This window comes from Melanotaenia boesemani, chromosome 6 (assembly GCF_017639745.1).
Source record: "Melanotaenia boesemani isolate fMelBoe1 chromosome 6, fMelBoe1.pri, whole genome shotgun sequence".
NCBI classification, from domain to species: domain Eukaryota; kingdom Metazoa; phylum Chordata; class Actinopteri; order Atheriniformes; family Melanotaeniidae; genus Melanotaenia; species Melanotaenia boesemani.
The window spans coordinates 37,252,665-37,307,505 of record NC_055687.1 but is presented as its reverse complement, the minus strand read 5'-3'; the positions used below and the strand labels follow the sequence as shown (position 1 = coordinate 37,307,505).

The following is a 54,841-nucleotide window of genomic DNA, read 5'->3' as shown; positions in this document are numbered from 1 at the left end:
TTTGTAGAATTCTGTCATGAAACAATTTTGGTTGTTTTAGCACTTTGGTATATAAAAATGTGATTTACTATAGCTGTAAGGTGCTGGAAAACCTGTCAAATTCACCTTGAAAAGTGACTTCAGAAAACATGTGGGAACTCTGTAGTTTAGATGTAAAACAGCTTTTTGTCTCGGATGTTGTATGTTAGCTTTGCAAATATTCATTTACCGCTGGATACCTATTTCCCCCAAAACGTGATGAATGACATGGACACAAGTCATCTAATTTCTCAGAATCCGCTGGTTACGTATTTCTAATTAGCAGTTCTTTAATTTAAAATAATCCAGGAAAAATGACTTTATCCGGATTTTTAAACATTTTTAACATAAACTTTAAACGTTCTTTGAAATAAAAAACATTAAGAAAAAGAAGCATTAGTTTTTAGATGGGGATGCTATACCATGCATCTCTGTCCACTTGAACTACTACTGGGGTGATCCTGTAAAATGTGCACTGGTAAAAGAACTGGACATATTTCAGCAGTGGACATATGAGTTTCAAGGTTGAAACAATCCATTTATTAGTTCATTTCAACATTTTATGCTCAGACTAAAGCGTTGTAAACATTCTAGAAACACTACAAATTAATTGTTTGTAATCATACAAACATTGTAAGAGCATTGTTAAAACATTGCAGAAATCAGCACGATGAAAGTGCAAAACACTAATTTAAACACAATTAGCTAAACAAAGTGCTTCATCTCTGGAGTCCTCTTTCCTTTATATGTAGCCTAACAGCCTATAGTCTGTTCACACAACCCCAAAAGTAGGTGCCTGCAGAATTCCCTCTGTCATATATTTCTTGAAAATGTCATAACCATTATGTACGGGTAGGCGGAGGATGATGAGGCAGGTATTTGTTGTCTTGGTGGAGGAACTGGATTTGTGGACGGTATGGAAATCCCAGCAGAGGAACTGTTGAGGCTCCAGAGTTAAACTCCAACACCTTCTCAAGGGTGATTGGACGGCATTCTCCTTCTGTAACACAGGAAAGTGGTGAAAAAATACACGGCATATTCAGAGCTCAGAAAGGTAAGTCAGGCCTTTTTTTTTTAACCTGTCCTGTCCAGCATCATAGCAGCAAAATGATAATCTGGTTGCTGTATCGTGCTGAACAAATTTCTTCGCCAAGGGGAGGCCTATGGGTAAGGCTCAGGGCCGGACTGGGAAACTTTTTCAGGCCAAGAGTCATTCATGCATCAGGCCACCCTGGTCTTGACCACACACGCATGTTCACACACCCACACCTAAATGCATGGGCACAAACAAAACACATGCATGTGCGCGCGCGCGCGCGCGCACACACACACACACACACGTTTTTGGTTGATTCAAAACGAATAAAATAATAATGTAGACAAGACAATCTCTTTATTTCTTTTTTAGATTGAAACAACAACTTAACAAATTATAATAACAAAAATAAACTGCTGTAAATATATGACTTTGTCCCCTGCTCTGACCCACTTATAGGTCTGGACCAAGGCCGGCTTTACGCAGGGGCAAGAGGGGGCAGTGCCCCCTCAAACAAACATTCTGCCCCCTCAATCAAATGCGCCGAAATGGGCAAATCTCTCCAAACGCTCTCTCCCCTCTGTACTGAACTCTGTGTGTCGGAGCTTCACAGGATCCATTGTACTGTCTTCAACAAGTCCTTCCCACCACCACAGAAAACAACCAATCAGTGTTTAGTATGCAAATGAGTTGACATACAGCCTGATCTTGCGGTGTCATATTTCTCCCCCTCGTAGAGAGAGCGGCTGCTGAGCTCCAGCGGTAAAACTTATAGAGTAAAGCTCTGTTAAATGTGTTGTAGCGATACTGAATAAATACTTATAATAACAGACGTATTTATTGCATCTATTCTGTCAACTGGGGTTTGTTTCTGTTCTATTTAAACGTGTCTACGCCTGTTAGTAGGAGCAGTGATCAATCACGCACGGGCCATAGATGTGACTGCCTCCTCGGTACTAGACTGAGGGAAAACGAGCTGCGCATATGAGACCCCTCAAGCTCCGCCCAGCCTTTAGTTCAGCATGCTAGTTTGAAGAAAAAAATAACAGAAAGTTTCACTCTACATTCCCGCTGCTTTCAGCAGCTCAGCTCAGAGCTTCATGTATGCCTCAGCTTAAACAGACGACAATGTGCATTTCCGATCTTGGAGAGTTGTAGTTAGAAAAAAAAAAAACTCCGGCCACAAAACCCACTTTGGAAAGTTTCATTCAGTCCTCCTGCATGATGCGGAGGACAAATTTACAATTATTTTAAAACTGAAGACAGTTTGATATTTCTTCAGTTGCAGTTTTGTGATGAAGTGGAGCGAAAACATCCAGCTTTGGGAAAGAAGTGACTGCATCTGCATTGTGCCCTATAAGTGCTTCACCTGCCTCAAGAGAAATCGCTGCCATACCAGGTCTACCTAAAGGCAAGAGAGGAGGCTCTCCCCGAAGATTTACCAGGCGTTAACAGGTGCATGTTAAATTGTATCGCCCATACCAGTGAACCAACATTTTGTCAACATAACCTTCTTGCTGTCTTCAACCTTTGAAATGCACAGTTAAAAATTTTGCACATTAAAATATCGTTTAGATCTTAAATGTACTGTATCTCTTGCAGGTATTGACTCTGGAGCAGCCCTTTATATTTCTCCCTTACGTCTATAAGAAGAACATCAACCTTTTTATCACGCTTGGAGACTTTAATGAAGAAATGTGGTGTTTTCTTATTGATTGTATGACTGAAATTGTGCAATTATTAGGATCTCAACAACTGTGAAAATTTTTAAATCTCGTTTAAAGACGTTTTATTTTTATTCTCTTGCTTTTAAACCAGACAGAGTTTTGACATTTTGGTTGATTATTTGTTTAATTCTTTTGTTTTCATAATCTATTTCTTTTTTATTCTATATTAATATTTATTATTCATGCCAACACAATTTTTTTCTATTTTATCACTCTTAGTTGTACAGCACTTTGATCAACAAATGTGGTTTTTAAATGTGCTTATAAATAAGAGAAGAGAAGAGAAGAGAAGAGAATCCTTTATTTGTCCCTCAGTAGGGAAACTTCGGTGCTACAGCAGCAAAGCTAATAAGTAAATAAAGTTGACTTGACATAACTGCTGAAACTTTGTTGAACACTGAACCAATTGTGAGCTATAGACATCAGTTTAAACAGTGCTGGGAGTTTTTTTCTGAACAGAATATTCTGGGTGATTTTATCCTTTGTAACTACAGAGAGCCCTAACAGTCAGAGCCTCTAATGTGGATTTCAGTAATAAAACTATCCAACGTGAATCTAAAGTAACACTCAACAGTGTAAAGTACACAGTCTCATATATTTGTAATAGATGTTCTGCATTCAGAAGAAGTCCCACTTTTCTGGAAGATCAAGTGCATCTTAGACATAGACATCATGTGGATTCTTTTATGGTACCACTTGATGGTACCACCCCAAAGACAAGACATTGTACCCCCTAAAAGGTACAAACTGGTACTTTTTATATCTGAGAGTGCAATAATACCAACCCCCTCAATGAGCCGCCACTAATCCTAGACTGCACCTCCCCACCACCATATGCTGGCGGTGCCGCTACACTCTCCCTTCTTGCTGTGGATATTAGAATCAAAAGGAAATGCCCCTAATTATACCGAATTTCAAGATTAAATAACATCGAAACGGATGAGTTAGAAAAAAATTCATTTTTATCCAGGCTTTAAACATATTTATTTCTGCTTTGAAGTTGGTCTTTTTAACATGGGAGTCCAAGAGGATTTGCTCTGGTTTTGAGCCCCTAGTGGATGAGGGGGCAACTGCAATTTTTTGCATTTCAGCATAGGCTTCACATTTTACTACCGGAAGTTGCTGCTTGCACACACACCACAGCACCTTCCCCTACGATCCCCCCCACCTCCTCAGACCCCTTCAACCTATGAAACGATATAAAGGATTATGGTTTAATGTGGTACGAGGAGCCAGCTGATAGAAATTGTGTCAGTGATTACTTAAGTTTACTGTAAATGAATAATGCAACTGAATAATGTTATGCTGAGGCAGCTCAGCTAAACTAGTTTACCTTGTACACATAGGCCACCGTCCACATCTGTCTACATCTGTCCTTCCGGTTCAGAAACAGCTGTGACTGAGGAAGATTATAGCTGGTGAGGAAAATGTTTAGACTTCATCAGGCTGTCGTGTGTTTATCTGGTTGTAAATTCTGGTTGTAAATGATGTGATTGCTGCATTTTATGCTTGTTGGCTTCAGTTGAATTTTTTCTTTTCTAATGTTAGTGGAATCCCATCAGGTGAAGCTGCTGTTGACCTCTTCTTGTTTTTACTGTTGCAGCAAATATTGATGTTAACAAATTATATTTATGTTAAATCGGCATCTAGATAATTTGCTGACAAAATGACACAGTGGTGTTTCAGATTACCATGAGATCATGAGATGAATGGTGGGGTCCTGTGATGGTTGTATCCAGTCTTTTGGTGAGAGTTGGAGAGAGAAATCCTGGTCTGGTAGCTTCTAGCTGTGTGTGGACAACATCTGTCTGTATTGAATATTAAGCTTTGCTGATTAATTAGGGATCTGAGGATTCTGAGGAATCCTTCTATATAAAAATATTCGTTGTCTTTGCGCATGCAGAGGCGCCTGCAATGCGATCAAAGTTTCAGTGGTGGGTCGGATGTCTGGTGGGAGAAAGCATTGTGTCCTTCATGTTTTTGCTCTACAGCATCTGAAACACTTAAATATCCTTGAAAAAAATTTGCCAATCGACTTGAAAAACTTACCATTGCATTTTATTTCAGGACAGTACCGTGTATTTGTGTTCACAAAATAGAATAAATTGTCTGCGTTCTGTGTAGGACTAGATTCCTGACAGAGGCCAGCTGTTCTGTGCCATCTGTTTAAACCAGTATCTGTCTGGATGTGGACAGCCTCTCCGGGCTTTAAGTCTGATGATGAACTTGTACGTTCTGTATACTTGAGTGCCGTCATTTTAACCTGGGAATTCCTTATGGCTGAATGTGGTGATGTGTACCATAAGTAACTAGATTCAGGACGTAAGTAATTCTTAGTGATAAAGCCATGCTGCAGGGCCTCATGTGGGGTTATACGTTTCTTTGGATCCACCTCCAGCATCTTCTTGAGGAGGTCAATAAAAGCCAAGTTGTCCCTAGGGCCATCATCTATCTGGCGCAACCTTAGCAGGTCATCAAGGGATCCTACCCAATTACAAATGCTTTTATAATTCCTTCCATGCCTTTCCACGCCAGCATAGTATTCCAGTGGTGACTTTAGCCGCCAGACAAAACCAGTAGAGTCATGGGTGAAGGTAAAATATTTCTTTGCATGACATCCATTCTTGATTAAATCCATCTTGGGCATCCCCTGCAGGTGTACGATGCTTCTCATGGTTTCATATACAGAATGTCTAGAATACAGCTGACGACCAATAAACAGTTCTGCCAAAACACAGCCAAGAGACCACATATCAATACCTTCATCCAGTGGCAGGCCTAAAATGACCTCTGGAGACCTGTAACCACGAGCCTGACGTTTAGCTCCCACCGTCAGCTCGGATTTCATAGCAGCTAGACCAAAATCAATCAGTTTCAATTTAAAAGGCTGTAATTGTTGGTTCACAAGCATAATGTTGTCTGGCTTGATGTCTGTATGAATAATTCCCCTGCTTTTCAATGCATTCAAAGCCACCAGCATCTGCTCAGCAATAAATCTGATCTCATAGACGGGCAGCAGCTTGAATTTCCTATCACACATAAAATCATGTAAGCTTTGGTCCAGTAATTCAAAAGCAAAGCAAATTTTATGGTTGTATCTGAAGCATTCGTAAAACTTGACCAAATTGTTCCTATCAGGGTCCAGTTGTCTGATTTTCTCTAACATTCTATACTCTTGTTCCGCTACATGGCGATACGCATCCTTCACAATTTTCACTGCTACAACTTCTTGGGTGTCCATTTTTGTGCAGCTAAACACATCTCCAAAAATTCCTGAATTCTGGGGTTCCTCGATCCGATAACCGCCGTGTGTAGTAGGAATGATTACTGCCATTTTCTCTGAAGATTTCCTCGTTTCTCCCGCTTCCTTCTTCATTTAGCAGAATCCGTTTACAGCCAGAAAAGAATGCCTGGTTGAATGTTCCTCTTATATACACCTTATAGGTCATCTGTCCTTTGATGCGAAAGGATGACGTGTGTGACGTCATGAATTGCCATGGCATCGCCACGCCACGCCCATCGCACACCCCTCCCCTTGACACACAGCCGCGCGTGCGCACACACATACCTAACTAGTCTACTGTGAGGGTCCAGCAGGCAAAATCCTCCGGACTCCTACGGCAAGCCGTTTAACTTAATTTAATAGCTAAACGTGGCTATCCAGAACTAACATTATAGATATGCATAATGTAATTTTGACTATTCGTAATTATATTATAACTTGTAAGAATTTTAATTAAAGATATCTACAATTTCATTCTGACTAGTCAAAAATAAATTACAGATATCTGTAATTCATTTTTAACTAGGCGGAATTAAAATTCAAGATATCTCAAATGTAATTATGACTAGTCAGACTTGTGCAAGACCTTGATCATGCGTGCGCGTGAAGGAGGGGCAGCAGAAATGGCGGTTGCTGTTGTGGACAAGTGTAACAGGTGTGCTAAAATACTATACATTTTACTAAAAATCCCTCTTATATGTCTGTATATGCTTTGTTCAGTATTATGTTAATTATTTTTCAGTAAAGCACCTATTTTATTGGTGAGCTTTTATTTGTATGTTTGATCCCGGTTTCCTTTGGTGACGTCACTTCCTGTTCGCGCTCCGCTCCTCAGTGTGCTAGCAGCCCCGCTGAGGAGAGGTGAGTCTGAGAAGTGCTCCAGCATATATAACGTGGGAAATGTTGAAATATGATTTAAAACTCTTCCAGTCAGTCTCATACCTGGTTTTATGGTTATACTGTATGTACTGTATGGATGCAGTACAGAACTCTTATTAAGACGTGTTTTGTACAAGAGGTTTTGTTTACATTTTGTTATGTACATGAAGTAACGTGTACTATCATACGATACAAGGAAAGTTTAAGCTATCATGGACCAATGTTGGGAATATACAAAACCTACTGAAATATTCTGGGTCATAGCTGGATAACTACTGTCTTTCTCCGGGTGGGAATTATATTTCGTTTCAAAATCTTTAATTTAGCTGACAAAGGTCTTAATTTTTCTTTCGTTCTTTTGTTTGACGTTGTGAAGTTACGTAACGTCTACTGATGCATATATTTTGGTGTAATTTATCATAACGCTGAACCCTCAGTCCTCCTGCTCCTGCACACACACACACACACACACACACACACAGAGACATGCATTGCTGAGTGTTTCTTTGCTATATTTGTTCAACTGATCAATTTATTTACTCATTTAACATACCAAGTATTCAGTCAGAGCCTTCTTTTTGTTTAACACAAAATACACCTCCATCACTACCTCCTCCTCCTCCATCCCTGCTGTGTCCCTGCTTCACCTGCAACGTGGGGTGACAGACTTGATGTACCAGGGTTGGTAGGATCCTACTCCAGTGATACTGGGCCTGGCGCACTCATTCAGAACCTTAACCCAAGTGAGGAGCAGCATCTCCCTGGTCACCGTCTAAATATACTTTGGAGCAGCCAACTCTCCCTCCTCCTCTTTGGGGAGGCGGGTGTTCAATGTCTGCTAGGTTTAGTTGTAGGATTGGTTTTATTTAATACAGTGGTTTTCAGTTAAATTATCTCAGTAGAATATGTGATAAATACTTTATAGTAATATTAAAATATTTTCCCTTTTGTTTCAGGACGGCGAGGGCGACCAGTGATTCATGTAACCAGGGACCAAATTAATTTTCTTTTGAAGCAAGGCCATACAGTGAAAAGGGTGGCAAAAGTTTTGGGGTGTTCTTCTTCATTTTTGTATAAGAGGTCAAAATTGCTTGATATACCAGTGAGGAGCAGATTTTCTGTGATTGATGATGAAGAACTTGAACGTCATGTAAGACAACTTCAAGACGAGTGTCCAAACTCAGGATATGAGGTAGTTGATGCTTTACTGTATTCCAAAGTTTTATAGCATAAAATCATAAAATTGTATATTTATTTTAGTAATGGATATTATTAAAATTTCAGATGAGAGCCTTGTGTGCAGATGGACTGCTGGTTCAACGATGTTGGGTGTGTGAGATGTTGGCTCAGATAAACCCAGCAGCTACTGCTAGGAGATGGAGCAGCACTGTGGCAAGATGAGTGTATCATGCACCTTACCCCAACACAAGGTGAATTCATCATAGTAAAACTGTTGGTTAACCACAGTCTGTGACCTCTGTGCTGTAATGTAGTCACAGCTAGTCAGGTAGTCAACATTTGGTCATGAGGCCAACAAATCAGCCAGCAAATATAAAACAGACTATGGCTGTGTCCGAGTATCCACACTACCTCCTAACTCCTCATTCACTACATGGAGCTGTATTATACAGCACGCTATATAGTGTTGGCGATTTGGACACGATTTGCTTCTCACCACAGATCATGTGACTACCAGCTGTCACCACAGCAATCAAAAAGCATCATTCCAAATCCGATCCAAACTCTTGTGTGAAAATATTTTATTTCTTTAAATAGTATTTTATTCTTTCTTTGCTGCATATCTGTTCAAGATTCAAGATTCTTTATTTGTCATTATACAAGTGCAGGACACAAGTACAACGAAATGTATTCCAGTACAACCCGTCCGAGAGTAGACAGCAACAACATGTAGACACAAACAGGATCAGGCAGCCTGAGGCAGCAGCCACAGCGCGGCGCGCCTGTATTAGTATTAGATATAGATGGAAAAGATAACATGAGGCTAGAGGAAAAAGGCATCTCCACGCTGGGCCTAAGGGCCAAGTGTTGAGATACAAAAAAACACACCTCAGTACATGAAAGCACATAATTCAGACATTCACAACTGTAAGAGCCATTTTTAATGTTGTTAATTTGCCCAGTAGGTGGCGCTAGTTAATTGATAGCACCATGTAGGTAGGAGCTGTCTATCAGGTGACAGGTGTTGCTGTACGGAGGGAGCAAACGAGTTTTTGACCGTTGTCACTTTCACTGCTTGTATTGTTTGACGTGATGACTGGAATTTACGTTGGAGGTGGATCTGTACTGTGGATTATTGCCAAGAAAACGACGACTCGTTTGGATGAGTAATAAATCTTAAGCAAAGAAAAATGATGAAGTTTGGATATGTTTTCATTCGTCAGTCACACAACGGAAGACAGTGACACGGCGAGCGCGTCAGTGCCCGGGCAAACAGCGCCTCAGTGGCTTTAAGCGTAGATTTAGCTGCTATACACAACATAAGAAACACCTGGCAGGAGGGGAGCGGGGTCTCCCATCGCAGCTGAACATGAGCGCATCCAGTCGACCCGCCGCCCGGGAGGGGAGGAGGGGGGGGGTCAACCAAGGCAGTGAAAATCTTGGTGGAGGTGTGTCTGTGGTGGTGTATGTGAGTGTGGTGCATGTGTGTGTGCAGTAAGTGAGCCTGTGAACTTTCTCCAGTCTCTGCCACCTGATGATAGTGGGGTGTCCCTGGGAGCTGATCCAGGTTCAATAAAACAGTAATAAATTCATGTTCTTTAGCCTGTCGCCGATCAATTTGCTCGCCGCCGCCTCGCGTCATTTTGAGCTCTTACCACAATGCATTGTGGTCTATATTGACTTGTCTAGTGACCATTGATGCTCACTACTTTTCAAGTTGCATTGTGGGTAATCTTGAGTGCACTACTTTTTTCTCTCTGGACATTCAGACACCCATAGAAAATTGAGTGACCACTAAATAGGGCACTATTTAAGGAATAGTGAGGACATTCGGACATAGCCCATCTCTTCCTTAATGTCATTTTAATCAGTCTCAAGAAAACTAACAAAGATCCAGCTCCAGTATAAGTCATAAAATATATTATTTAGGAAGCCTGTTTAAGAATTTGAATACTGTTTTACTGTTTTTTCTCCCAATTTTGGTTTACATGAGCAGTGCTGCCATTCTTGGACAAACACATTTTTCTTATTACTTACGATAGCAGTGCTGTTTATAGTATAACTGTGGTGATTTGGGAAATCATGGGGACAACACAGCAGCAGTGTCCCGACTTCTCACACAGGCTACCTAATGATAGCTTTTAAAATAATCTCTCAGCTTAAAAACTGTGTATCCACAGATTACATATGGAGCACCACAGAATTAGGCTTTCATTGAAGCTGAGGTTTGATATTTTATGTGACGACTTGAAAACCCACAAAAAGTCACCGAGCCTCAGAGTTTGGGCCTTTCCTCTTTGTCTGATGAACCATTAAATTTGCTGAGATCCAACTGAGACGTTTTATAACTTTATTACATAAAAAGGTAAACTAACTTAATACAACATGCACTAACTCAATTTGAAAGCAAAGAAAATAAATCACAGCACTTGACTAGCAACAGAAAATACAGCGATCCACTCACCCTGTCTACCAGAGAACCACCACCCTTGTGACCAACCTAAACCATAAAATCACTGTGATTCACACTAATGCAGAAACAAACAAAACCAAAAAAACAAACAAACAAACAAACAAAAAAACAAACAAACCAAAAAAAAACAACACATTTACTTTACCAAACATTTATGGCCCCAACACTTTCTATTCACTGAGTGATTTTTCCCTCATGATTCTCTACAGCCTTAACAAATGGACCTATGCAGTGATCATCTTTGTTGGCTAACATCTGTTTAACTGGACACTAAAGTGTTAACATGTATGACCCTGATGACCTGTTTCATCTGTCTTCATTATGTAGGCAGCAACTCAGCTCTTTCTTGTGGTAGACTATTAGAAATGGCAGTGATGACATTTAACACTGCGTTGTAACTGTTTGATGTCCTTTTTAAATATGTTGTTTCACACTTTAACTTGTTACTTGTTTATTAAGTGTTTGTTCTTTGTATTTATCATTGTAGATGGTTCATGGTGGCACAGACGGACTCTCGGCTGATCACTTACCTGAATTACAGCACAGACAGCCACCACTGTGCTGTCTCACTTCCTTAAAGCCACTTGTCTATATGGACTACCATCCAGAGTCTGATCAGATTATGGTGGTGAGCACTTACAGGTGGCCCTACTCATGAATCCTGTGCAGGGCATTGAGTGTCGGAGTTTCATAACAGGGGAATCAGTCCACAACCAAAGAATTGAACGTGTTTGGAGGATGTGTTCTTGCATGTGTTGTAATCTTTGTACAGCACATTCTACACTCTTGAGGATTCACAGCTTCTTGACCCACAAACTTTCTCTCCACCTAATTTTTCTCCCCGAGATTCAGAAAAGCCTTGAGCGCTTCAGGGAGGCCTGGAACAACCATGCTTTGCGCACAGAAATCAACCGAACACTCAAATCTGGACGGCAGGCATGCTGTCAAATATGGAAAGGGACAGAGCCCAAAATGTGGAGGTGGTTCTGGCACAGCGTGGAACTAAAGTCTTTACCAACGACTGATGATGATCTCCCAGCTTTAAATGTAGAGTCAGCCAGCAGCAGCAGGATCTATCTCTCATGCCACTGATGAACAATGCTGTGTTATAGCTCTATTGTTTCTCGTTTTTTTTATTTCTTTTTATTTATTTAAAATCACAGAGACATAAGATGTTGTATTATTGTGTGGTGCAGCCTACTTGTTCATTGTCTTGCAAATACAAGATATTTTTCTACTGTATTGTAAAGTTTAGACATCTGTTCCCACTGGGATCCTAGTTAATGGTGTTGACTAGTTACACGTGACACTTGTCTAATGAAGGTATAAAACAAACATTGATTTGAGGATTTTTTTCATCACATTTTAGGGTGGAAAGAGAAATAGTTTGTTTTGATTCATGTGATGTAACCCTGTGTGGTATTTGCTTCCACGTCATGGAACCTGGTGGAATATTGATGTTATTGATGTAAATACATGATACTGAGATGTTTTGGGGTCTCTATGATTCAGTTTCAAAATTGCTGATAACGTTGTACTTTCATTTATATATTTTTGAAGATTAATTGTGTATAATTTTCATTGTTTGAAGAATAATTATTATACTTACTTTGTTTGTGCTTTAACTTTTAAATTGCTGAGTCTTTAACTTTTCTGTGTCAGAGTCAAATTTATTAAAGAAACTGAACTGAAATCAGAAAATTTGGACTTTTCTTCTTATAAAAATGACTCCAAACAGTTAATTCATTCATTAATGTGTCACAATGTTGTCACTTTTCACTCTTAATCATTTTCTCCACTAAATGATCAGTTTGGTCCATAAAATGTCAGAAAATGTTGAAAAAGGTTGATCTGCATTTCCCAAAGTCCAAGATGACCTCCTCAAACATCTCATCTAGTCTATAACTCAAAGATAAGCTGTTTACTGTCAGAGTAAAGAAACTAGAAAATATTAACTTTTAAGAAGCCTGAAATCAGAGAAAAATGCCTTTTTTTAAATGACTCAACCCAATTAAGCACTTATAAAAATAGTTGGAGATTTAATAATTAATATCTGCTTAATTGATTAATTGCATAATAGGATGCAAAGTCTACTTTCAGTCAGGTGACACATTGAAGCATGAAAATTTGTTTTATTTGTCACCCTTTTGTAGAATTCTGTCATGAAACAATTTTGGTTGTTTTAGCACTTTGGTATATAAAAATGTGATTTACTATAGCTGTAAGGTGCTGGAAAACCTGTCAAATTCACCTTGAAAAGTGACTTCAGAAAACATGTGGGAACTCTGTAGTTTAGATGTAAAACAGCTTTTTGTCTCGGATGTTGTATGTTAGCTTTGCAAATATTCATTTACCGCTGGATACCTATTTCCCCCAAAACGTGATGAATGACATGGACACAAGTCATCTAATTTCTCAGAATCCGCTGGTTACGTATTTCTAATTAGCAGTTCTTTAATTTAAAATAATCCAGGAAAAATGACTTTATCCGGATTTTTAAACATTTTTAACATAAACTTTAAACGTTCTTTGAAATAAAAAACATTAAGAAAAAGAAGCATTAGTTTTTAGATGGGGATGCTATACCATGCATCTCTGTCCACTTGAACTACTACTGGGGTGATCCTGTAAAATGTGCACTGGTAAAAGAACTGGACATATTTCAGCAGTGGACATATGAGTTTCAAGGTTGAAACAATCCATTTATTAGTTCATTTCAACATTTTATGCTCAGACTAAAGCGTTGTAAACATTCTAGAAACACTACAAATTAATTGTTTGTAATCATACAAACATTGTAAGAGCATTGTTAAAACATTGCAGAAATCAGCACGATGAAAGTGCAAAACACTAATTTAAACACAATTAGCTAAACAAAGTGCTTCATCTCTGGAGTCCTCTTTCCTTTATATGTAGCCTAACAGCCTATAGTCTGTTCACACAACCCCAAAAGTAGGTGCCTGCAGAATTCCCTCTGTCATATATTTCTTGAAAATGTCATAACCATTATGTACGGGTAGGCGGAGGATGATGAGGCAGGTATTTGTTGTCTTGGTGGAGGAACTGGATTTGTGGACGGTATGGAAATCCCAGCAGAGGAACTGTTGAGGCTCCAGAGTTAAACTCCAACACCTTCTCAAGGGTGATTGGACGGCATTCTCCTTCTGTAACACAGGAAAGTGGTGAAAAAATACACGGCATATTCAGAGCTCAGAAAGGTAAGTCAGGCCTTTTTTTTTTAACCTGTCCTGTCCAGCATCATAGCAGCAAAATGATAATCTGGTTGCTGTATCGTGCTGAACAAATTTCTTCGCCAAGGGGAGGCCTATGGGTAAGGCTCAGGGCCGGACTGGGAAACTTTTTCAGGCCAAGAGTCATTCATGCATCAGGCCACCCTGGTCTTGACCACACACGCATGTTCACACACCCACACCTAAATGCATGGGCACAAACAAAACACATGCATGTGCGCGCGCGCGCGCGCACACACACACACACACACGTTTTTGGTTGATTCAAAACGAATAAAATAATAATGTAGACAAGACAATCTCTTTATTTCTTTTTTAGATTGAAACAACAACTTAACAAATTATAATAACAAAAATAAACTGCTGTAAATATATGACTTTGTCCCCTGCTCTGACCCACTTATAGGTCTGGACCAAGGCCGGCTTTACGCAGGGGCAAGAGGGGGCAGTGCCCCCTCAAACAAACATTCTGCCCCCTCAATCAAATGCGCCGAAATGGGCAAATCTCTCCAAACGCTCTCTCCCCTCTGTACTGAACTCTGTGTGTCGGAGCTTCACAGGATCCATTGTACTGTCTTCAACAAGTCCTTCCCACCACCACAGAAAACAACCAATCAGTGTTTAGTATGCAAATGAGTTGACATACAGCCTGATCTTGCGGTGTCATATTTCTCCCCCTCGTAGAGAGAGCGGCTGCTGAGCTCCAGCGGTAAAACTTATAGAGTAAAGCTCTGTTAAATGTGTTGTAGCGATACTGAATAAATACTTATAATAACAGACGTATTTATTGCATCTATTCTGTCAACTGGGGTTTGTTTCTGTTCTATTTAAACGTGTCTACGCCTGTTAGTAGGAGCAGTGATCAATCACGCACGGGCCATAGATGTGACTGCCTCCTCGGTACTAGACTGAGGGAAAACGAGCTGCGCATATGAGACCCCTCAAGCTCCGCCCAGCCTTTAGTTCAGCATGCTAGTTTGAAGAAAAAAATAACAGAAAGTTTCACTCTACATTCCCGCTGCTTTCAGCAGCTCAGCTCAGAGCTTCATGTATGCCTCAGCTTAAACAGACGACAATGTGCATTTCCGATCTTGGAGAGTTGTAGTTAGAAAAAAAAAAAACTCCGGCCACAAAACCCACTTTGGAAAGTTTCATTCAGTCCTCCTGCATGATGCATCCATTTTTTAGAGCTTTTAAAAAAGGTAGTGCTGATTCTTTAATCATTATGGTCTATATACAGACAGAAACAAACACACAGATAGTTGAGTTTATTGTTATTAGTTTCAAATTTATTCAAAATGCTTAGACATCTAATGGCTGTCCAATAGGGCAATTGTTATTTTGTTGGTTGTTAAAGCTTTGATAATGGATCATTCTTTTCTTTTTTCTTACTTCATTTTGTTATTGATATTTTCTGTTCCCCCCCTGAGGGATTGCCACCTTATTGTGGTCAGGGGGTTTGCGTGCCTCAGTGACTCTAAGAGCTATACCAGCAGGAGCTTTGGTTTCAGGTGGGACACCCAAGCTGGACAGGTCTTAGAGTAGAGGCCTGACAAAGTGCAATCCATTTCTTTGAAGTTGGACTCCACTAACAGCACAGTTCCGTTAAAGAAACACTTAAAAAACAACAACAAGAAAATGCTGAAGTATGTACTCATAATGCCCCCTTCAAATTTATGCCTGCCCCCTCATGTATGCATTCCTAGAACCGGCCCTGGTCTGGACCCCAAAGTTTTAACAAACAAACAAAAAAAAAGAGAAGAATCAAAATTAGAGAGCAAAAAACATCTGTCATGGTTATCAACTTTCAATTGTAAGTCTCTTAAAACTTAAAATTGTAAGAAAAGTTTATGAAATACATAAATCAGTGTCATTAAATATTTTATATGCATTTAAATATTTGATAAATTAATTTACTTTTATGTATTTAATTCGAAACCTAGTATTGTTCGAATATATTTAATCACTTCACCATTTTATTGATCAAATTAGCATATTTTTCCAAGTCCCTTTTTTTGCTGTATTTAAATCTACTACATATATTGTGTCTGTCAGCCTGACTTGAGCCTTTAAATGTGTTCTTGTAGGAGTTGATTTGATTACATTCTATGAATTATCAACATATCAGGCCTCTTGTTTTATGTGAAGTGTCACATACAATCATATATATAACACATATATACAATGATATATGTATCATTGTGGTGGTGTCATTGCATCATGTCATACTTTAAAAGGTTTTAGCTGTTAAACTGGAAGCAGATCTGGTTTAGTTATTCAATATAAATTATACCAAAAATGAGACCAATTAAACCAGTACGGTGTTCGAATGGGCCCCGGACCAGTTTGTACTGGAAAAGTTGGGCCCCAGTGCATGAAAGGTTAAGAACCCCTGGTGTAACCTATGTCTTATTTATCTTCATTTCAAGGCAAGGGCTACACAGGCTACATATTTACACTGTGAAGCCTGAAAGTGTACAGCCTCAAGGACCCTTGGGTCCTTGGACCTCATACTGTGTTTAAAAGAGGATTTTGTATCAAAGTTTTGTGTGTTTTTTGTAAATAACTTACTTGTAGACGCATCTTTTTTTTTTAATGGTATGGGGAGCCTGAATAAGTCTGTGACTTTAAGGCATTTCGCCGCATCATCCTCCAGCGCCTTTCTTTTTCTCTCTCTCTCCCTCTCGGCGCCGCCTTTCCTTTTTCCTCGTTGGGAGGAGTCCATCCCGTCGTTTGCTAGCAGTAGCTACACCCCCACACCGTAGCACCAGACACACGTCTCATCCCTCGACACGCGCTGTCTGTGTGGTTGCTACGGACTATTAGGGCGGGTGTTAATTGTAATAAACCAATCGTCTTGCCCTCCTTACATTCTACTGGCCTGAGTGGCCTCTGATTGGCCTGGCCTGTCTCCTGGGCGGGAAGAGAAAGAAAAGGAAAAAAAAAAAAAAAAAAAAGAGACGCAGGCCAGCAGGCCAATCCTAGACCGGCGCTCCGGGAATACTCCCGGTTCTCCCTATGGCCAGTCCGGGCCTGGTAAGGCTCCTCTTGATAATCTGATTAATTCATTTATTTATTTACTTTGAATCATGGAATCTATGTAATCTTGCTGGACCTGACCGGAGGGGACAGAAAAGATGAAAATAGCAAAAAGAGCAAAAGGGAAAGAAGAAAGGAGACAAAAAGATCACAGACAGAAGGAAACGACCCTTCAATCCACACCATCACCAGACAACAAACTGTTACACCTGTACATGAACACACCAGAAAATTTACTACAACTTTTACAAAAGCAGAAACACACACACAGAAAAAAAAACTAGTCATTAAGAGTTTTTAAATAATAACCAAATCAAAAATACATAACAGCAACCAGATACTAACTCACAGGAAAAATACAAAAAAAAAAAAATTTTAATAATTATCACTTAGTATTAAAACCCACTGGACAACTCAGTGACTGTGTCAGCATGCAGAGCATGAGAAACAAGGAGCGATCAGTGATGAAGAGTGGTGAGTGAGATCATGCAAATGTGACCACGCCTCCACGGAGGCCAGAGGGCAGACCAGGGCCTGGGCCGGGCCCTCAGCAGCAGACCCGGAGCACCAACCCAAGCCACCCCACCACGAAGATGACTCCAGCCCCACCCGAAGGGCGGCAGAGGAGAGCCCCAGCAAGAGCCCCCCACGGTCCCGGGGCACAGGCCCCAGTGGGCCAAGATCAGCAGCTGCCGGCCCCACCAGGGACCGGCCACCCAGGGCAGCCCAAGCGAAGGGCCCAGGGCCCCAGGAGCCCAGAGGCGGCCACCCCACCCACCAAAGGCAGAGGGCCCGTAACATGCCTAGGAGGACCAGGCCCCCCCAGACAACCACCCGGCGTAGGCCAGCACACACCCCAATGTTCCAGCCGCACACCCCGGGAACCAGGGTGCTATCAGCCCCCTCCCCCCACACCCCACAAATCCCAGTAGTTCTTAGTAGTACTTGTTTCATTCTACCTAAACAGCTAACAGTCCATGATGGAGTCTAAGAACACTCCCTGAGGGGTAAAAGAAATTAAATGTTCATCCTTCAAATTAATATGAAAATGTAGAACTACAATGTTAGTAACTTTTGCCAGCATACATTTTGTTTGGACTACTGTGCAGTGCCATTCACAAATAAAAGCCATACACTGTGTTTAAAGTGATATGAACTACATAGTACACTCCACAAAGCAACGGACGAGTCTTAGAAATAGTTTCTTGTCAAATAAGATCTTCAAAGACAGCACAGTTCAATGGCCTTCTGTTTACATGTCTGAGCTAGTTATGTGTAATTTCTTAAGTTTCATCTGTATGGCTGTTATAGTTTAACACATTTATTATTGATTATGTGGATTAAATTTATTTTGCTTTGTATTTGTTACTTTGGAACAATTTGGAAATTTCAATCACACTGACGTTGAATATCTGTGGTGAACAACATGAAAGCATCAATCAAGTACATTTTTGGTAAAATATTACAATATAACATGAGCAAGTTTAAGGTTCTTCTACCAATGGTATGCATGAGCAGACTTCACAATGTCACTTCAACTATGACATCAGCATTTTTTTCCTGCCTACAGGACAACAAAATCATTGTAGTTATGAAGTACATGACATTATTACTAATGCAATAAATAAATATAGCCAAAAGCATATTGTCAGGTTTTCTCTGGCTCTTCTGTTGCTGTCCTGCACAGAGACGTCCACTTCAAACAAAGTGCACAGGTCCTTCACGAGAAGTGGCCTCTCCTCACTGACGAACAGGTTGTAGATTCTTTCTCATCTCTTCCATTAGACCAAGCGTTGTTAACCCCTCAACAAACCTGTAAAACATATGAATTTATGTGTGACTTGTACTGGACTAATGGCTAATGCGGGGCTTACTGGTCCAGGGCACCTCTGTATCCTTCCATTGACAAAGAAGTCTGCAGCAGATTGGACAACATAGTCCTTCTCCTCCAGGCTGGTCACATGTCTCTGCTGCCTCTACAACAGCACTGTTCGCCTCTTGAACCGTTGTTGCTTCTGGTATCTAAAGAGCGAGCGAGTGAGTGAGTTGCGCATAAACAAAGACAACAATGATTAAAACACTGTTTAGGAGAGTCTAGAAGCTAAAACTGGTTTATAAAGATATTTCCCCTTTATAGATGTCAACAGTTATATTGCTATGAACAGAACAGGTGGATCAAGAATAACAGAATGTTAAAAGAAAGCAGCTTAAGGGGTGTGTCACAACAGACTGTATGTTCAACGCTTAACATCTTTAATCTCCTGCTTACTTTGATTAACTGTTCTCTGAAGTTATGGTCACCATCTTCATCTACCATGGTGGCAGGTGTTGGTAGCCCACAGATCTGCTGAAAGAGCCTTTCGGTGAAGAAATGTGGACCAACTCCTCCATGAACGACACACACAGCTATCACACACTGATACAGAGAAAGCAAAGTTGACATACCACAGCAGTTTTGGTGTGAGAGCCAGTTCCGCGCGCAGCAGTAATAGTCTCCGCGGCAGCCGGAAGTCAGGTGACCTGTCAACCAGACGAACCTTGCCCAAAGCTGGCTCTACGCCTGCTTAAATATGTCGCCCCCCTCCACTGATTGGTCGATACTGCAACCACTCACCTCATACTGCCACACATGTATAAACTTACAAACTTACAAACAGACGCTCAGCTCAGAAAGTTCTGCTTGAGGCAGGTAAGTGACACTAATGCTGTAGGTGACGTAGTTCCGGGGAGACGGCAGATTCAAACTAGGCGTGCCCAAACATTTATACTTTCATTCAATTGTATCTTGTGCCAGCCTGATCAAAATATTCTTTAAAGTAGGAAAACAGTGTCTTTAAAAGGTACACTCTGGAGCACAGCGAGGAGGATTTGGCCAGCCTGACAGATTTTATAGATCGTTGTTACGACAGAATCGTCATGGGGAAACCAAACAACACGTCCACCCCCTCCACCTCATCTAAGTCCAAGAGACAGCAAAATGAGGATTCACCTGGAGCTATTTCACCAACGGGGAACGACTCAACAGATGTTCTGACCTCTATAGATAAAAAACTCAGTAGTTTTGATGCGCGTTTGAGCCTGGTAGAAATTCTCCACAAGGAGTTCCAGGCGCTACGTGAATCACTAGAATTCAGCCAGAAGCAGGTGGAAACTCTGGCTGTAGAAAATGCTGGTCTCAGAGAGTCGGTAAAATCCCTCACCGAGGGCTTGACCCGTCTCTCGGAGGAAAATAAGAAGATGAAGGAAACGGTGATCGATCTGCAGGCGCGGAGCATGAGAGAGAACCTGGTATTTGCAGGGATTCCAGAGCAGACGGAGGAGGACCCCGAGACCACGGTGAAAAACTTCATCAAAACCCACCTGAAGCTCCCGGAGGAAACGGTGAAAAACATCTCCTTTCACAGAGTCCATCGGCTCGGCGGGAGGAAACCCGGGTCCAGCAGACCAAGACCTATTGTAGCGAAGTTCGTCAGCTTCAAACAAAAGGAGCAGGTGAAGAACCAGGGCCGCGAACTGAAGGGAACCAACTTTGGAGTAAACGACCAATATCCGAGAGAGATTCTGGACCGACGAAGAGTCCTGTTTCCCATCAGGAGGAAATCTATCACTGAAGGCGCTCGCACTGTCATCGCGGTGGATAAATTATTTATTAATGGACAGCTGTACCGCGACCCGGACATCACTCCGTGGCTCTACTGACTTGGTATGTGCTTTAATTTTCCTGTTTTCTCACTAGATCATGTCATATCCATAAAACTGCCATAAAAGATAATTTAGTTAACAGTAAATCCACTGCCCGTCTCCACTACACTGTTCTCAGCACAGATGCGTTTTTTAAATTACTTTTTTCCTTTGGCACTGTCGCTCTTTTCACTCTTTACACTTCTTCTCTCCGACCCTTTAACGGTTAACGGTAACACTTGTCATTATATTATATACACATCAGCACTTTTCATGATTCACAGGAACACACACAGAACAGCACAAGCGCACACACATCCCTGTCACAACCAGCTGGCAGATACACATGCACGCAGAGAAGCAGTGGGATGCACGCACACACGCTTCAGTAATATACATATAGCCTCATTTCTGTGGTTGGTTCATGAACAAACTCACATTTGTCACTTGGAATGTGCGTGGAGATGGCACAAGGGAAAAGAGGTTAAACATTTTTAATCGTTTGCAAGAAATTAAAGCAGATATAATATTACTCCAAGAGACTCATTTATCAAACTCAACAATAGATCTTCTCTCAACAACCCAGTTTCCACACGTGTATTCAGCTTGTTATAATTCTAGGCAGAGAGGAGCAGCAACTCTTATTAATAGAAGGTTAAATTTTGACATAGATAACACAATCATAGATCCAGAAGGCAGATTTATAATAGTTACATTATCTATTAAAAATGTTAAGTTATGTATCGCAAATATATCTGGTCCAAATGTTGATGATCCGTCCTTCTTTCACTCCCTCTTCACCTCACTCTATGGTCACTCAGATAACACACTAATTATAGGAGGTGATTTTAACATTATACTGGAGAAAAAAAGTACCACAGGAGCTCATCGAGTCAGGAAATCCTCAGAAACTGTAAAACATGAAGGATTTTGGTCTCTGTGATGCTTGGCGCTCTCACCATCCCACACTAAGAGAATACACCTTCTTCTCTTCAGTTCACCATTCCTATTCTAGATTAGATTATTTCTTAACTAGCAGCTTGCTGATGAATGACATGTCAGAAATCAGAATCCATCCTATTAGCATTAGTGATCACGCACCAGTATCATTCACTCTGAGATGTAAGAGCAATAAACCAGCAGCTAGAAACTGGAGATTTAATACGTCATTACTTAAAGATCCTGAGTTTATCAGCTACTTTAAAAGAGAATGGTCCTTATATCTAGAAAATAACGACTTGCCAGAAACTTCAGCGTGTGTTCTTTGGGAAGCAGGAAAAGCAGTAATGAGAAGGAAAATAATTTCCTTTTCTTCTCATAAGAAAAAGAAGGAAACTTTGAGAATTTCAGAGTTAGAACTCAGAATTAAATCCTTAGAGGAGCTTACCATGTCTCCCCAGAAGAACACACACTAAAGGCTATAAGGAAAGCTAAACTTGAATTTAATGAAATAATAGATAAAAAGACGCAATTCTTGGTGCAAAGACTTCGATTGGAGAACTTCCGGGCTAATCAGTTAAAAACAAACAAGGAGAAATCAACCATCTCCTCTGTCAGAGATCCTGAAGGAAACATCAGCCACGACAAGATAAATAACACTTTCAAAGAATTCTATAAAACATTATATACATCACAACTAACTACAACAGATGACAATATTGATAAATTTCTTAGTAACATCAATTTTCCAAAATTAAAACATGAAAATAAAATGGTCTTGGATTCCCCCCTTTCAGTCGGCGAACTCCAAGAAGCTCTCCAGCATATGCCCAACAATAAAGCTCCAGGTCCAGATGGTTACCCAGCAGAATTCTACAAAGAATTCTGGACAATGCTGGCACCCACTTTCTACAATATGATATTAGAAATAAGGGAAAAACAAAAAATACCTTCAAATATGAACCTAGCCAATATTACTCTACTATTAAAACCAGGTAAAGACCCGACACTTCCATCCAGTTACCGTCCAATTTCATTAATAAGTGTAAATCTCAAAATAATTAGCAAAGCTTTGGCCAAAAGAATAGAAAAAATAACCCCTCTAATAATACATCCTGACCAAACAGGCTTTATTAAAGGTAGACATTCCTCTACTAACATGCATAGATTAATTAACATCATAGATTATTCTACTCTACATAACCTGGAATCCACAGTCATTTCTTTAGACACAGAAAAAGCATTTGACCGAGTAAACTGGAAATTTTTATTTGCAACGTTAAACAAATTTGGGTTTGGGTCATCTTTCATAGATTGGATAAAAATATTATATAACAACCCAAATGCATGTGTGAAGACCAATGATCAAACCTCTACAAGCTTCTGTTTGCAGAGAGGCACCAGGCAGGGCTGCCCGCTTTCTCCATCACTCTTTGCTATTTTTATTGAACCCCTAGCTGCTGCCATAAGACAAAATAAAGAGATTAAAGGAATCCATGCCAAAAATATAGAACACAAGATAAGTCTTTATGCTGATGATGTATTACTTTTCCTCCAGAACTCACCAACATCTCTCCCCCAGACAATCACACTTATTAACACATTCTCATCAATATCTGACTACTCTATTAACTGGTCTAAGACTATTATTATGCCCATCAACTGTGACCTACAAAACATACCCAATACTACAATACAGTCTGGAAACATTAGATATCTGGGCATAAACATTTCCCCCAGGTTATCAGAACTAACAAAGCTAAATTATGTCCAGCTACTTAAAGCAATAGAGGATGATCTCTCACGGTGGAGGCGCTTACCCATATCACTCATGGGGAGGGTTGCCACAGTTCAAATGATGGTTCTATCTAAAGTAAACTACCTGTTTTCAATGATACCCACTAAACCATCCTCCAGCTGGTTTAAGTCACTGGACTCACATATCCTCACTTTTTCCATATAAGTTTGCACCCCTCTGGAACAACCCTGACATCCTGCAAAACAAAAAGCTTATCAATTTTACTCAATGGAAAAATAAAGGATTAAAACAGAACATATAACAGAAAACGGAAACTTCTTGTCATTTAACATTCTCACTTCACAATATGGAATCAGTAGCAAAACATTTTTAGAATATCACCAGCTTAAATCTATTATATGTAAAAAATATACCATTAATCAATTAAACTTACAGCTACCTATTAGGGTGGCAGAATTCATGAATCTCAATGCCCCAAAGCTATTATCAAAAACATATAGACTATTATCCAAACTAGAAGACTCAATCTGTCTTTCGACTTCAGAATGGGAGGGTGACTTATCCAGTAACTTTAATAAAGATAAATGGTCACAAATATGTTTAAACATCTTTAAAATGACTAAGAATTCAAATATGTAACTAATACAATTCAAAATTCTGCATAGACCTCATTATACAGGACAAAGGATGTTCAGGATGGGTCTGTCACAATCAAACATCTGCACACACTGCAATGAAAACACACCTGACAACTATCTCCATGCCCTGTGGTCCTGCACACCTGTCCGCAGGTTCTGGCTTCAGGTATGTGTGGACATATCAACATGGTTTAAATGTAATATTCCTACAATCCCCGCACTATGTCTACTAGGTGACTTGGGTGACATTAATATGGCAATTAACTCTGCACACATGATACGCACAGCATTATGCATTGCAAAGAAAACTATCCTTGTGAACTGGAAAAACAAAAGTAATCTGTGTATTCTCTTAGTTGACCACATCAGTAGTGAGACAATGTCTGCCTCCTCAAAGAACTATTTAGCTGAATCTCATTCCCTCTGGTCCCTGCTTATGTCCATCACTTAGTGTAGGTCAGGGCTACTCAATTCGGTCCTACGAGGGCCGCAATCCAGCAGGTTTTCCATGTATTCCTGCACCAACACACCTGAGTCAAATTAGGTGGCTCTAACAGCCAATCAGGTTCTACACAATAACTCATTAATTTGACTCAGGTGTGTTGGTACAGGAATACATGGAAAACCTGCTGGATTGCGGCCCTCGTAGGACCGAATTGAGTAGCCCTGGTGTAGGTGGAGGACTGTGACCTCGTTGCTATGGGGGCTTGGGAAATGGCCAGGAGTGACTGGTGGTTGCGAGTTCTTTATGGTTGCCCTTGGTGCAGGACCAGGCTGCTCTGCAGTAGGGGTGGCTCTGGGTCTGGCCTCGTCGGGGGCTGGGGGGCCAGCGGTTGGAGTCGCCTCATGGCGGGGGGTGAGGCCACTGGTGGCACCTGGGTTGGTGGGCGTCGGTCCTGGGCCGGGCGGCCGGGCTATTCCGGGGCGGGCTGGGCGGGGGTTCTGGGCTCTGGTGCCCGGGGGTGGTCATCCTCCCTCTGGGGTGGTGGGGTCCGTGTGTGCCGGGGGTCTGGGCCTGCCCGGATGTGCTGCCGTGGTGTGGGTTGGTGCATGCCCTGGTGTCTGGTTGATGCCCTGGGACCCAGGGTATGGCCCAGGGGCAGGGGGGGTGCAGGGGTTTGAAGGAGGGCTGAGTGGGATTCGGGGGATTATAGGGGGAGGTGCTGGAGTGTAAGACAGGGATGCCTGTATGTTGTGTGTGTGTGTATGTACTTTGGATGATGTTTGTGTGGATGTGGGGGTATGTTTGTGTGCGTGTGTATGCATGCGTTAGGATGAGTGGGGGTGTGTCTGGGGAGTGAGAGTGGGAGGGTTGGATGCTGTGTGAGTGTTTATATTGTGTGGGTGGGGCTGAGAGGGCATATATGAGTTAGGATGAGCGGAAGTGTGCAAGGAAACAGGTGTGTGCATGTGTTTCTGTGTGTGGTTGGGGCGGGGTTAAGTGCACTTGTGGGGGTGGGGGGGGCTGGGCGGGCCTGGGGGTGGTGGGCCGTGGGTCTGCCGTGGTCCCCATCCTCTCATTTCCCGTTAGGGGTGTGGGAGGGTGGGTACTTTCTAGGGTTGGTGACGGCTCACTGGCTGTGGTCCCTGAGTGGCCAGGTCATGGGGAGCGGCCTCTCCTGGCCTGTCTTGCCCTGGGGGGCCTCCTGGGGAGCGGGGGGGCCTAATGCCACTAGAGGCTCATCATCCAGAGGGAGGTTTGCTTCCCTCTGGACGTACATCCCCGGACCCCTCTTACTTACCTCTCTCTCTGTCTCACACACACACACACACACACACGTAGGGAGTTGGGAGGCGTGGAGCCATGCGGGGTGGAACGGAGGAGACCATTCAGTGGTCTCCTTGGATGCACCCCGTGGCGACTCGCCTCTCAGTTTTAATTGCACCAAGACACCAAAACACAAGAAACACAACACACAAACAACACCTGGGGGGCATGTCATATGGTGCATGTCGGGCGGGGCCACTTAGGTGGTCCGGCTCCCAGCTCATTGCGGTCACTGCCCCTCAATTTTAATTGCACACAACACACACTACCTAAACAGTCAGGAGCGGGGAGGGAGAGGGTATTGGGGACCTCTCACAACCCTGTTCCCCCTGTGTGTGGCCGGGGGCGGGCGGGGGGAGATGGTTGCCCCGGGGCCGGGTCCCGGGGTGGCTGCACTGGTAGGCTGCTGGCTCTGTGGGTGTTAGGTCAAGGGGGGGGTGCTTGGGGCTCGCTGTCCTCTGGTCCGCCTGGGGTGTCCCCCACGGGGCATGGTGGGTGGGTTGTGTGTGGCGTGACTGTGTGGTGGTGAGTGATTGTGGGTGCGGCGTGGGGGAGGGTGTGAGTGTGGGGTTATATAGGGTGCAGGTGGGGAGTGGGGCGAGGGGGCCGATAGCACCCTGGTTCCCGGGGTGTGCGGCTGGAACATCGGGATGTGTGCTGGCCTACGCCGGGTGGCTGTCTAGGAAGGCCTGGTCCTCCTGGGCATGTTACGGGCCCTCTGCCTATGGGGGGGTGGGGCGGCCGCCTCTGGGCTCCTGGGGCCCTGGGCCCTTCGCTTGGGCTGCCCTGGGTAGCCGGTCCCTGGTGGGAGCTGGCGGCTGCTGATCTTGGCCCACTGGGACCTGTGCCCCGGGACCGTGGGAGGCTCTTGCTGGGGCTCTCCTCTGCCGCCCTTCGGGTGGGGCTGGAGTCATCTTCATGGTGGGGTGGCTTGGGTTGGTGCTCCGGGTCTGCTGCTGGGGGACCGGGCCTCTGGCCCTGGTCTGCCTCTGGCCTCCGTGGAGGCGTGGTCGCATTTGCATGATCTCACTCATCACTCTTCATCACTGATCACTCCTTGTTTCTCATGCTCTGCATGCTGACTCAGTCACTGAGTTGTCTAGTGGGTTTTAATACTAAGTGATAATTTTTTTTTATTTTATTTTTCCTGTGAGTTAGTATCTGGTCGCTGTTATGTCTTTTTGATTTGGTTATTACTTAAAAACTCTTAATGACTAGTTTTTTTCTGTGTGTATGTTTCTGCTTTTGTAAAAGTTGTAGGAAACTTTCTGGTGTGTTCATGTACAGGTGTAACAGTTTGTTGTCTGGTGATGGTGTGGATTGAAGGGTCGTTTCCTTCTGTCTGTAATCTTTTTGTCTCCTTTCTTCTTTCCCTTTTGCATCTTTTTGCTATTTTCCATCTTTTTCTGTCCCCTCCGGTCAGGTCCAGCAAGATTACATAGATTCCGTGATTGATTGGTGGTTGGTCCTCATCAGCAGCCTCAGGTTCTCATGTTGGGCTTCCTTCGTTAACTGACCCTTCACCATTGTCATCTTCATCCACAAACACAACGTCCAATTTTGCTTCAGGGTTGAAGTGCCTACGTTTGAATGCACGCAGGCTACACAGTAGAAAATTTATTTGGTTGCTTGTTGGACAGAAGCTTCCATCAACCTTGTTGACCAGTTTTTTCAGTACGGTCTGTAGATTAATTCTGCAACCAAATAAGTTCATGTGCCAAATGTACCACATTTTATGACTGTTTAAATCCATGATTAAATGTAAGAAGATATAAGCATCACACCGACTGTACATACTAACTTTGAGTCAGTGTGAGTTCATCATGTGATATAGATAAAAAAAAAATCTACACACACATACAAAAACAATATAAAGGCAATTTTAATAAGTAAAAACAAACTCATCCTCAGGTCCTTTGAGGTGATGTAATGATACAGGAGACATATTTTGTGAAACTGGCTCCTCTTGTTCATCAAGAATAATGATTGGTTCCTGGTCAAGCTAAGGAGTGAGGGGTGGTTCATTATGAAGAACTGGGAGTGGTGGCTGGGTGGAGGACTCAGACAGCTGTGGCTGACCAGGAAATGCATAGTGTAGAGCAGAAGTTTTGCTGACCTGAGAGAATTTCCTAATTTGAAGACAAAAATGCACAATACATGCCCTTGCATGATCCAAACACACATTCTGTTTTCATTTAAGACAGGAAAATAAATGCAACATACATTTACCTGTACAACCAGATTTGAAAACCAAAGTACATATAGAGTTGACGATGCTTTTATGCCATGACCCATTATTGACCCGGAGGAACTGCTCTCAACTGATCTAGATGATGTAGCTTCTTGCACCACAAAGATTTCACCGGCCATCTCATGTTGTCCTACAAAGTCAAACAACACCTAAAAACATATTACACATATGGTTATACCAGCCAAATCTGACAACCCAACGAACCAATGAGGAGACCATTGATATTGTGTCAAGCTGAAGGCCTCACCTGAATTTCCTCATGTTGATGTGTCCATTTGGACATTTAAATTTTAACATCATCTGAGGGGTCATCACATGCAGCCATTCGCTGACGTCTGGTCTCAATAGCCTGAAATGTGATTTTTTCATTAAAATAATGTCCTGCTGGTAGTTAAATAAACTAATATCTAACAAACACAAACCTTCTTTCTTCACAGGCCTGATAGGCCAGTTTCTTGTTCTCCTGTTAAAAGAAGAACATAAAAAAAAATTATGTATGTTTTTGTAAGCGCATGTAACAAAATAAAACTTTAGGAATTTGACCTTTTCCTGATCCAACAATAAGGTTTCATTATACTCCTGGTTTTGCTGGGCACGTGTTGCTCGCCATCTTGAAGAGCCTAAAGTAAATCTTTAGAAATGAAGTTTTATCACTAAGGTTCAGAAACAGGACCACAACACCATGTTCTAGACTCCTCTTGTTCATTTAACCACCTGTGTTTCCGACAAACCCAAATCACACGTGTCTCATTAATTAGCTGACCGACAAGACAGTCCCAGGTTCAGCGTCATCATTCAGGAATCCCTCCACAGAACCACAGGAGGGATGAAGCATTGAAGCTCATCGAAACACACCCCCAACCTGAATCTCTACCCTCAGGTTCCTAGTCCCACAGCTACATCCCGCACGCCTCGACCCCTTCACCCTTAAATCTTTATTTGTATAGCACTTTTAAAAAACAAGGTTTACTAAGTGCTGAACAGCACACAGCAAAATAAGGTAATAAAATCAACAGAAAAGACACATAGATGAGTACATTTGAACCCTTCATCCATTATGCACATGACTCATGCTATCCTAAAATTCTGTCACCAATCCAGATAAACTGCCTTTTATACTAAAATTGATATGATCTTTGTTAGTGAAATGGAATTTCTCACCAACCAGTACACACACACACACACACACACACACACACACACACACACACACACACACACACACACTATACATAATAGATAAAATAAGACTGTAAGATTATACACAATAACAAAATGGTTTACCTGGTCTGCGACCACATGTTGAACTTGGGTGCTCTCAGACACAATCTCATCTTGAACTGGAGCGATTGATAGTGGTGGGAATGAGTTCTGGGACATGGCAGAGGATGTGGCTGTTACCTGGCAGTACATAGAATGCAAAATTACTCACGCTTCAGTAAGAGAACAAGAAATATACAGTAATAATATCTTTGAAAATAATCTCTCTCTTGGCCTGCCAACTTTGGCTCTTTTACAGCATCCAAAACTTAAATGAAAAATTATCTTCGCCCTCTTGACTACAAAGTGCACATTGGACATAATTAAAATACTTATATGTGATCGGTTTAATATGGCTTACCTGATGTGAAACTTCATTTTCCTCAGTCACTTTTGAGGTCTTGGTCATGGCAGAGGGTGGCGATGTTACCTGAGGGTAGACAGGAATCCTTCTTAACTTCCCTTATGGACATTACAGACAACACTCACTTACATGACTGTAGGTATCATATACTTAAATCCCTATATAATTCCATACCTGACAGAGGGTAGCTCGGGGAATGATGTAAAGTCTGCTTTTACTGACTGTTTTTAGCTCCTTAACAGAACTAACTTGTAATTTCTGGATCTTAAGTTCAGATAAACTCCAGTTTAACATAATCTTTGACTTTGTATGTCTGGCCTCCATGGACTCATTCACAGGTTTTCCTGAAAATGGAAACATCAGCATCATCAGTTTCTAGTGGCAGAGTAACACATTCATGGCTGCTGCAGGCAAGATCTTTCACAACTAACAACAAATTATATAAAGCCTGTTTGTTAAACCAGACAAAAAATAATAAAGTTACACAAATCAAAGAATATATGACTGACATAGTTAACATAAGATCTACATCTGATTTATGGATATCTGTAATTCCAATTAAAGATATCTACAATATAATTTTGACTAGTCAAAATTCCAATTCAAGATGTCTACAGTGTTATTCAGGCTAAGTAAAACTCATTTTAAGATATCTCGAAAAACAAATGCAGATATCTTTAATTAATGGCATTTGGAGACATCTTGAATTGAAATTATGCCTAGTTCAGAATTATTTTGTAGATATCTTTAACTGGAATTACGGATATCCATAATTCCGATGTAGATATCTGCAATGTAATTATGAATTTAATGACACGCCCCATAGACATGACTGGGGAAAGTGACGTCATTTTTCCTAGTAAAAATTAAATTGTAGATATCTGTAATTACAGTTGTGTATAGGAAGAATTACATTGTGGGTATCTGAAATGTTATTTTTGAATAGGAAGAATTGATTAACAGATATCTGCAACACATATCCTGTCTGGCTATTAAATGTGAAAACGGCTTGCCACAGACTCCGGACCATCTCTCCAGAAGCTTCCAGATGCTCTTATGGTATCAAAAGTTTTCCTTGAGCGACTGGAGAACCTAAGAAGAAAAAAACGGAGTAAGAAGTACAGTCAAAGAATAAAGGTAGGGCCTTTTTTGTTTTTGTAAGTTTTCTTATTGACTTGAAAGCTAGCTCAGCTAGCTTTTGATAAACGCTAATTCGGCAGCTGCGCCCTAAACCAGATTTTAGTCCGTGATTAATACAAGTTTTCTAAAATGTAATTAGTATTTACCTGTAAATGGTTCGTACTATCCTGCCATGGGACTGATCGTTTCTCCTCCAGTAATCTGTCCGCGGTGAAGGATTAGCTGCAGATGTCCGCGCTGACCAGCCTCAGTGTTAGGGACAGTCAACAAATTGTCTGGAAAATATCACTGCAAGGTTCCACCTGAAGATGGACGTGTGCATGGAAAGATGGGACGGTGTCTTAGCATATTTGGTGGGACATAAATAAAACACTGAAACCATGACAACGGTTAATTTATATTATGCGTGTTCAGTGTCTCTACAGACAAAGGGATGAGTAAATCTAAGATTTGGGAGGAACCGTCCTCAGCTTGTTTTGTTGATTGTAGACATCATGTATGTGAAGACTGTGTATGGAGTCTGGCTGTATCTGTATTGGACCTGTGCTCTATGTTTATTAATGTTAAAGTAAAAAAAACAAACTGATTTCACCGCGGTCAGATTACTTGAGGGTAAAGATTAGGCTAATTTAGTCTACTGTTGGTCTACAGTTAGAAGCGTGTTACTGATTTATAGATAACCTAAATTATTTAAATGAAAAATAAATATTTGGCCTAATGTGTATTAGTATGGACCAGTACATTATTGCTCTGAGTGGATTGTTACTAACACAGCTGAGTAAATTCTAGTGTCCCTCTTGGCCACATTATTGTGTGTGACTTTACATTTAGCTTATTTGAACAACGCTCCCTCCATTCCTACAGCTGACGTTTTTATGTAGTACTTGTTTTATTCAAAATAACTATAATAACCACCCACTCCAACCGTCACGCCCTCACCTGGTCAGGCCAAGCCTGTCCTGATATTCTACTGCACTCACTCCCCTGATCCCCGTCCACACCCGTCCCTGATCCTCTCACTTTGCTCCATTCACTCCAGCCAATCTCTCCAGATCAGTCACACCTGTCTCTCATTTACTCACCAGTCCTTATATTCCCCAGCACCACACTCACTCCCTGTCGGACCTTGATGTTCTTACCTGCATGGATCCCGCTCCTCTCCTGTTCTTACTCCGTGGACCTCCAGTCAGCCCTTCCGTTGCCTGAGTAGGAAGATTCCTTTCTGTTCTCCTTTATGATAAAGATATGTTAACCTTCTCCTGTCTCCGTGAGGTCCATGCATGACACAATGAAGCTAGCATGCATGTTAGAATGTGGGAGGAAGCCAGAGTTCTGTGGACTTCATTTTAACAAAATAATGAAATAATTATGTTATTCTCTTTTATCACACACACTGAGGAAAATAGTCAATTTAGCCAAACAAAAGCGAAACCTGCTATTGGCTGGCTCTCATTCACATTCTTTGGCTTTTTGCTCTCAAAGCCTGATGTAAGAAAAAATATCTCAACACGCTGGTATGATACTAGCCTTGGTATCCATGTTTGGATCCATCTGCACAAGTAGGAACCAAACTTATATTCCCTGTTGCAGTAGTCACATCTTTTTAGTTTTCAAGTTTGTTTTTTTCTGGAATAATATCAACAAAGAATAGCAGAACAGCACAAAACAAAATAAGATAAGACAGCACCAACATCCAGACATGCAGCCGTGGAATAACATGTTTCTAAACTAGTTTGAGAATACATCCAAGAGAGAAACCAAAACATTCTGATAATACTGTGAGACTGGATTTACTTCAGAAGGCCTCCCCTCTTCAGAAAATCTACTGTTTAAATTGTAAATGAGCTGAACAGGTTGCCAAAAAAAAAAGGTATTGTCTACCTTCAGCGCAGCAGAGGCTTTCCTGGCATGAACTTGTGTGACAGCTACACTTATAGGATCCCACCTTTTGTTTAATTTCTGTTCTTATTACTGACTAAAGTCCCATCTCCTTAGTTTCAGCATTTGTTTCCCATTGTTGGTGTAAGTGTAATAGATGTATTTCGCCAGCAGGGGCAGCTGGGAAGCTCAGACCAGAGCCTGCCTGCCGACAGGGCACAGCTCATGCGTCTTGTCTGTTCTTTCCTGCTAAATTACAGGTTTGTAACATGAGTTTTTCAGACTCAGATCCCACATAAAGTTACATCAAGTCTTTCTCTACTAGACTCAGTACAGTTGCTGTCTAAACTTTGTTTCGGGTTAGGAAATAATGCTAATAGCGTCTTGTATTGTGGAGCTGTACATTCTCCACTAATGTAACTCTTGTATGTTGTTTTTTATGTAAATACCATATGCTGGTACGTTTTGTTTTGGTATTAATGAATCCTAGTTTGTGTTCCTGCAGACTGTGTGTTGATATGTTTGCTATCAATTGATATGCGTACAGATGTTTAATGTGGTTTTATAAACTGTTCCGGAAACGGTCAAGCGGTGCCTGTTTATTACAGCATGAGATGTGCTGCAATTATAGTTTGTGATAAAAGTTGTAATTCATGTTTGAGTAAGTGAAATGCTGTAAAAACAGTTGTAAAAAAAGACGGTATACTGCATGCAAAGATACTAATTTCTTTTATATAAGAATTATCCACAAAGCTAGAATTGGAGCTCTAAAATGTGTAATGTTAAAGCATATGATTGTCTATCAATAAATCAGACCAGAGCCTGCGTGCCGACCAAGCAGCAACTTCCGGCAGTGAAACGTGAAGACTATGCGGAAGTGAAAGAAGTTGCAGTTCCCCCTTCATCCACTAGGGGCTCAAAAACAGAGCAAATCCCCATAGACTCCCATGTTAAAAAGACCAACTTCACAGCAGAAATAAACATGTTTAAAGCCTGGTACAAAAATCCATTTTAGGATTAAAAGGTCAAGTTTACCTTCATGACAACTGTGAGGCGGTGAATTTTTTTCTAACTCATCTGTTTGGATGTTATTTAATCTTGACACTTGGCATAATTAGTCCTTTTGATTGACAGGTATCCAATATCCGCTGCAAAAAAGGGAGAGTGCAGCAAATCGCGGTTTTTAGCTGCGCCTTAGCTTTAGCCCACCTACCTTCATTAGCTGGTTGGCTACCGTTAGCTCCAGGTTAGCTCAGTTAGTTTTTAGCTACAGGCACAGGGCTCCAGATTAACTTTTTTTGTGAGGAGCACAGCAGTTGCAGCCCCTAATTAAAATTTTTAGGAGCACAAGCAGAAAATTTAGGGGTGCACCTTGAAATCACCTTGCAAAGCAAATATTCACATTTCCTCTCATTTTCACTGTATTAGTAATAAATACTTGAACAATTACTTCAGAAATTACAATGTTTACGTTCACATTTTTTTGTGCAGTTAACATAAAAAAAACACCTTACGAATACAAAACAAGCAGACATAGAACTTGTCAAATCAAGTCAGATTTGATGGTTTGACTTGATTTTTACTTTGAAGTCGAAGCAGAAAGGCAACTTTGTCCCCATCATCCCCCATAGGGCATGGTAAGACTGGTCCATGTAGTTCCTGGCAATAAACGGCTTCGGGGACTGATGCTTGACTCTTCATCAGTCATTCTTTGTCATGGATTTGGTGTGAAAATGTCAAAATTCCCTCAATATCATAACCAATCAAATTTCTTGGAGAAAAGCGATCTCAGAGCGAGATGCACGACACTGCCGCCGTTGATGACGTTGGTCGCCTCCCGTGTGTCGAGCCCATTAGAGATGAGAAAGAGAATCGTGTTTCTGAAGTAGTGGTAATACTGTTATCAGAGGAGGATGATCTAGCTGCTGTTCCACCCAGTGCAGCTTCACAGCAGAGTACACATCCTAACACAGGCTCATTACTTCTTCATTCTGATGATATATATATATATATAATGATAGATATCAGAAATGGCTTCACTGGCCTTTTACTAACACCTGGCACCTGGGGGGGTATTCCACTAAGCTGGATTAAGTCGGGTTTATCTTGATGAGTCTAACTTATTTAAGCCAGAGTTCCGTTCCATCATTGTGGCTTATATGAATGCCCGCTGGGTAACCATGGTAACTTATGCACCAGAACTGGCCTGCTCGGGGACATGCTAACGTTCTAGCTTAGCTTAGCTGGTAGAACGCTGCACTCCCACCTTCATTCTGGTATAAAACAAGAAACAGCTGTTATCACATCACTGCTTTGTCTTGAATAATCAATAAATCTGTCAGCGCCAATGTAACTAAAGAAACACGACTATACACGTACTGAACATGAAATTAAATGAAAAATTAAATCATTAAAACTAATTAACACCTTATTAACCCTCCCCAGGTTCAGGAACCCCGACCTCCACTGCCTCGGGTTGGCTAACAGTAAAACTGGGATCAGCTGAGCCCCGTCCATACAGGCCGAGGGTGTTTAAAGAGAGATAGAGAAAGAGAAAGCTGGTCTGAAGAGATGGACGGAGAAAGATACAGATAGATAGAGACAGAGTTCCTTTCTGGTTACCATGGCTTGGTCTTTTATTAATGACCCTGCAGAGGGTGCACGCTTCATTCAAAGTTCATTCAGACCACCAGACCCACGGTTTTCAGGGGGAGGACCACCAGTAGCAGTGGTCTCTGACGTTGTCTTGGTATCTACAGAGAAACATGTTTAGAACAAACGTTTCTTTAAAGATACCTCCCACTCTGAGACATGTTCTGGTTCTTTATTTCCACCTGCTGCAGGTTCGCTTTGCTGGTAAGATGCTGCTGCTGGTGGAACAGAGTTAATGTAGGTCACACACACACACACACACACGATAATATATTCACAAAATATGATGATGTATATTGATTATTGGGTTTATGATAAACTGAGCAGGGCCAGTACATACAGAGACAGTTCAGCTGCTTTATGTAAACAGATTTATAACAAGAGGAGACGGAAATAAATAATTACGGTGAAATCAAGCAGTGACGTGCGGTCAGGAGAGGCGTCATGAACAAAAGAAAAGTACATGAAATATTAATATTTTCCACTGATCTGTTTTAAAATGCATTTTCAGTATGAATCTACACAAAAATCTCTGAATTTGAGGATTTCCCGATCAGATCCAGGACAGAAATCCCGGGTGAGGCCGTGGTGAGCTGGGCCTCCTCTGACTGGTGATCCAGTACAAACTGGGTTCATGACGCGTTTCTGTTCCTCAGCATATCAACAATATGAACGTTACAGAAATATGTGTTATACACCATGACTCTCCACCGTGTGTGTAACGTCTTTAATGTGTGTGTGAGAGAATTATTCCTGCTGATCTACAATAGAGTGCAGAGAAAAGTCAGCAGGTGAGGCAGCAGTACTCTACCTCACCTCAAGGGGGCGTAGTTTCATGCTGGTGGATGAATAGTGAAATAAGAAGCTCTTTTTTTTCTGTTCTTACAATGTAAATGTGACTCCACAGGAGTCGGTGCCTCACCAGCCATGAACCCACCGCACGTCACCGATCTCCATCAGCTTTCTTTGTTCAGCTGCTGAGAAAATGAAGCTCTCGGTTTGTTCTCTTTTTCTGCTGCTCCTCTTTTCCACCATCCACTCGTCAGGGCTTCCTACGTTCCTGGCTACTCCAGGCTTTGTAAGCCTCACTTGGATTAGCCTCAAGTAGATGCAACTGGAATGGGTTAGTGGAACGGATGAGCCTTAATTCAGAGATGGTGTTAGTGCTCGCGCTGCGGCTGTGGGAGTTAATCCAGCCATGCTTCGCACCCCAGCCCAACCGACCAGCCCTTAGAGCCATCCTTGTCCCGAAGTTACGGATCTGATTTGCCGACTTCCCTTACCCCCCTTGATCCAACATGCCAGAGGCTGTTCACCTTGGAGACCTGCTGCGGATATGGGTACGGCCTGGCTCGAGATTTACACCTTCTCCCCCGGATTTTTAAGGGCCAGCGAGAGCTCACCGGATGCCGCCGGAACAGCGACGCTTTCCAGGGCACAGGCCCCTATCTCAGGGCGAACCCATTCCAGGGCGCCCTGCCCTTCACAAAGAAAAGAGAACTCTCCCCGGGGCACCCGCCAGCTTCTCCGGGTTCGTTTGCATTACCGCACTGGACGCCTCGCGGCACCTATCTCCGCCACTCCAGGTTCGGGGATCTGAACCCGACTCCCTTTCAATCGGCCGGGGGCGACGTACAGTCGCAACCCGCCGGGAGGGTGGACCCCGCGGCGCCTGGCTTTCTGTAGCACTTTGGTGGAATACCCCCCTGCTATCCAGTACACACAAAGTAAGAAACATGTGAACAGAACTTCCTGGAAATAGACTTCCTACCAGGTAAAGTACACTTTGAGCCTAGAGCTCCCTCTAGTATAAAAAGGCCCTGTCAGGATACGACAATACTGTACAACAGAAAACTGCATGCAGTGAGTTTTGTTCCAGATGTAAACTTTGTAGTTAATTTGTGAGTTCAACATGTTTTACTGTCAACATCACACTGCTGTTAGGTTTGTTTGTAAATGATGTGTTAAATGACAGAGGCATACTTTGCAGTGCTTGATAACTCATCTCTCAAACATGATATTAAATAAAAATATTTACAGACAGCTTTTCAATTTCGTAGGGAAATGTATGAACACTAGGTCTTTGAGCGAACCTGACTTCTGCTGACCAAATGGAAAACAGGAACATTTTTAGCCGACATCTACAGAAAACCCATGCAAGGAGTCCAAAAATCGTGGTTACTCTGAACTGTTGTTTGGTGCGTAAGCACAAACAAGCCAGGACCCGTCCCCCCATCTTAAGGCAGAGGGAGGCTACCTTCGTCCCGTCCACCGGGGTAAACCCCAACGTACAGGCGCCGAATCGGGGGGCAATGAGTATGCCCACATCTGCTCGGCGCCTCTCACCGGGAGCAACTCCAGAATCAAAGAGGGTCCAGCCCTTGTGGAGGACAGTGGTTCCAGAGCCCAAACTGTGTGTCGAGGTGGGTCCAACTATATCTAGCTGGAACCGCTGAACCTCACACACCAGCTCAGACTCCTTCCCCGGCCGGGAGGTGATGTTCCACGTCCCGAGAGCTAGCTTCTGCCCAGCTCTCACTGCACCCAAACTCGACAGCCCCTCCTGCAGGTGGTGAGCCCACAGGAGGGGGGCCATGTCACGTCTGGGCTAGGGAAACCTGGATCCATTGTTTTTAATAGGGGTCTGTTGAGCCACAATTTGTCTGGTCCCTCCCCTAGAGACCTGTTTGACATGGGTGACCCTACCAGGGACATAAAGCTCCCTGACAACATAGCTCCTAGGATTTTCAGGATGCGCAAACTCCGTGGTTAGGGGGTACCTCAGGAGGAGTTTTCCTAAACCTGCAAGTCATTGTTACATCATACTTTACAGATTCCCTTATATGGTCAAATTGTCCGTGCACTATGAGTGTGCATGTTATCGCTGTCTTTACTCTCCTGGATCTGGTTCTGATGGTGGTTTTGCTTCCTGGTCCTGGTTCTGATGGAGGTTTTGCTTCCTGGTCCTGGTTCTGATGGAGGTTTTGCTTCCTGGTTCTGGTTCTGATGGAGGTTTTCCTTCCTGGTTCTGGTTTTGATTGAGGTTTTTCTTCTTGGTCCTGGTTCTGGTGGAGGTTTTCCATCCTGGTCCTAGTTCTGATGGAGGTTTTGCTTCCTGGTCCTGATGGAGGTTTTCCTTCCTGGTTCTGGTAGAGGTTTTCCTTCCTGGTCCTGGTGGAGGTTTTCCTTCCTGGTCCTCGTCCTGATGGAGTTTTTCCTTCCTGGTCCTGGTGGAGGTTTTCCTTCCTGGTTCTGGTGGAGGTTTTCCTTCCTGGTTCTGGTGGAGGTTTTCCTTTCTGGTTCTGGTCCTGATGGAGGTTTTCCTTACTGATCCTGGTCCTGATGGAGGTTTTCCTTCCTGGTTCTGGTGGAGGTTTTCCTTCCTGGTTCTGGTCCTGATGGAGGTTTTCCTTCCTGGTCCTAGTTCTGATGGAGGTTTTGCTTCCTGGTCCTGATGGAGGTTTTCCTTCCTGGTTCTGATGGAGGTTTTCCTTCCTGGTCCTGGTCCTGGTCCTGATGGAGGTTTTCCTTCCTGGTCCTGATGGGGTTTTCCTTCCTGGTTCTGGTGGAGGTTTTCCTTCCTGGTCCTGGTCCTGATGGAGGTTTTCCTTACTGGTCCTGGTCCTGATGGAGGTTTTCCTTCCTGGTTCTGGTCCTGATGGAGGTTTTCCTTCCCGGTCCTGGTCCTGATGGAGGTTTTCCTTCCTGGTCCTGGTCCTGATGGAGGTTTTCCTTCCTGGTTCTGGTCCTGATGGAGGTTTTCCTTCCTGGTCCTGGTCCTGATGGAGGTTTTCCTTCCTGGTTCTGGTCCTGATGGAGGTTTTCCTTCCTGGTCCTGGTTCTGATGGAGGTTCTTTGCATCCTGCCACAGCATCAGATGTCTCTGTCTGGGTATTTTTAAATAAAGATAATTCGTCTTGGTGATATTTTCTACACAGAGACAAAGTAATGTTTAACTGAAACAGGAAAATTATTCCTAATATAGTTCCTGAGGCTGCAGCTTTGGATGCTTGGAAGTCATGGTGATTCCTCAAGCTGTCCACAAGGTGGCGTCAAAGGGCTGTGAATGGCAGGCATTCTAATGAATAGTAGAGAAAATAAAGATCCGCGAGGAAGAAAGGACAAGTATTAATATGACAGACTGATTTCTATACAATCAATTTCACTGGTTCAGAGTTCAAAGTTCTGCTTTACTTTTCTCCGTCCCTGCATGGAGGAAATGGACTTTTTCATTCAGTGGCACCATTTTTCTTTTTAAATACCTCAAACTGCTCAGATAATAGCCCCACTATATGCCTCTGTGATTCTACCCCATGCTGGAGTGAGCTGCATCTCTGCTGATCTTTGAACAAGTCGTTTTTAAAGGATTACCATTTCCCTGATTACTTTGTAATGGCCTGACTATCAATCTAACTATCCAGACATTCAGTAGCATACAGAGATTTGTCATAATAAAGCTGTTACTGTGCACACATCATCTGTTAAAAGTCAAGGTCCTGGTGTTCTCGCTTCCCTCATGGTTCCCTCTAGATTCTCTTTGTATTCCCTCATTCCCATTTCTTGCTTTAATTAATTTTCCTTATTGCATTCCTCAGCGGGGGGGTCGCCTCTCATTTTAAAACTCAGATTAAACCCGTTTTAATAGCTATCTCTGTGAGTGTGGCTTAATTCTGTGGAACAGCGGGTGATAGCTCAGCAGGGAATATACATCCAGACGCCATCTTCAGCTGCATGAAAAAAGCTCTTATCTGTTATCTGGGATTTATGCAGGATCCAGGGGTCTTGTTCAGGTGAGGAAGCACAGGTATGACTGGATGCATGAAGGAGCAGGAGACAGAAAAATGGAAGGAGCTGGTTAATATACCAGTATGTCCAGTAAGACTCTAGTATCTGTGGAACACCTGGTAAGATTACCTGAAATAAGTAAATATATCTAGACTCTGGACAAGTGAGAAACATCTTAAAAGAAGATGTGAAACATTCATTTAACGTCCCCGGAAGCTTCTTTGTTAATGTTTCCTCCTCATGAGAAAAAGTTCCAAAGTCTCTTGACTTGGTGCTGGGAGGTCTTAAAACAAGTTTTCATTACTAGTTTTAAATTAATCCACATGTTCAGCTTGCTGTTATTTATTTATTTAGTTGTTTATTTCCTTGTCCTGTCCCACATCATAACAGCAGAATGATGGTCTGACTGCAGGGTCGTTTTGTTTGAGTTCAATACCTCAATACTTGCTGCTGCAACCCCCAATCAATCAATCCATCAATCAACCTATCCATCCTCCTCTCCTCTCCTCTCCTCTCCTCTCCCCTCCTCTCCCCTCCCCTCCCCTCTCCTCTCCTCTCCTCTCCTCCCCCCTCTCCTCTCCTCTCCTCTCCTCTCCTCTCCCCTCCCCTCCCCTCCCCTCCCCTCCTCTCCTCTCCTCTCCTCTCCTCTCCCCTCTCCTCTCCCCTCCCCTCCTCTCCTCTCCTCTCCTCTCCTCTCCCCTCCTCTCCCCTCCCCTCCTCTCCTCTCCTCTCCCCTCCTCTCCCCTCCCCTCCCCTCCCCTCCCCTCCCCTCCCCTCCTCTCCCCTCCCCTCCTCTCCCCTCCTCTCCCCTCCCCTCCTCTCCTCTCCTCTCCCCTCCTCTCCCCTCCTCTCCCCTCCTCTCCTCTCCCCTCCCCTCCTCTCCCCTCCCCTCCCCTCCTCTCCTCTCCTCTCCTCTCCTCTCCCCTCCCCTCCTCTCCTCTCCTCTCCTCTCCTCTCCCCTCCCCTCCTCTCCCCTCCCCTCCTCTCCCCTCCCCTCCTCTCCCCTCCTCTCCCCTCCCCTCCTCTCCTCTCCTCTCCTCTCCTCTCCTCTCCCCTCCCCTCCTCTCCCCTCCCCTCCCCTCCTCTCCTCTCCTCTCCTCTCCTCTCCCCTCCCCTCCTCTCCTCTCCTCTCCTCTCCTCTCCCCTCCCCTCCTCACCTCCCCCACTCCCTCCCCTCCTCATCCTCTCCTCTCCTTCTCCTCCCCCCCCCCCCCTCTCCTCCTCCCCTCCCCTCCTCATCCTCTCCTCTCCTCTCCTCTCCATCCTCCCCCTCCTCCTCCCCCTGCCCCTCCTCTCCTCTCCTCCTCCCCTCCTCTCCTCTCCTCTCCCCTCCTCTCCCCTCCCCTCCCCTCCCCTCCCCTCCTCTCCTCTCCTCTCTCCACAGCAGGAGTGTGCAGGAGGACTGGGAATGGTGGGCCATTCTGCTGGGTATTTCTGGGACTGTACGCCTTTCATTTATTAGGGATGGAAGAAAGAATGATGGATAGGAGACGTCGAGCTTTTCTTTAACCCAGTTCCAGACACGAACTTGGCTTCAGATGACAAACGTTTAAAAGATAACGGGGAAAATGTGTGAAGGTTTACTTGTGGAGGCCAATAAATAGATGTTTATAGGCACACAAGGTTGATTATGGCTCATTCTAAGAGCTCCAACAAATTCCCAAGTTTACAGTCATCAGCATGCACACCATGTCACCCCCCATCTTTCTCTCCTCCACCTCCTTCTTCTCCTCCCTCCTCTCCTGCTGTGTGTCTCCCTCTCTTCCCTTCTCCTCTGGCTCAGTGGTGTGTTTCCAGGAGATAAGAGCCTTGCTCATTTCACACATGAGCAGAGTGGAGTTTGGAAAGGCTGTGTGTGTTCATTGTGTGTGTTCATACCTGTGTGTGTGTGTGTGTGTGTGTGTGTGTGTGGGGTGGTTGTATTCTTATATATGTGTTGAAAGTTGGAGAAAAGAGCGAGTACAAGTTTTCTCCAGTCGTTGCTTCCTGACTTTGACTTTTGGAGCGAGGAATCGGGGTTCCTGCAGCGCCGTCACACAGAGGCACAAACTCACATTCATTTCACTGTTTACGTCTCACTTCTCACTTCAGTGACTGTAAAATGGCCAAACTAAAACTCTTTATTTTCTCATCCAACACAGTGTTTCAGTCAGGAAAACTAAAGTATAGCAAATAAAGATGAAGGGAGCAGGTTTAAAAGCCATAAACGGAACCAGTCTGCAGCCTCACTAGAGGCTTTTAGATGCAAGCGTGATGTTCATAATATATGTGTGATGTAGCATCAACATCACGCTAACATGCTAACGTGAGCTAATCAGTACAAAACACTGGCTTAATTACAGCTATAAGTTTAATTTAATCCCTTGACTTCTCAAAACAGAACCAAATAATGTACTCTTGCTGTTTTACTGTAGCATATAAAAACCAGATACAATGATCTATAAATCTCATCAAATCATATTTTATTTCCAGTAGAAGATAAACATGCCAGAGGATGAAGCAGAGACGTTTCACCATGTGATGAAAATATGAGTTGATAGTGAATCTGATGAAGCAACACGTCTGGAAAAAGTTGGAACAGGAGCAACAAAAGGCTGGAAAAGTACCTGGTACAAACCAGAAACACCTGGCTCTAATTCCAGAAAAATGTTCCTCAGTCTGAAGATCCACCATCTATAGTGTAGAATATCAACAGAAGATCCAGAGAATCAGGAGGAATCACTGTGCGCATGGGACAAGGCTGGATGCTGGTGATCTTCTGCATTAAAAGCAGACATGATTCTCTACTCTCACCCTGAAATCCACACATGCAGGTTAAAGCTCCATCATGCAGAGAAGAAGCCAGAGATGAGAAGCCAAAGCTCATTTAAAATGTTCTGAGGCAAAGTGGAAACGAGGATGAAGATGTGAACTAGTTTGTGGAAAGCATGGACGGCGTGTCCTGCAGACTAAAGAGAGGGAGCATCCAGCTTGTTATCAGTGGACAGGTGAAAAGCTGCATCTCTGATGGGATGGGGCTGCATTAGTGTCTATGGTGTATGGCTTTTTGAATTAGCTTGTTGTGGATAGTAATCACTGCTTGTTATGACAACACTATTATTTTTGCCAGTAACTAATACTCTAACACATTACTCCTGCAGCTTGACCCTACGGTTGTTACTCCATTACTAGTTAAATTATCACATCTCGGCCAGCAGCTGGAAGCTTCTTCCTCCCTTTGAGAAACCCTCCTGTTTCTCTAACAGCTGTCCACCAAGCAGAAACTCCTGGATGTGGAACGGAGACAGGAACACAAGAGTCCTTGTTTTCAGGAACTAGTGTCCACAGACCCCCGCAGACCACACCATGGGCCCGTCCATTCACAAGTCAGGCCCACCCATACATTTTCATTTTAATTTATATACTTTCAATATCACTTCATCTATAGCTGTTTAACAGTTATTTCTGTAGCGGTACTAAATGATCAGTCGAGAACCAGTTCCCAGATGTGCTTTCTTTGCATTGAGAAAACTTCTCTGGAAATTTGCAAGTTGTGTGTGTGTTTATTCTTTGTGTGTGTGTAATCGCCAAATCCTGTGATAACTTAAAAAACATACCACGTTCTGTAAGTTATGGCGATATTTGGCTTGAAGTCCTAAACCAGCTTCAGTGCAGCAGCAGACTGAAACCTGGACGACGGACATCAGGAACGGTCCAATGAGAACATGAAGGAACAGGTCACACGGTTCCTCTGGCGGGGATGTGGAAGCTTGCAGAGTCCTCCTCCATGGTTCTGATCACTGATCTCTGATTCTTCTTATTACTGATCCCTCCTCATTACTGATCCCTCCTCATTCCTCATCCTTCCTCATTACTGATCCCTCCTCATTCCTCATCCTTCCTCATTACTGATCCCTCCTCATTCCTCATCCTTCCTCATTACTGATCCCTCCTCATTCCTCATCCTCTGCATGCAGACAGTCACTGAATCGTCCAGTGTTTTATACACTAAGAGATGCTTTGGTTCAGGTTTTAGTGTGTTTCTGGTACTTTGGTTGTTGTTGTCATACATGTTTTGTTTTTTTTGTCTTGGTTATTATTGTTTAGGAGCTCCTAATGATTGTCAGCTTTACCTGTAAAAGCTGTAAGAAATTCTCTTGTTTCTGTGCAGGTGTAGCAGCTGGTTGTCTGCTGTTAGGTTGGATTGAAGGTGGTTGCTTCTATCTACTGGATCTTTTTCTCCTCTATCTTTTTGCTACCATTTTTTCTTACTTCTCTTCATTATTCTCTTTTTTTCTGTCTCCTCCAGTCAGGTCCAGCAAGATTATGTAAATTACATAATTTAAAATAAAATAAATAAGGTATTAATAATAATAATATAAAAAAATATAAAATTAGGAGGGTGGAGGAGGGTCTTCTGCCCATCAAGCTCCCCTTGACAAAGCAAATTAGTTAAGCACAGCACAGCAGCCAGACCATTATTCTGCTACCACCATGCTGGACAGGACAAGGTGAAAAACAACGTCTGACTCGTCGTCACTGGTGGGAGGACACCAGATCTCACAGAGCATCTCACACTTCACCACGTTCTCTGGCTCATGACTGCAGGAAAATATGGCAATCCAATTATATGAAGAAGCTTCGACACTTATTACAGGAGCCGTGCTGCTTCTGTGCTTGTATCGGTGCAATCACACGCCCACCACGAGTTATATTAAAACTATGAGCTGAGTGTCAAATATTACTTGCCAACTGTAAATGATGCCTTCTCTTCTGACTTTATCTAATTATATCCTGTCATTTACGCTGTCTGTGTGGGAATCATACAGCTTAATCACAGTAACTGTATACAGAAGGTTTAATGCACATCTCACATATTCAACATTCATCAAGCTTATCCTTTCCCCATATTTACTGATATATCGTCCAGCTACACAAACCTTCATTTAAATCAATTCAATTTCTTTCACAAAACAACTCAAATTAAGTAAAAACCCAATTATAATCTAATTAAAACCACTTTATTAAAATCCAGTTCAACCAAAACCCAGTGCAGTTCTTTCATTTAGCTCTGCATCCTGACCAGTGGGAACTTTTTATAACTCAATATCAAAGTTGGTACACTGTGTTAAATTAAATAAAATCGAATTTAAAGATGTATGAACCTCGTCAGGTCATATTTTATTCCCAGTAGAAGATCACCAACACATCAGATGATGAAACGGAGACGTTTCACCATGTGAGGAAAATATGAGCTGATAGTGAATCTGATGCAGCATGTCAGGAAAAAGTAGGAACAGGAGCAACAAAAGGCTGGAAAAGTACCTGGTACAAACCAGAATTGGACAGCTAATCAGGTTAATTTAGGTAATTCAGGTCAGTAACATGACTGGTATAAAAGGAGCATTTCAGAGAGGCAGAGTCTCTCAGATGGAAAGATGGACAGAGCTTCAGCAATCTGAGACAAACTGGATCTAAAACTGTGGAACAATTTCAGAAAAATGTTCCTCAGACTTTGAAGATCCTCCACCTACAGTGTAGAAAATCATCAGAAGATTCAGAGAATCAGGAGGAATCTCTGTGTGTACAGGACAAGGCTGAAGGTTACAATGTTTTGGCCTCTGAAGCTGCCAGTTGAGCACATTGAGAGGATTCACTATGTTGTGCAGAACCACCTGTTTTCCACCTTTTGTTTGACCATTTTCAAAGAACTGATATCTAAATCCTGCTTTTACTTCACAAAGTACTCAGCTGTTTAGGGCCAAAATAAATTCTATATCTTCTGGTTCGTTATGAACCAGATTCCTCAGGTCATCAGGCTTAAGTCTACTTGCTTCCAGAGTCAGAACTAAACATGGAGGCAGGGTTCGGGTCTGCTGAAACGTTCATCTTTTCTATTTGCTGCCTTTCATCAAAGCATTTCTCACACTGGAACTTTGATTTCTTGCATTTCATTTCATTTTCTGTAAGCATTTTATGTGTTTTTCATTCCTTTTATTTCTTATTAATTTTTTTGTAATACTTCCTCTGCACCCTACTGTGTAATCGGTTTTAAATGAATTAAAGCGAAAAGAGAAAGTTGCCTTATTCCAGATACAGAGGAAGTGACCTTTACTGAAACAACAGGTGCCGTCAGTTCTCCCTTGCAATGAGCTAATTCTTTGTTGAAGCAAACCACAGAAAATAATGATGTTCTGACTAAATTCATCCTCCAATCAAGCAGAAAGTGGAGGATACAGTGCAACATGCCCCACTTTGTTGCATGCAGAGCCAAAAATAAGCCTCTTCCAGCTCTAACTGAGCCTATAAGTTGTAGATGTAAACGTAGGAACCCTGTAATTTTCCACTCTTTACAAATGGAGGGGCTGAGCTCATTACACTGTCCTTCAAGATAAGCTACAGGCTGCTGGAAAACTGATGTGTTTCAAGCTTTAATTAATCCCATGTCATAAGTGCTTACATTAGGAATATTAACAACAGCCCTCTAACGACTGGCTCTTGGCCCTGTGTGAAGATTTCTTGTGACACATTACAGAATAACCACCAAAGACCTGTAAAATATTAAATGCACTGATGTGATGTTTCACTGAGATGTTGTGATCAGAGCCCTCGATGTACTCAGTCACAACACTCTCACTGACTCCCATGTACAAAAAATGGCAGCACACTTCCGGGTTACTGTAGACGTTCAATCGCTCCAAACACCGGATCAGACGGCGTTACATTCGTTTCCAGAGGGAAGTCGATGCAACATCAGTCTTATAAGTCACGGAAATGCATGTACACTCTGTCAGACGTCCTGCATTAAAATAATTGTCTGTTTAATGTGAGAAGTTCTTGTTTAAATGTATTTTGTGTTTGTATGTTATAGATATTGTCCTTTTACTGCATGGCCTCCCAGCTTTTTTGTTTTAAGTTCAGTCAAGGTCTTATTTAATTTCAGTGTACTGATCGAGTGCATTGTTATTCATAGATTCATAGAATTTAATGTTCAGTATGACTTAAGTTAGTGGAAACGTATTAAAAAATGAATAAAAAGGTATTGTTCTGGCACCTCTGTAGACATAACGTACCTTACAGTTTAACTGCCCCTGAAGGTTTTCATCTGGACCAGAGAAAGCCACGCTCCAACTGATGATTTGGTTAGCATTTATTTTGTCACAGCAATCAGCAGTTCTTCATATATCACTGGACCTGACCAACAACTTCCACGACCAACCATAAATCACCATGCAAAACTAAAGACAAATATGATCTTTTATCAGTAAAACAATTACATATATGAAACCAAAATACAGTAAAATAAATACAGTTACTGTGTGCGCCTTCTGACCAAACATACAGGAGTGATTAATCCCTTTTCCAGAGCATTTTCTTCACTCTTAGCATGAGCAACATCTCCGTGTCCATGCAGTCTCATTCTAGTCCTTTCTCGATTTTCTGGAAGCTCATGTCCCTCAGTTCCTGTGTCACTAGCATGTGAATGGCGCATGCACATGTAATTCTTCTTTTAACCACAAAAGGTCAGAGATGGGACACTGAGTAACCTTGGCCAGGTCTCTCTTGTAAAAGAGATTCTGAATCTCAATGGGACTTCCTGGTTAAATAAAAAAATAAAAATAAAGGTTTTACATTTTTACAGTTTTACATGCTTATTCGTGCAGCTATATTAAATCCTTCCTGCCGACCGTTACAAGCCACCTCTTCCTCCGTTCCGGGTCCCTCGGGAAGCCATACATTGGGAAGCTCCTCTCAGACCAGTTGGAGCATCCAAATGTTGCACAGTTCATCATGATTGACTTTTTTCTTGTCTGTAAAATGTTATATAATCATTACATTTAACAGAAAATCACAGAGTGGATGACGTGTTAGGTAATTATCCAGAGCCTACTGACTTTTCTCCATTAAATGTTGTTTAAACTGTTTATTAAAACTGCCTTGTCTCCTTTTGCTTTCCATGTTCCACCAATAACTAATAATCACCTAAATTTATTCCTAATTAACTTACATTTTACAGATTCCCTGTGCATCTCTGTTCACTCACTGTCACTCTTTTATCTTCCCTCTTTACTATTTCATACATACTTGTTGACTTATTTGGTAACACTCAATGATATTAGCTCATGTTACAGCTGCTCTACATTTACATTGTGTAGCCAATTTAGCCATTATTGTCAATACAAGCCAGTTAAATGCAGCTGAGAGGCACAGCTGTCTGAAGTGGATTTTCAGGGAGTATGTGAACTTCATTTACACTAAAAGGTCTGACAACGCCACTCTGGGATTTTCACCCAGAGATTTTTAATATTTTCTCCAAGGCAATCAGGTTCGTTATACTAACGAGGCGTGAGACAAGCATTCAGTAAAACTAACATTTATTTAAACAAAAACTGTTAATAAAAATAGGGCTGAGAGGAGACCGACACTGAGGAGGCACCACCTCTCCAGCTCTCAGGCCCTAAGAGAAAGAAAGAAAACAATGTTAACACAATAAAAGGCAAATGCAATAAAATGGCAGCAAATCAACGAAATCAACCTGCCTTCATTTAAAAAAAAAAAAAAAAAAAAAAAAAAAAAAAAAAAAAAAAAAAAAAAAAAAACACACACACACACACACTAGAAAACCCAGGCCCTCACTGTAGGTCACTACTAAACTGTACCAACTCTCAATCCTTCCTCCAGAAGGAGGGCAGCAGGCAGTGAAACGCCCTTTCCCACCACGGATCGTGGTGGCCTGTAACCCGTCGCAGCGGTAGGCCTTTAGCTGGAGACTCCGTGTCAAACCAGCTTACAAGGCGGATTGGTCTCCGTTGGGAGCGACAGCGAGGCTGCTCAGAAATAAAACAATCACCATACAACACAAAAAGCAAAGCAGCAGCACTCCGGAAGACGGTCAGCTGTAGCTCATCCAGCAACACGCCACCGCAGCCAATATGTGGTTGAAAGCCTTCCGATTTTCCCCCCTAAAGAAACAAACATCCCATGCAGACAGGATACGTGTCCACAAGCCATGGATTTACCTACCAGGCCGACAAGGTTAGCCACAGCAAGGAGTCTTCGGTGTGATCTCACATTTTCCCATTACAATGTTGGGGAGACATGATCGGTATCTCTTCCTTAGCCACCTTCTCTTCCCTGCTCTATAGCCGAGGTATTTCCTCCCTGTGTGTCTGGGGATTTCGTGCTTCTCCCCCATTCCTCTGCTGGAGCTCCATGCTGAAAAAGTCCAAAATCCAGAATCAGGGTCCGAAGGCAGGCAATGGTCAGAACACAGACAGATGGGGTACTAATCCAAGACATCAGGCGAAGCTTGGGGTCTAAAAACAAAGCATGGGTCAGAATCCAGAAATCCAAGAAACCAAGCAAGAGGGATAATCCAAGGGCAAAAGTAGTAGGGAGGCACTCTGACGACAACTGAATGCTGGATATTAACTTGGCGAGGTGCTGGCGATGATAATCTGGCAGAGAAGGAGAGATTAAGTAGTGCAGAGGAACCAAGCAGCAATCAGGGAAAACCAGGTGGGCTGAATTAGGCTGGTAGCCTGTCAGAGCAGGAACAAAGGCAGAGGCAGAGGAGCAATTAAGCCCAGGTGATCTAAATCAGCTGATGAGCCCAGGCAGGGCAGAGAACATGACTAAACACTTTTTTCTGACGGTATAATCTCCACACCAACAATAATACCAGCCAGTTAAATACTGGGTAAAGTCATTTTATTGACAACACCTTACCGTAAAAATACTTCAGTATGAGTAAAGTAATGTATTCTAAAGTTCAGAAAACATACACAAGTGCAGTCTTAACGGTATAATTAGCAATTTGGGTGTCAAATGCGTTTATATCAGAGTATGGTGGAATGGCCTTTAGTTTTTTTCAGCTACATATGATTTACATGAATATCAGTGCTAAATTATAATGTCTGCTGTATTTTACTGCGGCAACACTGACCAAGTTGTAAATTCTTTCTACTGGTTTGAGATATAATCTGTATCAATGAGTCATATTCTGTAAGATTAAAAGGTTTGGACATTGTGGGATTGTGGTGTGTTCATTAGTATGGCCTTCATCCTCTGCAACGCAGTTTCCTCAGCCAGAGGGCAGCGTTTTGAAACACCACAGAGATCCATCTGGTGACAGGAAACCTCCCCAATATCATTAAACACAGTTTATCAGATGGTTTTCCAGCAGAGTTCTCTAAAGACTTTTGCAATGCATTTGCACCTATGTTTCATAAGATGATATAACAAATGAAGAAAAATAATAAATTCCCATCAAATATAAACTCTGCCAGCATCGGCCTCCTGTTAAAGCCGGGCAAAGACCCCACACTGCCACCCAGCTATCGCCCAGTGTCACCCATAAATGTAGAGCTCAAAAAAGCCAGCAAAGCTCGTTATCAGGATAACTCGCTTCATTTTACATCCCGACCAAACAGCTTTCATAAAGGGTAAACAATCTTCCACTGACACACTCAGACTAATTTATATCATAGATACTCCATCATCAAGGATTTGGAAACAATAATTATTTCATTATATGCAAAAATTGAGAGGGTAAAATTTTTATTAGCAACTTTACACAAATTTATGGACTAGATAAAGATCTTATACAGCTCTCCTAAGGCCTGTGTGAGGACAAATAATCAAGCTTCAGTCTGCAGAGCGGCACAAGGCCGGTTGTCCACTTTCTCTTCACTGTTTGCAATTTTTATTGAACCTCTAGCAGCTGCTGTCAGGGAAAATAAAGATATTAATGGCATCCAGGGAAACAATAGAGAGCACAAGATAAGTCTTTATAATGATGATGAATTACTTTTCCTACAGAACTCACAGACCTCTCTATCACAGACCATCACACTCGTTAATGAATTCTCATTAATCTCAGATTATTCTATCAATTGGTCCAAGTCCACAGATCTGCCAATTAACTGTCATTTCCAGAATATTCCCACCACATTACAGCCAGGAGATCTAAACATTTCCCCCAGGCTGTCAGAGCTAACAAAACTAAACTACGTTCAGCTTTTAAAATCTATCCCACACGGTGGTACTCTCTACCCACGTCACTCATGGGGAGAGTTGCCACGATTAAAATGATGGTTAACCAAAAATAAATCATCTTTACTCCATGATACCCGTAAAACCATCCCCTACGTGGTTTAAGTCATTACATCCTACATCCTAAATACATTTCTTTGGACAAACAAACAACCATGTATTAGCTTAAAAACTAGAAAACTGGAGTAGATCAACCTAACATCTACTACATCCCTCTCTTCTCAAGCCTGCCTACAGCATTACCTGCAAGAGAAAACTAAACAAATAATCAACATTATCTATTGAAGACATTTTAGTTAGTGTAGCTCCACCCCTACTTTTTGCATAACTCCACCCACTGCCAAATTTTGAGAAATGGCTGAAACTGCATGGGTTGGGTTGGGAGGTGTGGTCTGCTCAGCAGACACTACATAGATGGAAAGCGAGATTTCACCAAGCAGCTACGCCACAGAGCGTCTTTGAGGTGGAAGACTTTCCCTCCTGAATCTCCTCAGCTACACGTGAACCAGGTGGTCCTGAAAGTATCAGTGTGAACCGTTAGCGCTGTTAGCTGCCTGTCAGCAGCTCCAGCAGCTCTGGAAAGCTGTGGAGACTCGCGGCAGGTTGTGGCAGCTGCAGGAAGTTGCTGCTGCTACGATTTGAGCTGCTGTCTGTCGCCAGATGAGGATCAGCAGGTAAAGAATAAAGTCTGGTTTTACTTTTACACCTACAGAAGCACAAATCCGTCCCACTGCAGGAATATTTCATCAGAAACTCTGTGAAAGAATAGAAGTCCGAAACTAGCAGATCTACACCAGATAAGTTCACATCCCTTCATATGCATTGGTGGGCGTGATTTCTATGCCTGCAAGGTGAGGACCCGCCTACCTGCATCTGGAAGGAGGGGCTGTGGTGTTTTTAAGATTTACTCATTACATAGAGAAGCACCAGTACGGCTCTACGTCACAAAAAACAAAACCTGGTTTTAGCCTGTAGGGGGCATTATTATTTTTTTTTACCCACAAAATCCCATTTTTTAAATAAATAAAAAAAATACTAATTTAATCAACATTATATGTGCACTACCCCTTTGACTTTCCGGTTAAACTTAAACGTAATTCTTGAATTGTAGCTTAAATGTTGGGTTCAGCCTTAAACTGTAAAAACTTAAAGCACAATACACAATAAAATAATAAACTATTTTAACAACGAAATTCAATTAACAGTTGTATTCTCTGCAGAGCTGATAATATATATTTACTGAGGTCTAAAATAATTAGGAGGTGGCCTCTCTAATTGAGCCTCTTAAGGGTGGAGCTAACTGTTTCTGCAGCCCCGGTGGAGTTTCACTCCCCAGGACTGGTGGATCACTTAGAGTCTTTGACTGGAGGCCTGAACCTCAGGGACCAGAACTTGTTCTGGCATCACAGGAGATGGAAAGTTCACAGCCTGAGGTGTACTGGGATCTACATGCGGAACACTTGGGTCTCTCTTCCTGATTTGCTCAACATGTCTCCTTACAATCTGTCCATTTCCAGTAAGGACTGTACATGACAGGGAGGACCCCTGTCAAGCAGCTCTCAATTGTCCCAGGGATCCATTTGGGAACATATCCATAGCTCTTTGTAAACACTGGATCCCCAGGTGAAAGCGTCTGAGTTTGGTGTGTGTGTCGTGATTAATTTTTTGTTCCCACTTTTTCTTTCTCACGGTGGACTTCAAATCAGGGAGTTACAGATCAAAGGCAGACCCGGGCCTCCGTGACATCAGCATTTCAGCCGGGGACAAGCCTGTAGTAGAGTGTGGAGTGATTCTGTGACTAAACAAGAATCTGGACACTCGTGCTTCCAAACTCTCATTTCTTCCTTACATCCGGTTCTTCATCCCTTCTCCGAACTGCTCTGTTAGCCAATCCATTGGATAATGTGTGGAAAGGGGCCAAAGTTACATGTCTAATCCCATTCTCATACCCAATATAATATTGTGACTCCAAAAGATTCAAGAATGATGCAAAACACCACAAATAGCTTTACTGGCCTTTTACTAACACCTGGCCCCTGCTATCCAGTACATCCAGATGTATCCAGATGTAAACTTTGTAGTTAATTTGTGAGTTCAACATGTTTTACTGTCAACATCACACTGCTGTTAGGTTTGTTTGTAAATGATGTGTTAAATGACAGAGGCATACTTTGCAGTGCTTGATAACTCATCTCTCAAACATGATATTAAATAAAAATATTTACAGACAGCTTTTCAATTTCGTAGGGAAATGTATGAACACTAGGTCTTTGAGCGAACCTGACTTCTGCTGACCAAATGGAAAACAGGAACATTTTTAGCCGACATCTACAGAAAACCCATGCAAGGAGTCCAAAAATCGTGGTTACTCTGAACTGTTGTTTGGTGCGTAAGCACAAACAAACCAGGACCCGTCCCCCCACCCTAAGGCAGAGGGAGGCTACCTTCGTCCCGTCCACCGGGGTAAACCCCAACGTACAGGCGCCGAATCGGGGGGCAATGAGTATGCCCACATCTGCTCGGCGCCTCTCACCGGGAGCAACTCCAGAATCAAAGAGGGTCCAGCCCTTGTGGAGGACAGTGGTTCCAGAGCCCAAACTGTGTGTCGAGGTGGGTCCAACTATATCTAGCTGGACCCGCGCAACCTCACACACCAGCTCAGACTCCTTCCCCGGCCGGGAGGTGATGTTCCACGTCCTGAGAGCTAGCTTCTGCAGCTGAGGATCAGACTATCAGGGTCCCTGCCTTCAGCCACTGCCCAGCTGACAATGCACCCAACCTCGACAGCCCCTCCTGCAGGTGGTGAGCCCACAGGAGGGACGTCCATGTCACCCTTTCGGGCTGAGCACATCCGGGTCCCATGGGCAAAGACCTGGCCACCAGGCACCTCGCCTCCATGCCCCACCCCCAGGCCTGGCTCCAGAGATGGGCCCCAGTGACCCACGTCGGGGCAAGAAAACCTGGATCCATCACTTTGAGTCATCATATAGGTCTTTTGGGCCTTCGTCTGGTCCTTCCCCTAGACACCCTACCAGGGTCATAAAACCCCCGACAACACAGCTCCTAGGATCGTCAGGATGCGCAAACTCCTCCACAGTGGTAAGGTGGCGGCTCAGGGAGGAGCGTATGACTTACATATGAAGTTATTATTTGACTGTCCACCTGGGTACACATGAACAATGTTTTTGTATTCCTTGTTGCATTAACAAGAATATGCGTTCAAGAAGTAACGAATGAATGGGGCTGTTTTTTTTTTTTACTTTTTTGTAATTTGTCCTCTATTTTCTTGCTGACGTCTTTCTAACTTTTCCTTTCCTTTCCTTTTGCCTTCCTTTCTCGAAAGTGCAGACAAATACAAAGATGGACGGGACATAGCCTGGGGACAACGGGCTGTCTTTTCACCCAGGGGAAGACACAATTGGCCTCAAAAACATGTGTGTTAACAACAGACTAACGTGAAGTGTCTGGTGCCAGGGCACAATAACGTTAAATGTTAAAGTTTGCTGCCTTTTAGTAATGCATTGCCTTCATTTTTCATAAATAAATATATTCAAAATTAGAACAGCCTGCCATGAAAAGACTTGGACAGCGTATGAAATAAAATTTCAATAAACTTACCACCGTGCTGTATGATCGTTTCCAGTTATTTGGTTTGACAGCAGCAACACATTTAACCATCGTTCAGGCTCAGCAGTCTGGAAAAAAATCCCATTCTTGGGATGTCGATTGAAACATCCAAAGGCACAACACAGATGTGCCATTTTTTGTTTTGATGCGAAAAGCTGGCTGTAGCAGCCGAGCAGCAGC

The 54,841-nt window shown here is 42.6% G+C and overlaps 3 long non-coding RNA genes across 3 annotated transcripts; 2 read left to right on the top strand and 1 right to left on the bottom strand.

Annotated features, from left to right (window-relative positions):
- Window positions 1–6,891: 6,891 nt before the first annotated feature.
- Window positions 6,892–12,282, top strand: LOC121641969. The gene is made up of 4 exons (XR_006010822.1): window positions 6,892–6,925; window positions 7,900–8,135; window positions 8,228–8,373; window positions 11,083–12,282. It is a non-coding gene; the product is annotated as an uncharacterized LOC121641969 (long non-coding RNA).
- Window positions 12,283–14,878: 2,596 nt separating this feature from the next.
- LOC121641887 lies at window positions 14,879–24,574 on the top strand. The gene is made up of 3 exons (XR_006010813.1): window positions 14,879–14,950; window positions 24,354–24,358; window positions 24,564–24,574. It is a non-coding gene; the product is annotated as an uncharacterized LOC121641887 (long non-coding RNA).
- A 4,689-nt stretch (window positions 24,575–29,263) lies between these two features.
- LOC121641096 lies at window positions 29,264–29,807 on the bottom strand. Its single transcript, XR_006010651.1, has 3 exons — window positions 29,720–29,807; window positions 29,543–29,611; window positions 29,264–29,322 (listed from the first exon to the last, which is right to left on the bottom strand). It is a non-coding gene; the product is annotated as an uncharacterized LOC121641096 (long non-coding RNA).
- Between the last annotated feature and the right edge of the window lie 25,034 nt (window positions 29,808–54,841).